This window comes from Mustelus asterias, unplaced genomic scaffold (genome assembly GCF_964213995.1).
Source record: "Mustelus asterias unplaced genomic scaffold, sMusAst1.hap1.1 HAP1_SCAFFOLD_181, whole genome shotgun sequence".
Classification (NCBI taxonomy): Eukaryota; Metazoa; Chordata; class Chondrichthyes; order Carcharhiniformes; family Triakidae; genus Mustelus; species Mustelus asterias.
Window position 1 is genome coordinate 406,009 of NW_027590180.1, and position 68,395 is coordinate 474,403.

Sequence of the window (68,395 nt, forward strand, 5' to 3'; positions counted from 1 at the left end):
TCTCCTTCCTCACTGTTACCCAGTTACCCTCCTCCCGTGGTCCCGGTGTGACCACCTGCCGATAGCTCCTGTCAATGACCTCCTCACTATCCCTAACCCGGCGAAGGTCCTCGAGCTGCAATTCCAGTTCCCTAACATGGTCCCTTAGGAACCGCAGCTCAACACACCCAGCACAGATATGGTCGTCCGGGAGGCTAGGAGCCTCCAGGACCTCCCACATCCTACATTGGGAACAACATACTGGCCTGACAGTCATAATTGCCCTTTTAAACACAGGGAAAAAAGTGAATGAAGATTATTCCTCTCTGTTCCAAATTATTTCTACCAAGGTACCCGGAGAAAAGTAACTTATAAATAAAATTTTTTAAAAATAAGAAACTCACCCCTGCTCGCCCTTTCTGCCTAAGCCCGATGAGCCAAAGCCCCTCAGTTCTCACTCAGCTCTGTCTCACTCCGCTGCCCGCTCCCAACGCTGCCCGCTAGATAGTGGGACCTGCCTTTTAAACCTCCTGTGCACTAAAAAAAAAACTCAAGAGACCCTTCCCAGTAAACCCCGCGGCCACTGCCGGTTGCGCGCCAAAATTTAAAACTAAATTAAATAAATAAATAACACCCGCGGAAAAGTACTTAAAACTAATTCTTACCCCAAAAATCCTGTCACCAGTCACAGCTCTGCCGTTCTCCACAGCACAGCACAGTTCCTCCAGGATGTGGGCTTACTACAGAACACCACCCACAACAAAATTTTAAACCACATATTTAGATTAATTGTTAATCATCAATCAAAATAATGTCCTCTTAAATGTGTAACATTACATTCTCTTCTTTTTTGGCACTTTATTCCTCATCAAAAAAGCCAATTAAACCCAATCAGAGTCCCCACATGAAGAACAAACCAAGATCCAAGCTGACAAGACAAAAATATACATCCCATCTTGGGCTCAATCAAACAAGATCCAAGCTGACAGGATGAGACATTGCGGCCCCTCCCGGGCTTGATCTAACTCTTCATCTTAGCCAAAAGACCGAGATGGCTTTGAAAAATTGCATCAGGTAAAGCCTCGGTTTAACCTCATTGGCTACCCCAATCCTTACTCTACCCTAACTTAGGGAAACCACGATCCCAGGCGTCAGCACACCCCCCCAGTGCAATGGGCTAGCCACGTCCCCTGCCTGATTATGGTTTCACCCCTGCCAGATACATTATCTTTAACCTGGAAATGCCCGATCACACTTCAACCTAAAAGCCCAACAAATATTGGACAGAATGGGTGGGATTCTCCGGCCGTGCTCACCCCAAAACCGGAGAATCCCACCTGAGGTCAACGGACTTTTGCGTGGTCCGCCCCTGCCCGCTACGATTCCCGTGGCAGGCGGGACGGGAGAATTCCCCTCAGTGTTATGACTCATACCATTTTGCATATATTATAGATACCTTAGGTTTGCAGACATGCTTAAGTTTGGGCCCCATAACTTTTTCTGTAGTTTTCAGTAATTGCCCTGTAAATCAAGATGAGCTGGACATGTGAGACCCAAACCTGGATTTCGGCTTTTAGCAGTAAAATTACAAGGTATAGCAGCAATGATTAACAGCTTAATGAAGGGCAGAGCCATTATCCCTTAATCGGATTCAGAAAACAAAGTGATTATCTCAGTTAATAAGGATTAAGGGAAAATCTCTTTTACTGACAGACTTGGACTAAAGAAGAAAAAAGATGACTGGGAACGTCAATTGTTGCCATTCTGAAATGTTGAATATTCCTGTTCATCAGGGTTAAGATTGACATTTTCAAGTAAATTTAGACTTCTTAAATTTCCATGCTCACAAGAGTGAAATCTGAATTAAAATTCAGTTCTCTCAGTTATCATTCGATAGATTTGTGTCAAAACTGCTTGGACATCATTACATCTCAACATTTGGACTACTGAGTGTCTGTCACAATGACAACCACTTCCAAATAGGGCAAAAGGAGAATATTATTATTATTTAGGTAATTATTAATTTAAGCAATTAAGTAAGATAGTTAATAATGTGAGTTGGGGAAGCAGCAGAGTTCGACAGTAACATAGGCTGAGGAAGCAGGGAGACAAAATCCAACAATAGCTACAGGGCTACCATTGGCTGGAGAGTGCATTTTCAACATGGCAGGTTGACATAGGTAGTTGGCAATATAGATCGGGCCATGGGAATTTATGATTCAAAAGAACCCACAAAGGTGAGATTAAAAATGTGCCAGCAAGAAGCAAGAAGGACATGAGTTCTAATGTGTAATAGATTATATATTGAAATTGCCATAACTCAGGAAACCAACTACACAGGAACAACATTTTATTTCTAAAGCAAAAGTTAAACCACAACCCTGTGGTACATGTACATGAGTCCCATCCGAGTCAATAGAACACTGGACCCACTCAGGGGTCCACCTTATCAAGGGCTCGCGATACAAGTTCCACTTGATTAGGCAATCGCCTATCACCACAGGAACTCCTATTCCCAGAGGGAGGTCAATTAGAGATTCCCCATGGAAGTCCTTGGTGATATCACAGAAATATAATAGGTGCAGACAAGGAACCACAGATCAGTAAATGCATCTTGGAATATAGGGCAGATACTGCACGTCACCAAAGTTATTTCTAAAGTCGTCCACCTTACATCATTTGAGTCTCTCAGTAAGACCACTGTCTATAGTAGCCACTGAATATATGTTACTCTTAACACAAGCACAGTATTAGGTGAACAGGAACATCTCTGAGTAAAAGTTATCAATTCTTTTCACGTCATTATTTTATCAGATTATATTTACTATCAAGTGTAAGGAAATGAAAATAAACATCTGCTTAGCTTCTGGGCAGAACCCATTGTCCGGTTAGTATTTAACGCTTCAGTATTTTCTTTATTTATTGAACTTTTACTGCATAAATGTAGTTTTTGTATCTTCGGGGCTGGTGTGTATGAATTAGAATTGTTTTTTGGATGTGGATCAGTGTTGGTTCATTTCTCATGCGCATATAAAACAAATGAAAAACCTCTGGCTCACAATTTTGCCAGATAATATCGTATGGAGTGCAGCAAAACACATATTTCCAAACGCATTCAACTCTTTTTGTTGTTGAACATTTGATATAATTTGGAAAAATGAATAAGATTATTGAAGTATTGATATCCAAAACCTTTCTTCCTAGTCATATGTGCTTAACTTTTTCCAGACTCAGTGTGCAAGGCTGAAAGGAGATTATTTAAATCTGCTTGCTGTACAGTTATGTTGGAAATATAGTATGTCTGTTAGAAGCGGGTCTGGTTTTATATTCTTGTTATAATTCTCCTGTGTTGCATCTGTTTCATGTGCTGCTTCCTCTCAAAAGAAGCAAAGACAAAATAAAAGGGCAGTGGGGGTAAAGAATGTGGATTCACTAAGAAGGCCTAAGGTAAGGGCAGTGCAAGTCAAACATATAGATATTGGTGCCAGCTGGGAGTTTATCAACCTGTAAGTTAAAGCACTTGCATTACATGCTCGTATGGAAGATTATAGACCTGGATCTTTCTGTTCACAATGAATTTGATTTGACTTATTATTGTAATGTGTATTTGTATGCAGTGAAAAGTATTGTTTCTTGCGCGCCATACAGACAAAACAGACAGTTCATAAAGTACATAGAAGAGAAAGAAAGGATAGGGTGCAGAATGTAGTGTTACAGACATAGCTAGGGTGCAGAGAAAGATCAGCTTAATATATCGTAGGTCCATTCATAAATCTGATGGCAGCAGGAAAGAAGCTGTTCTTGAGTTGGTACGTGATCTCAGACTTTTGTATCTTTTTCCCAATGGTAGAAGGTGGAAGAGAATATGTCCAGGGTGTGTGGGGTCCTTGATTATGCTGACTGCTTTTCTGAGGCAGCGGGAAGTGTAGACAGAGTCAATGGATGGGAGGCTGGTTTAAAGGTTATTTGTTAGTGTCACAAATAGGCTTACATTAACACTGCAATGAAGTTACTGTGAAAACTCCCTAGTCGCCACACTCCGGCGCCTGTTCAGGTACACTGAGGGAGAATTTAGCATGGCCAATGCACCTAACCAGCTCGTCTTTCAGACTGTGGGAGGAAACTGGAACACCCGGAGGAAACCCCATGCAGTCACCGGGAGAACTTGCAAACTCCAAACAGACAGTGACCCAAGCCGGGAATCGAACCAGAATGGGACATGATTCACTCGGAGTAATGCTGTGGGGCTTGAACAGAATTCCCCTTCCCTCCAGGGAGGGTAATAACGATTCGGTTCATTGTGATGAAGGCATCAGACACTTGGCCCTTTCATACGGGAGGCTGTTCAATCCAGTTTAGAAGCTCTTTCTACACTTCAAATAACTGCAGACACTTCTCACAGCTGAACGCCACCCATTGGTCCTTTGCCTGGCTATAGGATCCCGATTGGCAGTTACAGGGAGAGAAATCAGACCCGACTGTCCATGATAAAGAAAACTTGAATTGATGCAAATGATTCTTTTAGAACTAACGCAGCATGCGTGTGCAGGTGATGTGGGGAATGAGCTGAGACCTGTTTCCTACACTGTGTAACTGACGCTTCAGGCTCTCATGTGATCTGGATTCAGTAAATAGGCAGGAAATCTCTATTGTCTCTGTGCCACCGTAGAATTCAGCTTTCCCTATTTTCCAAACTCCATCCCCCGACCACACCTCCAACCCCACTCTCCATTGGCCTAGGAAATGTCAGCCTAATATTTGCAGCTGATGAACTTTCATGATCTTTCATCGGAACCTTTATTTCAGATCTCTGACATCTTTCACGTCAGAAGAAATATTTACTAGTTAGTCAAATGGCCAGGGAGAATCAAATAAAGGACAGGCCACGGGCAATATTCTCTCACATCATAAATCGCCTCCCATGCTATCTTGCATATCATGGTTACAACGGGAATTGCTGTTTATAAAAATAACTTTTCTCTGCTGCAAGATGGTTATGAGGTAACAAAGTCAGCATCGGGACGTGTGCACCAGATGTGTTGAGTTTCTGGAGGGCAAGTCAGACTTCTGTCAGGTTTCAACATCCACACTGTGATCACTGCCAGACCGGTGTCAATATTCCTGCGTGGATGACACTGAAAGGAGGAACATGCCTGCTGGACAGCTGAATCATTGTTTATTTACAGTTTGAGCGGTTTTCGTGAGGCCAGTCATCATGGGGAGAACACAAGAGGTGTGGCTGCCTTTGCATATTGTTGTAAGTTTCGAAAGGGTGACAGGGGAGGCTACGGTTTACCAGCAACAAGCACATAAATTGGCTAGTTCCAAAATATAGTATCACTGCCACACATCATCATAGAATCACAGAGTTCCTAAAGTGCAGAAGGAGGCCCATCGAGTCTGCGCCAACTCTCCGAAAGAGCATTTTACCCAGGCCCTATTCCCGTAACCCCCACAAATTTACCCGCTAATTCCCTAACCTACACATCTTGGGACACGAAGGGGCAATTTAGCATGGCCAATCCACCTAACCCGCACATCTTTGGACTGTGGGAGGAAACTGGAGCACCCGGAGGAAGCCCACATAGACATGGGAAGAACATGCAAACTGTGCACAGTTATCCGAGGCCGGAATTGAACCTGGGTCCCTCGAGCTGTGAGGCAGCAGTGCTAACAACTGTGCCACCGTGCCACCCTTATAAATAATAGGCTAGACTTATCTGTTGATTTTAAAACAATAAATTTCAGTGCTAATGTTCTGAAAACTAAATCAATTTTGATCAATGTGGGTAAGGATGATTATATTTATTTGGTGCGTTGTTTTCTCCACATTCAGTTGCACTATTCTTGCCCCAATCAAATACTTTGTAGAATCTCTACAGTACAGAAGGTGGCCATTTGGTCCATTGAGCCTGCACCAACAACAATCCACCCAGACCCTATCCCCGTGTTTACCCTGCTAATTCTCCTGATACTAAGGGGCAATTTAGTATGGCCAATCAACCTAAGCTGCACAACTTTGGACTGTGGGAGGAAACTGGAGCACCCAGAGGAAACCTACGCAGACATAGAGAGAATGTGCAAACTCTACATAGACAATTATCCAAGGCTGGAATTGAACCCGGGTCCCTGGCATTGTGAGGCAGCAGTGCCAACCACTGTGCCACCATACCTCATTCACATTACGTCATGGAAATATGCAGAATTTACAGCACAGAAACAGATGCATATTGGTGTTCAGCTCCTTATGACTCTCCACCCATGCTACTTCATTTCACGATGTGGAGATGCCGGCGTTGGACTGGGGAAAACACAGTAAGAAGTCTCACGACACCAGGTTAAAGTCCAACAGGTTTATTTGGTAGCAAAATCCACTAGCTTTCAGAGCGCTGCTCCCTCGTCAGGTAAGTGGGAGTTCTGTTCACAATCAGGACGTATAAAGACACAAACTCAATTTACAAAATAATGGTTGGAATGCGAATCTTTACAGGTAATCAAGTCTTAAAGGGACAGACAATGTGAGTGGAGAGAGCGTTAAGCACAGGTTAAAAAGATGTGTATTGTCTCCAGACAGGACAGTTACTTCATTTCACCCCAGAGGTGGTTTAATTGTACCTTGACTTGGTAGTGGCAAGTCTCACCCCTGGGCCACAAGACCATGGGTTCAAATCCCACAACAGACACTTGAGCATAGAATCTATGCTAATATATAAATGCTACACAGTCACAGGTGTTGCCTTTTTAGGTAGATGAGGGCCTCCCTGCTCCCCCAGGCGAATATAAATGATCCCGTGACACTGTGCAAAAGCAGCAAGGTTCTCCCATTGTCCTAACCAACAGTTATTCCTCAACCATCAAACAAAGCACAGAGGCCAAAACCTGTGGTTCCAGAGACCTGATATTAAAAAAAAATCAGGAAATGCTCCGAATCGTCAACAGGCTGTTGAATATTGGGAGAGAGAAACAGAGTTGACATCTCAGGTTGATGACCTTTTATCAGAGTTCTACTGAAATATGAGATGTTTACAGTGTGAAGGATTTTAACAGGGTAGATGTAGAGAAAATGTTTTTGCTTGTAGAGATGTCCAAAACTAATGGTCATGGGTATATGATAGCCAAAATCAAATACAATAAGAACTTTAAAATCCTCTTTACTCAGGAGGTGGTTGGACTAGGGAACTCGTTGCCACAAATAGTTGAGGCAAATATAGATGCATTTAATGGAAAACATGATGTGAAAAGAATAGAAGATTATGCTGAAGGGGTGAGATGAAGTAGCATTGGTGGAGAGTTAGAAGGAGTTAGGGCAGCACCAAGGTATACCCCCAACCAACACAACTAAATCAGATCATCTGCTCCATCACCCCACTGCTATTTGTGGGAACTTGCTGTGTGAAAATTGGCTGCAACTTTTCCTACTTTGCAACAATGACTACACTTCAAAAAAGTACTTAATCACAGTAAAGTGTCTTCGGACTAAGGTCAAGAAAGATTCTGGGCAGGATCTTACCGGCCATTCACGCAACACTTCCGCTGCGGCGAGGTCAGAGAATTTGGCAGCCAATCCATGTCTTGTCCTTTATGTCTAACTCATTTATAATAAATCCAACGATACTCTGAGAGGATGCATGTTTGACATTATCTCTGGTAGAATATTGTAAAAGGGAGGTCAGGAGTTAGGAAGCTGGTGAATCAGTACATTCTGCTCTCCTCGAGTGATTTCCCCCTGCCATTATCTCCTGTAACATCGAAGAGGCCAGCACAACTGCAAAACGAATGGCCCTGTTCCCTGGACTACAGAACACGTGTTAAAATTTAACTTAGTCATTCATAACCAATACCAAGGCCTTAAACAGTTTGCCAGTCTTTTTTTTAAACTGTTTTTCAGTAGAATTCCTCAGAGCAGTGTTTAAACACAGACAAACTGTTTATTAGTACTTTCTCCTGATATTACACGATGTTTATTTTTACTAAAAATTAATAAACACTGAAATGTCAGATTATAAGTATAAAAGCCCTTTTAACTTAAGGGATCTGGAAACGTTAATATTTTCCAGTGTTGTGATCCAATTTTTCAGAAGTTTTAATAAACTTGCTTTTTTTATTATCTCAAGTAGGTTATTGCAGTATAACTCTATCTCCATAATCAAACAGCATAACTGGCGGAAGATCTGATTGCAAAATATCAATCCTGATACTATTGAGGAGAGATCTGAGGTCGATTTTCACCCAGCAGCCTTCTGGTGAAGGGGTGGGTGGTGAATGCCAAAATGTGCTCAAAGTCCTAAGTTTGAGGCCTGGTATATTTTGATTCCTTCACACCTCTTGTCAGCTTCCAGGCTGGAACAGATAGCAACTAGACATTGGGTGTACAGGGGCTTTGAGGTAGCCAGGGACAACCAAATGGGACCAACGATAAGGCACGCTGACAAGAAGCAAGAAGGGTCTTGCTGGAGGTGGGGGCGGGGGGGGGGGGGGGGGGGGGGAGGGGTGAGATACTGGGGCGGGGCAGGCTACAATTTTTTTCCTTTGGGGCTGAGATGATCACTCTGACAAAGAAATGTTTTTCACTTACTGTAAAGTCCTAACTATGTTAGGGGTTAGGGGTTTTTACCTAGAAAGAAAAGACTTGGGTTGCACACGTAGATTCAAAGTAACACACAACAGTTTTTTTATTGAAAAGCTGCTCTCTGCTCTGCACAGAATACAAAACTGAATGTAGAACAGCAGCCTGGGCACACACCCGAATGCCATCACCATCAAATCATGCGATCAGCTCTTAAAGCCACCTGCAACCTTTTTTTAAATTTCGAGCACTTACTTTGGAGGATTTCCTCACCCTTCATGTCCAGTGCCAACCTGCCTTCATCGGGAAAGAAGCCGCTGAAACTTCCTCACTCAAGCCAAATTTAAAAGGAAAACTCCATCCCATTAACATAATCAGACTCTGATACACATTAAGTCATGGAAATATGCAGAATTTACAGTGCAGAAACAACTGGTAGGTGTTGGTGATTTTTAACATCCATTCTGAGAGGGCAGACATGGTTTAATGTTTCACCGAAAGGTGGCCCCTCCAACAGTGCAGCTGTCCCACAGCACTGCGCAGAAGTGGCATCCCATAGCTGGGATATTTGCCCCCTCTCCCGTCCCCATTCCACGGCGTGTTTTGTGGTGGTGGAAGTAGCCTGCCATTAACTGGCGGCGGGATCTTTCAATCTTGCAGCTGTCAATGGGTTTTCCCGTTGTACGCATTCTCCACCCGCTGGGGACTCCACAGGTGAGAGTGATACTGGCCCAAATTTGATGCCTTATACAATGGAGGGCTCAGCATTTGAGCTGTAGGAATGCTGGTTGCTCACAATGACCGGGAGGTTAACATTTTAAAGGCGAGCACCTTAATGCAATTTAACTCAAAGTGTGGAGAGTGGAAAGAGATTTCAAATCTGAAAGAAATGTTCCATGCTAAGATAAGAATGGTCTCACGCACACTATTTCTGTTCCCCGGCCCAAGGCAGGTCATCCTGATGGTATTGGGGTGGAATGATGGGTAACAGACGGCCAGCCAAATTGATGGTAGTGTCCCTGACCCCAAGGAAGTTGATCCAAGGTGAAAGTCATGGCCATGGGATGTGGCGATGACCGATTTTGCTAAAATTGCTCCACTCCAGGAACTGAAAGCAAAATGCATTTGGTGGAAGTAATGATTCAGAAGCTCCACTGAATGAACTGAACTGTGTAAAGCAGAGGGTAGGCCAATAACATGGATGGTACAGGAGGAACCTGATTTGCAGAAGATGTTACACTCTGTGCCAAAAGGAGTCAGTTACTCACCTGCGGCTGGGATACTCCGGTCCCGCTGCATTGGATGGGGTTTTGGCTGAGCGTCAAATTCTCAATTCTTGCTGGCAGCGGCAAACGGGAAAACAAGATCGGAGAATCCCGGCCAATATCTTGGCAAACTATCGACTCAAGGCTGATGATCGAAATGCCCCTTAGTTGAAATAGGGGACTTGTAGGCAGATTAAATGCAGTCAGCTCTTAACGGGAACCTCTGTCACTTTCCCCAGTGCATCCTTCACCCTATCCAGTTGAACATTAAAATACCATTGTTCAGAAGATGCCAACCTCGCTCATGCTTGCCCAGTGGAGACGTAAAGGTCACAGTTCAACTATCCTCTTGGACACCATGTTGTTATGAAGTGAAAAGGCCACTTCTCCTGGGTTAAAGTACTAAACTCAGCAATGAAACCACTTTAAAAAGCAAACTGGTTTCCAGAATAAAGGTAAACCAGACCAAAATAGGAAGACATGAAGACGTTATAAATGTGCAGTTTATATTCAGTTAATTGGTTCCTTTTTAGTATTCCTTATCAACATAATGTCAGGATTATGTCCAAGTAAGATTGACAGATATATTTAAGTAAATGAAGCATGATACATTACAGATGTTGCGGTATGCTTTGAAAAATACAAAACAAGGTAAATAGTTCCTTTAATATTTTTTTAATCATGGAGAGTCCATTGAGGAACTGATCCATTCAGGTCAGGTCTATGCTTGATTGTCTGCTCTCAGCCAATGAGCAGTGGAAGGTGCCAGGATTCTGTGCCATGACGTGGCTAACATGCCCGTGCCCTGGGCGGCATGAAGGGGCAGAGAGAAATCCGGCACCTTTCCGCTCCTGAGTGTTTTCCGAGTACAATGCATGTAGTCAATGGAAGAATTACTTGAATTACATCATTGGCTAGGTTCATACAGGCAAAACGGCCAATAGGAGAGATGCTTTTCTCCTTGTGGGATTGCCCCCAGGATTCAATAGTGGACGGACAGGAGGGTAAAAAAACTAAAAATCAAAAATAAAGAGGAACCCGGACTTCCCCTTTTTGCCACCACAGACGGGACTGATCGCTCACTCGGCACTTGCCAGCAGTCCTAGTCCCTGGCACATTTCTGAATAGTAGGATCATTTAAATATGCAGAGTAGGAAGGTGACCTGCCTCAGGGGAGTAATGAACACTATGCAAGGTCTTGCCCCAGCATAATGTGGACATCACTCCTGACTAGAGGATGGTCAAAGTATGAAACTTGAAATTTGAACTTGCCCGATTGATAACACTGGACAAGGCAAAGAGTCCATTTAAATATGAACAAAATGAACACTCTGCAGAACTCACTCGGAGGATCAGCCTCAAGACCGCGACATAAAATTTATATCTGTGTTTATCTTAGCTCCTGAGGTTGGTGCCGACATGATGCATTGGATTGTTACCAGTTTGACTGCTGCCAGTCAACTTATATGTCCAAACTGTTTTCTATTGATACAAGTAGGCTCTGAGGAATTAATTCAGTATGCATAGCGAGTACTTTACTGACAATGTTGAAATCTGCCACCTGGCACATTGCCACATACTTTAATCAACTCGATATTAAAATACCATAATACAATACCGCGGCAGTCTTTAACCTGTATGAAGCTGAAATTTACCCAAGATTCAGAAAATGCTAATGCATCTAGAGATATATGCCTAACATCTCTCATATTCCTGTGTTTGGCATTTTCCCTCTCACCTCTCTCAATGCGATGGTCACAACGTTTCACATGTTACTCTGATTTATTGATATATAGTGCTGGGGCCTGGGACACAGTGTGCTGGGGCCTGGGACACAGTGTGCTGGGGCCTGGGAAAGAGTGTGCTGGGGGCTGCGAGACAGTGTGCTGGGGCCTGGGGGACAGTGTGCTGGGGCCTGGGGGACAGTGTGCTGGGGCCTGGGAGACTGTGTGCTGGGGCCTGGGGGACAGTGTGCTGGGGCCTGGGAGACTGTGTGCTGGGGCCTGGGACACAGTGTGCTGGGGCCTGGGACACAGTGTGCTGGGGCCTGGAAGAAAGTGTGCTGGGGCCTGGGAAAGAGTGTGCTGGGGGCTGCGAGACAGTGTGCTGGGGCCTGGGGGACAGTGTGCTGGGGCCTGGGGGACAGTGTGCTGGGGCCTGGGAGACTGTGTGCTGGGGCCTGGGAGACTGTGCGCTGGGGCCTGGGAGACAGTGAGCTGGGGGCTGGGAGACTGTTTTGGGGCCTGGACGACATTGTGCTGGGACAAGGGAGACAGTATGCTGGGGCCTTGGAGACAGTGTGCTGGGGCCTGGGAGACAATGTGCTGGGGCCTGGGAGACAGTGTGCTGGGGCCTGGGAGACAGTGTGCTGGGGCATGGGAGACAGTGTACTGGGGCCTGGGAGACAGTGTGTTGGGGCATGGGAGACAGTGTACTGGGGCCTGGGAGACAGTGTGCTGGGGCCTGGCAGATGGTGTTTTGGGGCCTGGGAGACAGTGTGCTGGGGCCTGGGAGACAGTGTGCTGGGGCCTGGGAGACTGTGTGCTGGGGCCAGGGAGAAAGTGTGCTGGGGCCAGGGAGATGGTGTGCTGGAACCTGGGAGACAGGATGCTGGGGCCTGGAGATGGTGTGCTGGGGCCTGGGAGATGGTGTTTTGGGGCCTGGGAGACGGTGTTTTGCAGCTGGGGAGACAGTGTGCTGGGGCCTGGGAGACAGTGTGCTGGTGTCTGGGAGAGAGTGTGCTGGTGCCTGGGAAACAGTGTGCTGGGGCCTGGGAGACAGTGTGCTGGGGCCTGGAAGAAAGTGTGCTGGGGCCTGGGAAAGAGAGTGCTGGGGGCTGCGAGACAGTGTGCTGGGGCCTGCGAGACAGTGTGCTGGGGCCTGGGGGACAGTGAGCTGGGGTCTGGGGGACAGTGTGCTGGGGCTGGGAGACTGTGTGCTGGGGCCTGGGAGAAAGTGTGGTGGGGCCTGGGAAAGAGTGTGCTGGGGCTGCGAGACAGTGCTGCAGTCAGGGGTCTGGGAGACAGTGTGTTGGGGTCTGAGAGACAGTGTACTGGGGCCTGGGAGACAGTGTGCTGGGGCATGGGAGACAGTGTACTGGGGCCTGGGAGACAGTGTGCTGGGGCTTGGCAGATGGTGTTTTGGGGCCTGGGAGACAGTGTGCTGGGGCCTGGGAGACAGTGTGCTGGGGCCTGGGAGACAGTGTGCTGGGGCCAGGGAGAAAGTGTGCTGGGGCCAGGGAGACGGTGTGCTGGAACCTGGGAGACAGGATGCTGGGGCCTGGAGATGGTGTGCTGGGGCCTGGGAGATGGTGTTTTGGGGCCTGGGAGACGGTGTTTTGCAGCTGGGGAGACAGTGTGCTGGGGCCTGGGAGACAGTGTGCTGGTGTCTGGGAGAGAGTGTGCTGGGGCCTGGGAAACAGTGTGCTGGGGCCTGGGAGACAGTGTGCTGGGGCCTGGAAGAAAGTGTGCTGGGGCCTGGGAAGGAGAGTGCTGGGGCCTGCGAGACAGTGTGCTGGGGCCTGGGGGACAGTGAGCTGGGGTCTAGGGGACAGTGTGCTGGGGCTGGGAGACTGTGTGCTGGGGCCTGGGAGAAAGTGTGGTGGGGCCTGGGAAAGAGTGTGCTGGGGCTGCGAGACAGTGCTGCAGTCAGGGGTCTGGGAGACAGTGTGTTGGGGTCTGAGAGACAGTGTGCTGGGGCCTGGGAGACAGTGTGCTGGGGTCTGGGAGACAGTGTACTGGGGGCTGGGAGATGGTGTGCTGGAACCTGGGAGACAGTGTGCTGGGGCCTGGAATACAGTGTGCTGGGGCCTGGAAGAAAGTGTGCTGAGGTCTGGGAGGCGCTGTGCTGAGAAGCTGGGAGACAGTGTGTTGGAACCTGGGAGACAGGATGCTGGGGCCTGGAGACGGTGTGCTGGGGCCTGGCAGATGGTGTTTTGGGGCCTGGGAGACGGTGTTTTGCGGCCTGGGAGACAGTGTGCTGGGGCCTTGGAGACAGTGTGCTGGGGCCAGGGAGAAAGTGTGCTGGGGCCTGGGAGACGGTGTTTTGGGGCCTGGGAGACGGTGTTTTGCGGCTGGGGAGACAGTGTGCTGGGGCCTGGGAGACAGTGTGCTGGTGTCTGGGAGAGAGTGTGCTGGGGCCTGGGAAACAGTGTGCTGGGGCCTGGGAGACAGTGTGCTGGGGCCAGGGAGAAAGTGTGCTGGGGCCAGGGAGACGGTGTGCTGGAACCTGGGAGACAGGATGCTGGGGCCTGGAGATGGTGTGCTGGGGCCTGGGAGATGGTGTTTTGGGGCCTGGGAGACGGTGTTTTGCGGCTGGGGAGACAGTGTGCTGGGGCCTGGGAGACAGTGTGCTGGTGTCTGGGAGAGAGTGTGCTGGGGCCTGGGAAACAGTGTGCTGGGGCCTGGGAGACAGTGTGCTGGGGCCTGGAAGAAAGTGTGCTGGGGCCTGGGAAAGAGAGTGCTGGGGCCTGCGAGACAGTGTGCTGGGGCCTGGGGGACAGTGAGCTGGGGTCTAGGGGACAGTGTGCTGGGGCTGGGAGACTGTGTGCTGGGGCCTGGGAGAAAGTGTGGTGGGGCCTGTGAAAGAGTGTGCTGGGGCTGCGAGACAGTGCTGCAGTCAGGGGTCTGGGAGACAGTGTGTTGGGGTCTGAGAGACAGTGTGCTGGGGCCTGGGAGACAGTGTGCTGGGGTCTGGGAGACAGTGTACTGGGGGCTGGGAGATGGTGTGCTGGAACCTGGGAGACAGTGTGCTGGGGCCTGGAATACAGTGTGCTGGGGCCTGGAAGAAAGTGTGCTGAGGTCTGGGAGGCGCTGTGCTGAGAAGCTGGGAGACAGTGTGTTGGAACCTGGGAGACAGGATGCTGGGGCCTGGAGACGGTGTGCTGGGGCCTGGCAGATGGTGTTTTGGGGCCTGGGAGACGGTGTTTTGCGGCCTGGGAGACAGTGTGCTGGGGCCTTGGAGACAGTGTGCTGGGGCCAGGGAGAAAGTGTGCTGGGGCCTGGGAGACGGTGTTTTGGGGCCTGGGAGACGGTGTTTTGCGGCTGGGGAGACAGTGTGCTGGGGCCTGGGAGACAGTGTGCTGGTGTCTGGGAGATAGTGTGCTGGGGCCTGGGAAACAGTGTGCTGGGGCCTGGGAGACAGTGTGCTGGGGCCTGGAAGAAAGTGTGCTGGGGCCTGGGAAAGAGAGTGCTGGGGGCTGCGAGACAGTGTGCTGGGGCCTGCGAGACAGTGTGCTGGGGCCTGGGGGACAGTGAGCTGGGGTCTAGGGGACAGTGTGCTGGGGCTGGGAGACTGTGAGCTGGGGCCTGGGAGAAAGTGTGGTGGGGCCTGGGAAAGAGTGTGCTGGGGCTGCGAGACAGTGCTGCAGTCAGGGGTCTGGGAGACAGTGTGTTGGGGTCTGAGAGACAGTGTGCTGGGGCCTGGGAGACAGTGTGCTGGGGTCTGGGAGACAGTGTACTGGGGGCTGGGAGATGGTGTGCTGGAACCTGGGAGACAGTGTGCTGGGGCCTGGAATACAGTGTGCTGGGGCCTGGAAGAAAGTGTGCTGAGGTCTGGGAGGCGCTGTGCTGAGAAGCTGGGAGACAGTGTGTTGGAACCTGGGAGACAGGATGCTGGGGCCTGGAGACGGTGTGCTGGGGCCTGGGGGACAGTGAGCTGGGGTCTAGGAGGCGTTGTTTTGCGGCCTGGGAGACAGTGTGCTGGGGCCTTGGAGACAGTGTGCTGGGGCCAGGGAGAAAGTGTGCTGGGGCCTGGGAGACGGTGTTTTGGGGCCTGGGAGACGGTGATTTGCGGCTAGGGAGACAGTGTGCTGGGGCCTGGGAGACAGTGTGCTGGTGTCTGGGAGAGAGTGTGCTGGGGCCTGGGAAACAGTGTGCTGAGGCCTGGAAGATGCTGTGCTGGGGCCTGGGAGACAGTGTGCTGGGGCCTGGGAGACAGTGTGCTGGGGCCTGGGTGACAGTGTGCTGGGGGCTGGGAGATGGTGTGCTGGAACCTGGGAGACAGTGTGCCGGAGCCTGGGACACTGTATGCTGGGGCCTGGAATGCAGTGTGCTGGGGCCTGGAAGAAAGTGTGCTGAGGTCTGGGAGGCGTTGTGCTGGGAAGCTGAGAGACAGTGTGTTGGAACCTGGGAGACAGGATGCTGGGGCCTGGAGACGGTGTGCTGGAGCCTGGCAGATGGTGTTTTGGGGCCTGGGAGACGGTGTTTTGCGGCCTGGGAGACAGTGTGCTGGGGCCTGGGAGACTGTGTGCTGGGGCCAGGGAGAAAGTGTGCTGGGGCGAGGGAGATGGTGTGCGGGAACCTGGGAGACAGGATGCTGGGGCCTGGAGATGGCGTGCTGGGGCCTGGGAGACGGTGTTTTGGGGCCTGGGAGACGGTATTTTGCGGCTGGGGAGACAGTGTGCTGGGGCCTGGGAGACAGCGTGGTGGTGTATGGGAGAGAGAGTGCTGGGGCCTGGGAAACAGTTGCTGGGGCCTGGGAGACAGTGTGCTGGGGCCTGGAAGAAAGTGTGCTGGGGCCTGGGAAAGAGAGTGCTGGGGGCTGCGAGACAGTGTGCTGGGGCCTGCGAGACAGTGTGCTGGGGCCTGGGGGACAGTGAGCTGGGGTCTGGGGGACAGTGTGCTGGGGCTGGGAGACTGTGTGCTGGGGCCTGGGAGAAAGTGTGGTGGGGCCTGGGAAAGAGTGTGCTGGGGCTGCGAGACAGTGCTGCAGTCAGGGGTCTGGGAGACAGTGTGTTGGGGTCTGAGAGACAGTGTGCTGGGGCCTGGGAGACAGTGTGCTGGGGTCTGGGAGACAGTGTACTGGGGGCTGGGAGATGGTGTGCTGGAACCTGGGAGACAGTGTGCTGGGGCCTGGAATACAGTGTGCTGGGGCCTGGAAGAAAGTGTGCTGAGGTCTGGGAGGCGCTGTGCTGAGAAGCTGGGAGACAGTGTGTTGGAACCTGGGAGACAGGATGCTGGGGCCTGGAGACGGTGTGCTGGGGCCTGGCAGATGGTGTTTTGGGGCCTGGGAGACGGTGTTTTGCGGCCTGGGAGACAGTGTGCTGGGGCCTTGGAGACAGTGTGCTGGGGCCAGGGAGAAAGTGTGCTGGGGCCTGGGAGACGGTGTTTTGGGGCCTGGGAGACGGTGTTTTGCGGCTGGGGAGACAGTGTGCTGGGGCCTGGGAGACAGTGTGCTGGTGTCTGGGAGAGAGTGTGCTGGGGCCTGGGAAACAGTGTGCTGGGGCCTGGGAGACAGTGTGCTGGGGCCTGGAAGAAAGTGTGCTGGGGCCTGGGAAAGAGAGTGCTGGGGGCTGCGAGACAGTGTGCTGGGGCCTGCGAGACAGTGTGCTGGGGCCTGGGGGACAGTGAGCTGGGGTCTAGGGGACAGTGTGCTGGGGCTGGGAGACTGTGAGCTGGGGCCTGGGAGAAAGTGTGGTGGGGCCTGGGAAAGAGTGTGCTGGGGCTGCGAGACAGTGCTGCAGTCAGGGGTCTGGGAGACAGTGTGTTGGGGTCTGAGAGACAGTGTGCTGGGGCCTGGGAGACAGTGTGCTGGGGTCTGGGAGACAGTGTACTGGGGGCTGGGAGATGGTGTGCTGGAACCTGGGAGACAGTGTGCTGGGGCCTGGAATACAGTGTGCTGGGGCCTGGAAGAAAGTGTGCTGAGGTCTGGGAGGCGCTGTGCTGAGAAGCTGGGAGACAGTGTGTTGGAACCTGGGAGACAGGATGCTGGGGCCTGGAGACGGTGTGCTGGGGCCTGGCAGATGGTGTTTTGGGGCCTGGGAGGCGGTGTTTTGCGGCCTGGGAGACAGTGTGCTGGGGCCTTGGAGACAGTGTGCTGGGGCCAGGGAGAAAGTGTGCTGGGGCCTGGGAGACGGTGTTTTGGGGCCTGGGAGACGGTGTTTTGCGGCTCTGGAGACAGTGTGCTGGGGCCTGGGAGACAGTGTGCTGGTGTCTGGGAGAGAGTGTGCTGGGGCCTGGGAAACAGTGTGCTGAGGCCTGGAAGATGCTGTGCTGGGGCCTGGGAGACAGTGTGCTGGGGCCTGGGAGACAGTGTACTGGGGCCTGGGAGACAGTGTGCTGGGGCCTGGGTGACAGTGTGCTGGGGGCTGGGAGATGGTGTGCTGGAACCTGGGAGACAGTGTGCCGGAGCCTGGGACACTGTATGCTGGGGCCTGGAATGCAGTGTGCTGGGGCCTGGAAGAAAGTGTGCTGAGGTCTGGGAGGCGTTGTGCTGGGAAGCTGAGAGACAGTGTGTTGGAACCTGGGAGACAGGATGCTGGGGCCTGGAGACGGTGTGCTGGAGCCTGGCAGATGGTGTTTTGGGGCCTGGGAGACGGTGTTTTGCGGCCTGGGAGACAGTGTGCTGGGGCCTGGGAGACTGTGTGCTGGGGCCAGGGAGAAAGTGTGCTGGGGCGAGGGAGATGGTGTGCGGGAACCTGGGAGACAGGATGCTGGGGCCTGGAGATGGCGTGCTGGGGCCTGGGAGACGGTGTTTTGGGGCTGGGAGACGGTATTTTGCGGCTGGGGAGACAGTGTGCTGGGGCCTGGGAGACAGCGTGGTGGTGTATGGGAGAGAGAGTGCTGGGGCCTGGGAAACAGTTGCTGGGGCCTGGGAGACAGTGTGCTGGGGCCTGGAAGAAAGTGTGCTGGGGCCTGGGAAAGAGAGTGCTGGGGGCTGCGAGACAGTGTGCTGGGGCCTGCGAGACAGTGTGCTGGGGCCTGGGGGACAGTGAGCTGGGGTCTGGGGGACAGTGTGCTGGGGCTGGGAGACTGTGTGCTGGGGCCTGGGAGAAAGTGTGGTGGGGCCTGGGAAAGAGTGTGCTGGGGCTGCGAGACAGTGCTGCAGTCAGGGGTCTGGGAGACAGTGTGTTGGGGTCTGAGAGACAGTGTGCTGGGGCCTGGGAGACAGTGTGCTGGGGTCTGGGAGACAGTGTACTGGGGGCTGGGAGATGGTGTGCTGGAACCTGGGAGACAGTGTGCTGGGGCCTGGAATACAGTGTGCTGGGGCCTGGAAGAAAGTGTGCTGAGGTCTGGGAGGCGTTGTGCTGGGAAGCTGGGAGACAGTGTGTTGGAACCTGGGAGACAGGATGCTGGGGCCTGGAGACGGTGTGCTGGGGCCTGGCAGATGGTGTTTTGGGGCCTGGGAGACGGTGTTTTGCGGCCTGGGAGACAGTGTGCTGGGGCCTTGGAGACAGTGTGCTGGGGCCAGGGAGAAAGTGTGCTGGGACCTGGGAGACGGTGTTTTGGGGCCTGGGAGACGGTGTTTTGCGGCTGGGGAGACAGGGTGCTGGGGCCTGGGAGACAGTGTGCTGGTGTCTGGGAGAGAGTGTGCTGGGGCCTGGGAAACAGTGCGCTGAGGCCTGGAAGATGCTGTGCTGGGGCCTGGGAGGCAGTGTGCTGGGGCCTGGGAGACAGTGTACTGGGGCCTGGGAGACAGTGTGCTGGGGCCTGGGTGACAGTGTGCTGGGGGCTGGGAGATGGTGTGCTGGAACCTGGGAGACAGTGTGCCGGAGCCTAGGACACTGTGTGCTGGGGCCTGGAATGCAGTGTGCTGGGGCCTGGAAGAAAGTGTGCTGAGGTCTGGGAGGCATTGTGCTGGGAAGCTGAGAGACAGTGTGTTGGAACCTGGGAGACAGGATGCTGGGGCCTGGAGACGGTGTGCTGGAGCCTGGCCGATGGTGTTTTGGGGCCTGGGAGACGGTGTTTTGCGGCCTGGGAGACAGTGTGCTGGGGCCTGGGAGACTGTGTGCTGGGGCCAGGGAGAAAGTGAGCTGGGGCCAGGGAGATGGTGTGCGGGAACCTGGGAGACAGGATGCTGGGGCCTGGAGATGGCGTGCTGGGGCCTGGGAGACGGTGTTTTGGGGCCTGGGAGACGGTATTTTGCGGCTGGGGAGACAGTGTGCTGGGGCCTGGGAGACAGCGTGGTGGTGTCTGGGAGAGAGAGTGCTGGGGCCTGGGAAACAGTGTGCTGGGGCCTGGGAGACAGTGTGCTGGGGCCTGGGAGACAGTGTGCTGGGGCCTGGGTGACGGTGTGCTGGCCCCTGGGAGACAGTGCTGGTGTCTGAGGTCTGGGAGACCGTGTGCAGGGGCCTGGGAGACAGTCTGCTGGGGCCTGGACACAGGATGCTGGGCCCTGGAGATGGTGTGCTGGGGCCTGGGAGACTGTTTGCCTGGGCCTGTGAGTCAGTGTGCTGGGGCCTGGGAGACAGTGTGCTGGGTTCTGGGAGACAGTGAGGTGGGGCCTGGGAGACAGTGTGCTGGGGCCTGGGAGACAGTGTGACGGGGCCTGGGTGACAGTGTGCTGGGGGCTGGGAGATGGTGTGCTGGAACCTGGGAGACAGTGTGCCGGAGCCTAGGACACTGTGTGCTGGGGCCTGGAAGAAAGTGTGCTGAGGTCTGGGAGGCATTGTGCTGGGAAGCTGAGAGACAGTGTGTTGGAACCTGGGAGACAGGATGCTGGGGCCTGGAGACGGTGTGCTGGAGCCTGGCCGATGGTGTTTTGGGGCCTGGGAGACGGTGTTTTGCGGCCTGGGAGACAGTGTGCTGGGGCCTGGGAGACTGTGTGCTGGGGCCAGGGAGAAAGTGAGCTGGGGCCAGGGAGATGGTGTGCGGGAACCTGGGAGACAGGATGCTGGGGCCTGGAGATGGCGTGCTGGGGCCTGGGAGACGGTGTTTTGGGGCCTGGGAGACGTTATTTTGCGGCTGGGGAGACAGTGTGCTGGGGCCTGGGAGACAGCGTGGTGGTGTCTGGGAGAGAGAGTGCTGGGGCCTGGGAAACAGTGTGCTGGTGCCTGGGAGACAGTGTGCTGGGGCCTGGGAGACAGTGTGCTGGGGCCTGGGTGACGGTGTGCTGGCCCCTGGGAGACAGTGCTGGTGTCTGAGGTCTGGGAGACCGTGTGCAGGGGCCTGGGAGACAGTCTGCTGGGGCCTGGACACAGGATGCTGGGGCCTGGAGATGGTGTGCTGGGGCCTGGGAGACTGTTTGCCTGGGCCTGTGAGTCAGTGTGCTGGGGCCTGGGAGACAGTGTGCTGGGGCCTGGGAGACAGTGTGACGGGGCCTTGGAGACAGTGTGCTGGTGTCTGGGAGAGTGTGAGCTGAGGCCTGGGAGACAGTGTGCTGGGCCCTGGGAAACAGTGTGCTGTGGCCTGGGGGAAAGTGTGCTGGTGTCTGGGAGAGTGTGTGCTGAGGCCTGGGAGACAGTGTGCTGGGCCCTGGGAAACAGTGTGCTGGGGCCTGGGGGACAGTGCTGCAGTCTGGAGTCCGGGACACAGTGTGTTGTGGTCTCAGAGACAGTGTGCTGGGGCCTGGGAGACAGTGTGCTGGGGCCTGGGAGACAGTGTGCTGGGGCCTGTTAGACAGTGTGCTGGGGCCTGGGAGACAGTGTGCTGGGGCCTGGGAGACAGTGTGCTGGGGCCTGGGAAACGGTGTGCTGGGGCCTGTTAGACAGTGTGCTGGGGCCTGGGAGACAGTGTGCTGGGGCCTGGGAGACAGTGTGCTCGGGCCTGTGATAGAGTGTGCTGGGGCCTGTTAGACAGTGTGCTGGGGCCTGGGAGACAGTGTGCTGGGGCCTGCGAGACAGTGTGCTGGGGTCTGGGAGACAGTGAGGTGGGGCCTGGGAGACAGTGTGCTGGGGCCTGGGAGACAGTGTGCTGGGGCCTTGGAGACAGTGTGCTGGTGTCTGGGAGAGTGTGTGCTGAGGCCTGGGAGACAGTGTGCTTGGGTCTGGGAGACAGTGTGCTGGGGCCTGGGAGACAGTGTGCTTGGGTCTGGGAGACAGTGCGTTGCGGCCTGGGAGACAGTGTGCTGGAGTCTTGGAGACAGTGTGCAGGGGCCTGGGAGACAGTGTGCTGGGGACTGGGAGACAGTGTGCTGGGGCCTGGGAGACAGTGTGCTGGGGCCTGGTAGACAGTGTGCTGGGGACTGGGAGACTGTGAGGTGGGGCCTGGGAGACAGTGTGCTGGGGCCTGGGAGACAGTGTGCTGGGGCCTTGGAGACAGTGTGCTGGTGTCTGGGAGAGAGTGTGCTGAGGCCTGGGAGACAGTGTGCTGGGGCCAGGGAAACAGTGTGCTGGGGCCTGGGGGACAGTGTACTGGGGTCTCAGAGACAGTGTGTTGGGGCCTGGGAGACAGTGTGCTGGAGTCTCGGAGACAGTGTGCAGGGGCCTGGAATACAGTGTGCTGGGGCCTGGGAAACAGTGTGCTGGGGCCTGGGAGAGAGCGTGCTGGGGCCTTGGAGGCAGTGTGCTGCATCCTGGGTGGCAGTGTGCTGGGGCCAGGGTGGCAGTGTGCTGGGGCCTGGGAGACAGTGTGCTGCGGCCTGGGAGGCAGTGTGCTGCGGCCTGGGTGGCGGTCTGCTGGGGCCTGGGAGACAGTGTACTGGGGCCTGCGAGACAGTGTGCTGGGGTCTGGGAGACAGTGAGGTGGGGCCTGGGAGACAGTGTGCTGGGGCCTGGGAGACAGTGTGCTGGGGCCTTGGAGACAGTGTGCTGGTGTCTGGGAGAGTGTGTGCTGAGGCCTGGGAGACAGTGTGCTTGGGTCTGGGAGACAGTGTGCTGGGGCCTGGGAGACAGTGTGCATGGGTCTGGGAGACAGTGTGTTGGGGCCTGGGAGACAGTGTGCTGGAGTCTTGGAGACAGTGTGCAGGGGCCTGGGAGACAGTGTGCTGGGGACTGGGAGACAGTGTGCTGGGGCCTGGGAGACAGTGTGCTGGGGCCTGGTAGACAGTGTGCTGGGGACTGGGAGACAGTGAGGTGGGGCCTGGGAGACAGTGTGCTGGGGCCTTGGAGACAGTGTGCTGGTGTCTGGGAGAGAGTGTGCTGAGGCCTGGGAGACAGTGTTCTGGGGCCTGGGAAACAGTGTGCTGGGGCCTGGGGGACAGTGTACTGGGGTCTCAGAGACAGTGTGTTGGGGCCTGGGAGACAGTGTGCTGGAGTCTCGGAGACAGTGTGCAGGGGCCTGGGAGACCGTCTGCTGGGGCCTGGGAGAATGTATGCTGGGGACTGGGATAAAATGTGCTGTGGCCTGGGAGACTGTGTGCTGGGGCCTGTGAGTCAGTGTGCTGGGGCCTGGGAGACAGTTTGCTGGGGCCTGGGAGACAGTGTACTGGGGCCTGGGAGAAATTGTGCTGAGGCCTGGGAGATGGTGTGCTGGGGCCTGGGAGACAGTGTGCTGGGGCCTGGGAGGCAGTGTGCTGCGTCCTGGGTGGCAGTGTGCTGGGGCCTGGGTGGCAGTGTGCTGGGGCATGGGAGACAGTGTGTTGGGGCCTGTGAGACAGTATGCTGGGGCCTGCGAGACCGTGTGCTGGGGCCTGCGAGACAGTGTGCTGGGGATGGGAGACTGTGTGCTGGGGCGTGGGAGGCAGTGTGCTGCGTCCTGGGTGGCAGTGTGCTGGGGCCTGGGAGACAGTGTGCTGGGGCCTGGGAGACAGTGAGCTGGGGACTGAGAGACAGTGTGCTGGGGATGGGAGACTGTGTGCTGGGGCCTGTGAGTCAGTGTGCTGGGGCCTGGGAGACAGTTTGCTGGGGCCTGTGAGTCAGTGTGCTGGGGCCTGGGAGACTGTGTGCTGGGGCCAGGGAGACAGTTTGCTGGGGCCTGGGAGACAGTGTACTGGGGCCTGGGAGAAATTGTGCTGGGGCCTGGGAGATGGTGTGCTGGGGCCTGGGTGGCAGTGTGCTGGGGCCAGGGAGAAAGTGTGCAGGGGCCTGGGAGACAGTCTGCTGGGGCCTGGACACAGGATGCTGGGGCCAGGAGATGGTGTGCTGGGGCCTGGGAGACTGTTTACCTGGGCATGTGAGTCAGTGTGCTGGGGCCTGGGAGACAGTGTGCTGGGTTCTGGGAGACAGTGAGGTGGGGCCTGGGAGACAGTGTGCTGGGGCCTGGGAGACAGTGTGCTGGGGCCTTGGAGACAGTGTGCTGGTGTCTGGGAGAGTGTGAGCTGAGGCCTGGGAGACAGGATGCTGGGGCCTGGAGATGACGTGCTGGGGCCTGGGAGACGGTGTTTTGGGGCCTGGGAGACGGTATTTTGCGGCTGGGGAGACAGTGTGCTGGGGCCTGGGAGACAGCGTGGTGGTGTCTGGGAGAGAGAGTGCTGGGGCCTGGGAAACAGTGTGCTGGTGCCTGGGAGACAGTGTGCTGGGGCTTGGGAGACAGTGTGCTGGGGTCTGGGAGACAGTGTGCTGGGGCCTGGGAGACAGTGTGCTGGGGCCTGGGTGACGGTGTGCTGGCCCCTGGGAGACAGTGCTGGTGTCTGAGGTCTGGGAGACCGTGTGCAGGGGCTTGGGAGACAGTCTGCTGGGGCCTGGACACAGGATGCTGGGGCCTGGGAGACAGTGTGCTTGGGTCTGGGAGACAGTGTGTTGGGGCCTGGGAGACAGTGTGCTGGAGTCTTGGAGACAGTGTGCAGGGGCCTGGGAGACAGTGTGCTGGGGACTGGGAGAGAGTGTGCTGGGGCCTGGGAGACAGTGTGCTGGGGACTGGGAGACAGTGAGGTGGGGCCTGGGAGACAGTGTGCTGGGACCTGGGAGACAGTGTGCTGGGGCCTTGGAGACAGTGTGCTGGTGTCTGGGAGAGAGTGTGCTGAGGCCTGGGAGACAGTGTGCTGGGGCCTGGGAAACAGTGTGCTGGGGCCTGGGGGACAGTGTACTGGGGTCTCAGAGACAGTGTGTTGGGGCCTGGGAGACAGTGTGCTGGAGTTTCGGAGACAGTGTGCAGGGGCCAGGGAGACAGTCTGCTGGGGCCTGGGAGAAAGTATGCTGGGGACTGGGATAAAATGTGCTGTGGCCTGGGGACTGTGTGCTGGGGCCTGTGAGTCAGTGTGCTGGGGCCTGGGAGACAGTTTGCTGGGGCCTGGGAGACAGTGTACTGGGGCCTGGGAGAAATTGTGCTGGGGCCTGGGAGATGGTGTGCTGGGGCCCGGGAGACAGTGTGCTGGGGCCTGGGAGGCAGTGTGCTGCGTCCTGGGTGGCAGTGTGCTGGGGCCTGGGAGACAGGGTGCTGGGGCCTGCGAGACAGTGTGCTGGGGCCTGGGAGACAGTGTGCTGGGGCCTGGCAGACAGTGAGGTGGGGCCTGGGAGACAGTGAGCTGGGGCCTGGGAGACAGTGTGCTGGGGGCTGCGAGACAGTGTGCTGGGGCCTGCGAGACAGTGTGCAGGGGCCTGGGATAGAGTGTGCTGGGGCCTGGGAGACAGTGAGCTGGGGATTGGGAGACAGCGTGCTGGGGCCTGGGAGACAGTGTGCTGGGGCCTGGGAGACAGTTTGCTGGGGCCTGGGAGGTAGTGTGCTGCGTCCTGGGTGGCAGTGTGCTGGGGCCTGGGTGGCAGTGTGCTGGGGCCTGGGAGACAGTGTGCTGCGGCCTGGGTGACAGTGTGTTGGGGCCTGCGAGACAGTGTGCTGGGGCCTGGGAGACAGTGTGCTGGGGCCTGTGATAGAGTGTGCTGGGGCCTGGGTTACAGTGTGCTGGGGCCTGGGAAACGGTGTGCTTGGGCCTGGGATAGAGTGTGCTGGGGCCTGGGAGACAGTGTGCAGGGGCCTGGGAAAGAGTGTGCTGGGGGCTGCGAGACAGTGAGCTGGGGTCTGCGAGACAGTGTGCTGGGGCTTGTGAGACAGTGTGCTGGGGGCTGGGGGACAGTGTGTTGGGGCCTGGGAGACTGTGTGCTGGGGCCTGTGAGTCAGTGTGCTGGAGCCTGGGAGACAGTGTGCTGGGGCCTGGGAGACAGTGTGCTGGGGCCTGGGAGACAGTGTGCTGGGGCCTGGGAGACAGTGTGCTGGGGGCCTGGGAGACAGTGTGCTGGGGCCTGGGAGACAGCGTGCTGGGGCCTGGGAGGCAGTGTGCTGCGTCCTGGGTGTCAGTGTGCTGGGGCCTGGTTGGCAGTGTGCTGGGGCGTGGGAGACAGTGTGCTGGGGCCTGGGAGGCAGTGTGCTGAGGCCTGGGAGACAGTGTGCTGCGGCCTGCGAGACAGTGAGCTGGGGCCTGGGAGACAGTGTGCTGGGGCCTGGGAGACAGAGTGCTGGGGCCTGGGAGGCAGTGTGCTGCGTCCTGGGTGGCAGTGTGCTGGGGCTTGGGTGGCAGTGTGCTGGGGCCTGGGAGACAGTGTGCTGCGGCCTGGGTGGCAGTGTGCTCTGGCCTGCGAGACAGTGTGCTGGGGACTGGGAGACAGTGTGCTGGGGCCTGCGAGACAGTGTGCTGGGGACTGGGAGACAGTGTGCTGGGGTGTAGGAGACAGTGTGCATGGGCCTGGTAGACAGTGTGCTGGGGATTAGAACATAGAACATAGAACATTACAGCACAGTACAGGCCATTCGGCCCTCGATGTTGCGCCGACCAGTGAAACCAATCTAAAGCCCATCTAACCTACACTATTCCAATATCATCCATATGTTTATCCATTGGAGACAGTGTGCTTGGGCCTTGGAGACAGTGTGCTGGTGTCTGGGATAGAGTGTGCTGGGGCCTGGGAGACAGTGTGCTGGGGCCTGGGAGACAGTGTGCTGGGGCCTGGGAAACAGTGTGCTGGGGCTTGGGGGACAGTGCTGTAGTCTGGGGTCTGGGAGACAGTGTGCAGGGGCCTGGGAGACAGTCTGCTGGGGATTGCGAGACAGTCTGCTGGGGTCTGGACACAGGATGCTGGGGTCTGGAGATGGTGTGCTGGGGCCTGGGAGACTGTTTGCCTGGGCCTGTGAGTCAGTGTGCAGGGGCCTGCGAGACAGTGTGCTGGGGCCTGGGAGACAGTGTGCTGGGGCCTGTGATAGAGTGTGCTGGGGCCTGGGTTACAGTGTGCTGGGGCCTGGGAAACGGTGTGCTTGGGCCTGGGATAGAGTGTGCTGGGGCCTGGGAGACAGTGTGCAGGAGCCTGGGAAAGAGTGTGCTGGGGGCTGCGAGACAGTGAGCTGGGGTCTGCGAGACAGTGTGCTGGGGCTTGTGAGACAGTGTGCTGGTGGCTGGGGGACAGTGTGTTGGGGCCTGGGAGACTGTGTGCTGGGGCCTGTGAGTCAGTGTGCTGGAGCCTGGGAGACAGTGTGCTGGGGCCTGGGAGACAGTGTGCTGGGGCCTGGGAGACAGTGTGCTGGGGCCTGGGATAGAGTGTGCTGGGGCCTGGGAGACAGTGTGCTGGGGGCCTGGGAGACAGTGTGCTGGGGCTTGGGAGACAGCGTGCTGGGGCCTGGGAGGCAGTGTGCTGCGTCCTGGGTGGCAGTGTGCTGGGGCTTGGGTGGCAGTGTGCTGGGGCCTGGTTGGCAGTGTGCTGGGGCGTGGGAGACAGTGTGCTGGGGCCTGGGAGGCAGTGTGCTGAGGCCTGGGAGACAGTGTGCTGCGGCCTGCGAGACAGTGAGCTGGGGCCTGGGAGACAGTGTGCTGGGGCCTGGGAGACAGAGTGCTGGGGCCTGGGAGGCAGTGTGCTGCGTCCTGGGTGGCAGTGTGCTGGGGCTTGGGTGGCAGTGTGCTGGGGCCTGGGAGACAGTGTGCTGGGACCTTGGAGGCAGTGTGCTGCGGCCTGGGTGGCAGTGTGCTCTGGCCTGCGAGACAGTGTGCTGGGGACTGGGAGACAGTGTGCTGGGGCCTGCGAGACAGTGTGCTGGGGACTGGGAGACAGTGTGCTGGGGTGTAGGAGACAGTGTGCATGGGCCTGGTAGACAGTGTGCTGGGGACTGGGAGGCAGTGAGGTGGGGCCTGCGAGACAGTGTGCTGGGGCCTAGGAGACAGTGTGCTTGGGCCTTGGAGACAGTGTGCTGGTGTCTGGGATAGAGTGTGCTGGGGCCTGGGAGACAGTGTGCTGGGGCCTGGGAGACAGTGTGCTGGGGCCTGGGAAACAGTGTGCTGGGGCTTGGGGGACAGTGCTGTAGTCTGGGGTCTGGGAGACAGTGTGCAGGGGCCTGGGAGACAGTCTGCTGGGGATTGCGAGACAGTCTGCTGGGGCCTGGACACACGATGCTGGGATCTGGAGATGGTGTGCTGGGGCCTGGGAGACTGTTTGCCTGGGCCTGTGAGTCAGTGTGCTGGGGCATGGGAGACAGTGTGCTGGGTTCTGGGAGACAGTGAGGTGGGGCCTGGGAGACAGTGTGCTGGGCCTGGGAGACAGTGTGCTGGGGCCTTGGGGACAGTGTGCTGGTGTCTGGGAGTGTGTGTGCTGAGGCCTGGGAGACAGTGTGCTGGGGGCTGCGAGACAGTGAGCTGGGGTCTGCGAGAGAGTGTGCTGGGGCTTGTGAGACAGTGTGCTGGGGGCTGGGGGACAGTGTGTTGGGGCCTGGGAGACTGTGTGCTGGGGCCTGTGAGTCAGTGTGCTGGGGCCTGGGAGACAGTGTGCTGGGTTCTGGGAGACAGTGAGGTGGGGCCTGGGAGACAGTGTGCTGGGGCCTGGGAGACAGTGTGCTGGGGCCTTGGAGACAGTGTGCTGGTGTCTGGGAGAGTGTGAGCTGAGGCCTGGGAGACAGTGTGCTGGGCCCTGGGAGACTGTGTGCTGGGGCCAGGGAGAAAGTGTGCTGGGGCCAGGGAGACGGTGTGCGGGAACCTGGGAGACAGGATGCTGGGGCCTGGAGATGGCGTGCTGGGGCCTGGGAGACGGTGTTTTGGGGCCTGGGAGACGGTATTTTGCGGCTGGGGAGACAGTGTGCTGGGGCCTGGGAGACAGCGTGGTGGTGTCTGGGAGAGAGAGTGCTGGGGCCTGGGAAACAGTGTGCTGGTGCCTGGGAGACAGTGTGCTGGGGCTTGGGAGACAGTGTGCTGGGGTCTGGGAGACAGTGTGCTGGGGCCTGGGAGACAGTGTGCTGGGGCCTGGGTGACGGTGTGCTGGCCCCTGGGAGACAGTGCTGGTGTCTGAGGTCTGGGAGACCGTGTGCAGGGGCTTGGGAGACAGTCTGCTGGGGCCTGGACACAGGATGCTGGGGCCTGGGAGACAGTGTGCTTGGGTCTGGGAGACAGTGTGTTGGGGCCTGGGAGACATTGTGCTGGAGTCTTGGAGACAGTGTGCAGGGGCCTGGGAGACAGTGTGCTGGGGACTGGGAGAGAGTGTGCTGGGGCCTGGGAGACAGTGTGCTGGGGCCTGGTAGACAGTGTGCTGGGGACTGGGAGACAGTGAGGTGGGGCCTGGGAAACAGTGTGCTCGGGCCTGGGGGACAGTGTACTGGGGTCTCAGAGACAGTGTGTTGGGGCCTGGGAGACAGTGTGCTGGAGTTTCGGAGACAGTGTGCAGGGGCCAGGGAGACAGTCTGCTGGGGCCTGGGAGAAAGTATTATGGGGACTGGGATAAAATGTGCTGTGGCCTGGGGACTGTGTGCTGGGGCCTGTGAGTCAGTGTGCTGGGGCCTGGGAGACAGTTTGCTGGGGCCTGGGAGACAGTGTACTGGGGCCTGGGAGAAATTGTGCTGGGGCCTGGGAGATGGTGTGCTGGGGCCTGGGAGACAGTGTGCTGGGGCCTGGGAGGCAGTGTGCTGCGTCCTGGGTGGCAGCGTGCTGGGGCCTGGGTGGCAGTGTGCTGGGGCCTGGGAGACAGGGTGCTGGGGCCTGCGAGACAGTGTGCTGGGGCCTGGGAGACAGTGTGCTGGGGCCTGGGAGCCAGTGTGCTGGGGCCGGGCAGACAGTGAGGTGGGGCCTGGGAGACAGTGAGCTGGGGCCTGGGAGACAGTGTGCTGGGGGCTGCGAGACAGTGTGCTGGGGCCTGCGAGACAGTGTGCAGGGGCCTGGGAGACAGTCTGCTGGGGCCTGGGAGACAGTCTGCTGGGGCCTGGACACAGGATGCTGGGGCCTGGAGATGGTGTGCTGGGGCCTGGGAGACTGTTTGCCTGGGCCTGTGAGTCAGTGTGCTGGGGCCTGGGAGACTGTGTGCTGGGTTCTGGAAGACAGTGAGGTGGGGCCTGGGAGACAGTGTGCTGGGGCCTGGGAGACAGTGTGCTGGGGCCTGGGAGACAGTGTGCTGGGGCCTGGGAAACGGTGTGCTAGGGCCTGGGATAGAGTGTGCTGGGGCCTGGGAGACAGTGAGCTGGGGATTGGGAGACAGCGTGCTGGGGCCTGGGAGACAGTGTGCTGGGGCCTGGGAGACAGTGTGCTGGGGCCTGGGAGGTAGTGTGCTGCGTCCTGGGTGGCAGTGTGCTGGGGCCTGGGTGGCAGTGTGCTGGGGCCTGGGAGACAGTGTGCTGCGGCCTGGGTGACAGTGTGTTGGGGCCTGCGAGACAGTGTGCTGGGGCCTGGGAGACAGTGTGCTGGGGCCTGTGATAGAGTGTGCTGGGGCCTGGGCTACAGTGTGCTGGGGCCTGGGAAACGGTGTGCTTGGGCCTGGGATAGAGTGTGCTGGGGCCTGGGAGACAGTGTGCAGGGGCCTGGGAAAGAGTGTGCTGGGGGCTGCGAGACAGTGAGCTGGGGTCTGCGAGACAGTGTGCTGGGGCTTGTGAGACAGTGTGCTGGGGGCTGGGGGACAGTGTGTTGGGGCCTGGGAGACTGTGTGCTGGGGCCTGTGAGTCAGTGTGCTGGAGCCTGGGAGACAGTGTGCTGGGGCCTGGGAGACAGTGTGCTGGGGCCTGGGATAGAGTGTGCTGGGGCCTGGGAGACAGTGTGCTGGGGGCCTGGGAGACAGTGTGCTGGGGCCTAGGAGACAGCGTGCTGGGGCCTGGGAGGCAGTGTGCTGCGTCCTGGGTGTCAGTGTGCTGGGGCCTGGTTGGCAGTGTGCTGGGGCGTGGGAGACAGTGTGCTGGGGCCTGGGAGGCAGTGTGCTGAGGCCTGGGAGACAGTGTGCTGCGGCCTGCGAGACAGTGAGCTGGGGCCTGGGAGACAGTGTGCTGGGGCCTGGGAGACAGAGTGCTGGGGCCTGGGAGGCAGTGTGCTGCGTCCTGGGTGGCAGTGTGCTGGGGCTTGGGTGGCAGTGTGCTGGGGCCTGGGAGACAGTGTGCTGGGACCTTGGAGGCAGTGTGCTGCGGCCTGGGTGGCAGTGTGCTCTGGCCTGCGAGACAGTGTGCTGGGGACTGGGAGACAGTGTGCTGGGGCCTGCGAGACAGTGTGCTGGGGACTGGGAGACAGTGTGCTGGGGTGTAGGAGACAGTGTGCATGGGCCTGGTAGACAGTGTGCTGGGGATTGGAGACAGTGTGCTTGGGCCTTGGAGACAGTGTGCTGGTGTCTGGGATAGAGTGTGCTGGGGCCTGGGAGACAGTGTGCTGGGGCCTGGGAGACAGTGTGCTGGGGCCTGGGAAACAGTGTGCTGGGGCTTGGGGGACAGTGCTGTAGTCTGGGGTCTGGGAGACAGTGTGCAGGGGCCTGGGAGACAGTCTGCTGGGGATTGCGAGACAGTCTGCTGGGGCCTGGACACACGATGCTGGGATCTGGAGATGGTGTGCTGGGGCCTGGGAGACTGTTTGCCTGGGCCTGTGAGTCAGTGTGCTGGGGCATGGGAGACAGTGTGCTGGGTTCTGGGAGACAGTGAGGTGGGGCCTGGGAGACAGTGTGCTGGGCCTGGGAGACAGTGTGCTGGGGCCTTGGGGACAGTGTGCTGGTGTCTGGGAGTGTGTGTGCTGAGGCCTGGGAGACAGTGCGCTGGGGGCTGCGAGACAGTGAGCTGGGGTCTGCGAGAGAGTGTGCTGGGGCTTGTGAGACAGTGTGCTGGGGGCTGGGGGACAGTGTGTTGGGGCCTGGGAGACTGTGTGCTGGGGCCTGTGAGTCAGTGTGCTGGGGCCTGGGAGACAGTGTGCTGGGTCCTGGGAGACAGTGAGCTGGGGCCTGGGAGACAGTGTGCTGGGGCCTGGGAGACAGTGTGCTGGGGCCTTGGAGACAGTGTGCTGGTGTCTGGGATAGTGTGAGCTGAGGCCTGGGAGACAGTGTGCTGGGCCCTGGGAGACTGTGTGCTGGGGCCAGGGAGAAGGTGTGCTGGGGCCAGGGAGACGGTGTGCGGGAACCTGGGAGACAGGATGCTGGGGCCTGGAGATGGCGTGCTGGGGCCTGGGAGACGGTGTTTTGGGGCCTGGGAGACGGTATTTTGCGGCTGGGGAGACAGTGTGCTGGGGCCTGGGAGACAGCGTGGTGGTGTCTGGGAGAGAGAGTGCTGGGGCCTGGGAAACAGTGTGCTGGTGCCTGGGAGACAGTGTGCTGGGGCTTGGGAGACAGTGTGCTGGGGTCTGGGAGACAGTGTGGTGGGGCCTGGGAGACAGTGTGCTGGGGCCTGGGTGACGGTGTGCTGGCCCCTGGGAGACAGTGCTGGTGTCTGAGGTCTGGGAGACCGTGTGCAGGGGCTTGGGAGACAGTCTGCTGGGGCCTGGACACAGGATGCTGGGGCCTGGGAGACAGTGTGCTTGGGTCTGGGAGACAGTGTGTTGGGGCCTGGGAGACAGTGTGCTGGAGTCTTGGAGACAGTGTGCAGGGGCCTGGGAGACAGTGTGCTGGGGACTGGGAGAGAGTGTGCTGGGGCCTGGGAGACAATGTGCTGGGGCCTGGAAGACAGTGTGCTGGGGACTGGGAGACAGTGAGGTGGGGCCTGGGAGACAGTGTGCTGGGGCCTGGGAGACAGTGTGCTGGGGCCTTGGAGACAGTGTGCTGGTGTCTGGGAGAGAGTGTGCTGAGGCCTGGGAGACAGTGTGCTGGGGCCTGGGAAACAGTGTGCTGGGGCCTGGGAGACAGTGTGCTGGGGCCTGGGAGACAGTGTGCTGGGGCCTGGGAAACGGTGTGCTAGGGCCTGGGATAGAGTGTGCTGGGGCCTGGGAGACAGTGAGCTGGGGATTGGGAGACAGCGTGCTGGGGCCTGGGAGACAGTGTGCTGGGGCCTGGGAGACAGTGTGCTGGGGCCTGGGAGGTAGTGTGCTGCGTCCTGGGTGGCAGTGTGCTGGGGCCTGGGTGGCAGTGTGCTGGGGCCTGGGAGACAGTGTGCTGCGGCCTGGGTGACAGTGTGTTGGGGCCTGCGAGACAGTGTGCTGGGGCCTGGGAGACAGTGTGCTGGGGCCTGTGATAGAGTGTGCTGGGGCCTGGGTTACAGTGTGCTGGGGCCTGGGAAACGGTGTGCTTGGGCCTGGGATAGAGTGTGCTGGGGCCTGGGAGACAGTGTGCAGGGGCCTGGGAAAGAGTGTGCTGGGGGCTGCGAGACAGTGAGCTGGGGTCTGCGAGACAGTGTGCTGGGGCTTGTGAGACAGTGTGCTGGGGGCTGGGGGACAGTGTGTTGGGGCCTGGGAGACTGTGTGCTGGGGCCTGTGAGTCAGTGTGCTGGAGCCTGGGAGACAGTGTGCTGGGGCCTGGGAGACAGTGTGCTGGGGCCTGGGATAGAGTGTGCTGGGGCCTGGGAGACAGTGTGCTGGGGGCCTGGGAGACAGTGTGCTGGGGCCTAGGAGACAGCGTGCTGGGGCCTGGGAGGCAGTGTGCTGCGTCCTGGGTGTCAGTGTGCTGGGGCCTGGTTGGCAGTGTGCTGGGGCGTGGGAGACAGTGTGCTGGGGCCTGGGAGGCAGTGTGCTGAGGCCTGGGAGACAGTGTGCTGCGGCCTGCGAGACAGTGAGCTGGGGCCTGGGAGACAGTGTGCTGGGGCCTGGGAGACAGAGTGCTGGGGCCTGGGAGGCAGTGTGCTGCGTCCTGGGTGGCAGTGTGCTGGGGCTTGGGTGGCAGTGTGCTGGGGCCTGGGAGACAGTGTGCTGGGACCTTGGAGGCAGTGTGCTGCGGCCTGGGTGGCAGTGTGCTCTGGCCTGTGAGACAGTGTGCTGGGGACTGGGAGACAGTGTGCTGGGGCCTGCGAGACAGTGTGCTGGGGACTGGGAGACAGTGTGCTGGGGTGTAGGAGACAGTGTGCATGGGCCTGGTAGACAGTGTGCTGGGGATTGGAGACAGTGTGCTTGGGCCTTGGAGACAGTGTGCTGGTGTCTGGGATAGAGTGTGCTGGGGCCTGGGAGACAGTGTGCTGGGGCCTGGGAGACAGTGTGCTGGGGCCTGGGAAACAGTGTGCTGGGGCTTGGGGGACAGTGCTGTAGTCTGGGGTCTGGGAGACAGTGTGCAGGGGCCTGGGAGACAGTCTGCTGGGGATTGCGAGACAGTCTGCTGGGGCCTGGACACAGGATGCTGGGGTCTGGAGATGGTGTGCTGGGGCCTGGGAGACTGTTTGCCTGGGCCTGTGAGTCAGTGTGCTGGGGCATGGGAGACAGTGTGCTGGGTTCTGGGAGACAGTGAGGTGGGGCCTGGGAGACAGTGTGCTGGGCCTGGGAGACAGTGTGCTGGGGCCTTGGAGACAGTGTGCTGGTGTCTGGGAGAGTGTGTGCTGAGGCCTGGGAGACAGTGTGCTGGGGGCTGCGAGACAGTGAGCTGGGGTCTGCGAGAGAGTGTGCTGGGGCTTGTGAGACAGTGTGCTGGGGGCTGGGGGATAGTGTGTTGGGGCCTGGGAGACTGTGTGCTGGGGCCTGTGAGTCAGTGTGCTGGAGCCTGGGAGACAGTGTGCTGGGGACTGGGAGACAGCGTGCTGGGGCCTGGGAGACAGTGTGCTGGGGCCTGGGAGACAGTGTGCTGGGGCCTGGGAGGTAGTGTGCTGCGTCCTGGGTGGCAGTGTGCTGGGGCCTGGGTGGCAGTGTGCTGGGGCCTGGGAGACAGTGTGCTGCGGCCTGGGAGACAGTGTGCTGCGGCCTGGGTGACAGTGTGCTGGGGCCTGCGAGACAGTGTGCTGGGGCCTGGGAGACAGTGTGCTGGGGCCTGTGATAGAGTGTGCTGGGGCCTGGGTGGCAGTGTGCTGGGGCCTGGGAGACAGTGTGCTGGGGCCTGTGATAGAGTGTGCTGGGGCCTGGGAGACAGTGTGCTGCGGCCTGGGTGACAGTGTGCTGGGGCCTGCGAGACAGTGTGCTGGGGCCTGGGAGACAGTGTGCTGGGGCCTGTGATAGAGTGTGCTGGGGCCTGGGAGACAGTGTGTTGGGGCCTGGGAAACGGTGTGCTTGGGCCTGGGATAGAGTGTGCTGGGGCCTGGGAGACAGTGTGCAGGGGCCTGGGAAAGACTGTGCTGGGGCCTGGGGGACAGTGAGCTGGGGTCTGCGAGACAGTGTGCTGGGGATTGTGAGACAGTGTGCTGGGGCCTGCGAGACAGTGAGCTGGGGTCTGCGAGACAGTGTGCTGGGGATTGTGAGACAGTATGTTGGGGGCTGGGGGACAGTGTGTTGGGGCCTGGGAGACCGTGTGCTGGGGCCTGTGAGTCAGTGTGCTGGAGCCTGGGAGACAGTGTGCTGGGGCCTGGGAGACAGTGTGCTGGGGCCTGGGATAGAGTGTGTTGGGGCCTGCGAGACAGTGTGCTGGGGCCGGCGAGACAGTGTGCTGGGGGCTGCGAGACAGTGTGCTGGGGCCTGGGAGACAGTATGCTGGGGCCTGGGTGGCAGTGTGCTGGGGCCTGGGAGACAGTGTGCTGGGGACTGGGAGACAGTGTGCTGGGGCCTGCGAGACAGTGTGCTGGGGACTGGGAGACAGTGTGCTGGGGTGTAGGAGACAGTGTGCATGGGCCTGGTAGACAGTGTGCTGGGGATTGGAGACAGTGTGCTTGGGCCTTGGAGACAGTGTGCTGGTGTCTGGGATAGAGTGTGCTGGGGCCTGGGAGACAGTGTGCTGGGGCCTGGGAGACAGTGTGCTGGGGCCTGGGAAACAGTGTGCTGGGGCTTGGGGGACAGTGCTGTAGTCTGGGGTCTGGGAGACAGTGTGCAGGGGCCTGGGAGACAGTCTGCTGGGGATTGCGAGACAGTCTGCTGGGGCCTGGACACAGGATGCTGGGGTCTGGAGATGGTGTGCTGGGGCCTGGGAGACTGTTTGCCTGGGCCTGTGAGTCAGTGTGCTGGGGCATGGGAGACAGTGTGCTGGGTTCTGGGAGACAGTGAGGTGGGGCCTGGGAGACAGTGTGCTGGGCCTGGGAGACAGTGTGCTGGGGCCTTGGAGACAGTGTGCTGGTGTCTGGGAGAGTGTGTGCTGAGGCCTGGGAGACAGTGTGCTGGGGGCTGCGAGACAGTGAGCTGGGGTCTGCGAGAGAGTGTGCTGGGGCTTGTGAGACAGTGTGCTGGGGGCTGGGGGACAGTGTGTTGGGGCCTGGAAGACTGTGTGCTGGGGCCTGTGAGTCAGTGTGCTGGAGCCTGGGAGACAGTGTGCTGGGGACTGGGAGACAGCGTGCTGGGGCCTGGGAGACAGTGTGCTGGGGCCTGGGAGACAGTGTGCTGGGGCCTGGGAGGTAGTGTGCTGCGTCCAGGGTGGCAGTGTGCTGGGGCCTGGGTGGCAGTGTGCTGGTGCCTGGGAGACTGTGTGCTGGGGCCTGGGAGACAGTGTGCTGCGGCCTGGGTGACAGTGTGCTGGGGCCTGCGAGACAGTGTGCTGCGGACTGGGAGACAGTGTGCTGGGGTGTAGGAGACAGTATGCATGGGCCTGGTAGACAGTGTGCTGGGGACTGGGAGGCAGTGAGGTGGGGCCTGGGAGACAGTGTGCTGGGGATTGGAGACAGTGTGCTTGGGCCTTGGAGACAGTGTGCTGGTGTCTGGGATAGAGTGTGCTGGGGCCTGGGAGACAGTGTGCTGGGGCCTGGCAGACAGTGTGCTGGGGCCTGGGAAACAGTGTGCTGGGGCTTGGGGGACAGTGCTGTAGTCTGGGGTCTGGGAGACAGTGTGCAGGGGCCTGGGAGACAGTCTGCTGGGGATTGCGAGACAGTCTGCTGGGGCCTGGACACAGGATGCTGGGGTCTGGAGATGGTGTGCTGGGGCCTGGGAGACTGTTTGCCTGGGCCTGTGAGTCAGTGTGCTGGGGCATGCGAGACAGTGTGCTGGGTTCTGGGAGACAGTGAGGTGGGGCCTGGGAGACAGTGTGCTGGGCCTGGGAGACAGTGTGCTGGGGCCTTGGAGACAGTGTGCTGGTGTCTGGGAGAGTGTGTGCTGAGGCCTGGGAGACAGTGTGCTGGGGGCTGCGAGACAGTGAGCTGGGGTCTGCGTCAGAGTGTGCTGGGGCTTGTGAGACAGTGTGCTGGGGGCTGGGGGACAGTGTGTTGGGGCCTGGGAGACTGTGTGCTGGGGCCTGTGAGTCAGTGTGCTGGAGCCTGGGAGACAGTGTGCTGGGGACTGGGAGACAGCGTGCTGGGGCCTGGGAGACAGTGTGCTGGGGCCTGGGAGACAGTGTGCTGGGGCCTGGGAGGTAGTGTGCTGCGTCCAGGGTGGCAGTGTGCTGGGGCCTGGGTGGCAGTGTGCTGGTGCCTGGGAGACAGTGTGCTGGGGCCTGGGAGACAGTGTGCTGCGGCCTGGGTGACAGTGTGCTGGGGCCTGCGAGACAGTGTGCTGGGGCCTGGGAGACAGTGTGCTGGGGCCTGTGATAGAGTGTGCTGGGGCCTGGGTGGCAGTGTGCTGGGGCCTGGGAGACAGTGTGCTGGGGCCTGGGAGACAGTGTGCTGGGGCCTGGGAGACAGTGTGCTGCGGCCTGGGTGACAGTGTGCTGGGGCCTGCGAGATAGTGTGCTGGGGCCTGGGAGACAGTGTGCTGGGGCCTGTGATAGAGTGTGCTGGGGCCTGGGAGACAGTGTGTTGGGGCCTGGGAAACGGTGTGCTTGGGCCTGGGAAAGAGTGTGCTGGGGCCTGGGAGACAGTGTGCAGGGGACTGGGAAAGACTGTGCTGGGGCCTGGGGGACAGTGAGCTGGGGTCTGCGAGACAGTGTGCTGGGGATTGTGAGACAGTATGCTGGGGGCTGGGGGACAGTGTGTTGGGGCATGGGAGACTGTGTGCTGGGGCCTGTGAGTCAGTGTGCTGGAGCCTGGGAGACAGTGTGCTGGGGCCTGGGAGACAGTGTGCTGGGGCCTGGGATAGAGTGTGTTGGGGCCTGCGAGACTGTGTGCTGGGGCCTGCGAGACAGTGTGCTGGGGGCTGCGAGACAGTGTGCTGGGGCCTGGGAGACAGTATGCTGGGGCCTGGGTGGCAGTGTGCTGGTGCCTGGGAGACAGTGTGCTGGGGCCTGCGAGACAGTGTGCTGGGGCCTGGGAGACAGTCTGCTGGGGCCTGCGAGTCAGTGTGCTGGGGCCTGGGAGCCAGTGTGCTGGGGCATGGCAGACAGTGAGTTGGGGCCTGGGAGACAGTGAGCTGGGGCCTGGGAGACAGTGTGCTGTGGGCTGTGAGACAGTGTGCTGGGGCCTGCGAGACAGTGTGCAGGGGCCTGGGAGACAGTCTGCTTGGGCCTGGGAGACAGTCTGCTGGGGCCTGGACACAGGATGCTGGGGCCTGGAGATGGTGTGCTGGGGCCTGGGAGACTGTTTGCCTGGGCCTGTGAGTCAGTGTGCTGGGGCCTGGGAGACTGTGTGCTGGGTTCTGGGAGACAGTGAGGTGGGGCCTGGGAGACAGTGTGCTGGGGCCTGGGAGACAGTGTGTTGGGGCCTGCGAGACAGTGTGCTGGGGCCTGGGAGACAGTGTGCTGGGGCCTGTGATAGAGTGTGCTGGGGCCTGGGTTACAGTGTGCTGGGGCCTGGGAAACGGTGTGCTTGGGCCTGGGATAGAGTGTGCTGGGGCCTGGGAGACAGTGTGCAGGGGCCTGGGAAAGAGTGTGCTGGGGGCTGCGAGACAGTGAGCTGGGGTCTGCGAGACAGTGTGCTGGGGCTTGTGAGACAGTGTGCTGGGGGCTGGGGGACAGTGTGTTGGGGCCTGGGAGACTGTGTGCTGGGGCCTGTGAGTCAGTGTGCTGGAGCCTGGGAGACAGTGTGCTGGGGCCTGGGAGACAGTGTGCTGGGGCCTGGGATAGAGTGTGCTGGGGCCTGGGAGACAGTGTGCTGGGGGCCTGGGAGACAGTGTGCTGGGGCCTAGGAGACAGCGTGCTGGGGCCTGGGAGGCAGTGTGCTGCGTCCTGGGTGTCAGTGTGCTGGGGCCTGGTTGGCAGTGTGCTGGGGCGTGGGAGACAGTGTGCTGGGGCCTGGGAGGCAGTGTGCTGAGGCCTGGGAGACAGTGTGCTGCGGCCTGCGAGACAGTGAGCTGGGGCCTGGGAGACAGTGTGCTGGGGCCTGGGAGACAGAGTGCTGGGGCCTGGGAGGCAGTGTGCTGCGTCCTGGGTGGCAGTGTGCTGGGGCTTGGGTGGCAGTGTGCTGGGGCCTGGGAGACAGTGTGCTGGGACCTTGGAGGCAGTGTGCTGCGGCCTGGGTGGCAGTGTGCTCTGGCCTGCGAGACAGTGTGCTGGGGACTGGGAGACAGTGTGCTGGGGCCTGCGAGACAGTGTGCTGGGGACTGGGAGACAGTGTGCTGGGGTGTAGGAGACAGTGTGCATGGGCCTGGTAGACAGTGTGCTGGGGATTGGAGACAGTGTGCTTGGGCCTTGGAGACAGTGTGCTGGTGTCTGGGATAGAGTGTGCTGGGGCCTGGGAGACAGTGTGCTGGGGCCTGGGAGACAGTGTGCTGGGGCCTGGGAAACAGTGTGCTGGGGCTTGGGGGACAGTGCTGTAGTCTGGGGTCAGGGAGACAGTGTGCAGGGGCCTGGGAGACAGTCTGCTGGGGATTGCGAGACAGTCTGCTGGGGCCTGGACACAGGATGCTGGGGTCTGGAGATGGTGTGCTGGGGCCTGGGAGACTGTTTGCCTGGGCCTGTGAGTCAGTGTGCTGGGGCATGGGAGACAGTGTGCTGGGTTCTGGGAGACAGTGAGGTGGGGCCTGGGAGACAGTGTGCTGGGCCTGGGAGACAGTGTGCTGGGGCCTTGGAGACAGTGTGCTGGTGTCTGGGAGAGTGTGTGCTGAGGCCTGGGAGACAGTGTGCTGGGGGCTGCGAGACAGTGAGCTGGGGTCTGCGAGAGAGTGTGCTGGGGCTTGTGAGACAGTGTGCTGGGGGCTGGGGGATAGTGTGTTGGGGCCTGGGAGACTGTGTGCTGGGGCCTGTGAGTCAGTGTGCTGGAGCCTGGGAGACAGTGTGCTGGGGACTGGGAGACAGCGTGCTGGGGCCTGGGAGACAGTGTGCTGGGGCCTGGGAGACAGTGTGCTGGGGCCTGGGAGGTAGTGTGCTGCGTCCTGGGTGGCAGTGTGCTGGGGCCTGGGTGGCAGTGTGCTGGTGCCTGGGAGACAGTGTGCTGGGGCCTGGGAGACAGTGTGCTGCGGCCTGGGTGACAGTGTGCTGGGGCCTGCGAGACAGTGTGCTGGGGCCTGGGAGACAGTGTGCTGGGGCCTGTGATAGAGTGTGCTGGGGCCTGGGTGGCAGTGTGCTGGGGCCTGGGAGACAGTGTGCTGGGGCCTGTGATAGAGTGTGCTGGGGCCTGGGAGACAGTGTGCTGCGGCCTGGGTGACAGTGTGCTGGGGCCTGCGAGACAGTGTGCTGGGGCCTGGGAGACAGTGTGCTGGGGCCTGTGATAGAGTGTGCTGGGGCCTGGGAGACAGTGTGTTGGGGCCTGGGAAACGGTGTGCTTGGGCCTGGGATAGAGTGTGCTGGGGCCTGGGAGACAGTGTGCAGGGGCCTGGGAAAGACTGTGCTGGGGCCTGGGGGACAGTGAGCTGGGGTCTGCGAGACAGTGTGCTGGGGATTGTGAGACAGTGTGCTGGGGCCTGCGAGACAGTGAGCTGGGGTCTGCGAGACAGTGTGCTGGGGATTGTGAGACAGTATGTTGGGGGCTGGGGGACAGTGTGTTGGGGCCTGGGAGACCGTGTGCTGGGGCCTGTGAGTCAGTGTGCTGGAGCCTGGGAGACAGTGTGCTGGGGCCTGGGAGACAGTGTGCTGGGGCCTGGGATAGAGTGTGTTGGGGCCTGCGAGACAGTGTGCTGGGGCCGGCGAGACAGTGTGCTGGGGGCTGCGAGACAGTGTGCTGGGGCCTGGGAGACAGTATGCTGGGGCCTGGGTGGCAGTGTGCTGGGGCCTGGGAGACAGTGTGCTGGGGACTGGGAGACAGTGTGCTGGGGCCTGCGAGACAGTGTGCTGGGGACTGGGAGACAGTGTGCTGGGGTGTAGGAGACAGTGTGCATGGGCCTGGTAGACAGTGTGCTGGGGATTGGAGACAGTGTGCTTGGGCCTTGGAGACAGTGTGCTGGTGTCTGGGATAGAGTGTGCTGGGGCCTGGGAGACAGTGTGCTGGGGCCTGGGAGACAGTGTGCTGGGGCCTGGGAAACAGTGTGCTGGGGCTTGGGGGACAGTGCTGTAGTCTGGGGTCTGGGAGACAGTGTGCAGGGGCCTGGGAGACAGTCTGCTGGGGATTGCGAGACAGTCTGCTGGGGCCTGGACACAGGATGCTGGGGTCTGGAGATGGTGTGCTGGGGCCTGGGAGACTGTTTGCCTGGGCCTGTGAGTCAGTGTGCTGGGGCATGGGAGACAGTGTGCTGGGTTCTGGGAGACAGTGAGGTGGGGCCTGGGAGACAGTGTGCTGGGCCTGGGAGACAGTGTGCTGGGGCCTTGGAGACAGTGTGCTGGTGTCTGGGAGAGTGTGTGCTGAGGCCTGGGAGACAGTGTGCTGGGGGCTGCGAGACAGTGAGCTGGGGTCTGCGAGAGAGTGTGCTGGGGCTTGTGAGACAGTGTGCTGGGGGCTGGGGGACAGTGTGTTGGGGCCTGGAAGACTGTGTGCTGGGGCCTGTGAGTCAGTGTGCTGGAGCCTGGGAGACAGTGTGCTGGGGACTGGGAGACAGCGTGCTGGGGCCTGGGAGACAGTGTGCTGGGGCCTGGGAGACAGTGTGCTGGGGCCTGGGAGGTAGTGTGCTGCGTCCAGGGTGGCAGTGTGCTGGGGCCTGGGTGGCAGTGTGCTGGTGCCTGGGAGACTGTGTGCTGGGGCCTGGGAGACAGTGTGCTGCGGCCTGGGTGACAGTGTGCTGGGGCCTGCGAGACAGTGTGCTGGGGACTGGGAGACAGTGTGCTGGGGTGTAGGAGACAGTATGCATGGGCCTGGTAGACAGTGTGCTGGGGACTGGGAGGCAGTGAGGTGGGGCCTGGGAGACAGTGTGCTGGGGATTGGAGACAGTGTGCTTGGGCCTTGGAGACAGTGTGCTGGTGTCTGGGATAGAGTGTGCTGGGGCCTGGGAGACAGTGTGCTGGGGCCTGGCAGACAGTGTGCTGGGGCCTGGGAAACAGTGTGCTGGGGCTTGGGGGACAGTGCTGTAGTCTGGGGTCTGGGAGACAGTGTGCAGGGGCCTGGGAGACAGTCTGCTGGGGATTGCGAGACAGTCTGCTGGGGCCTGGACACAGGATGCTGGGGTCTGGAGATGGTGTGCTGGGGCCTGGGAGACTGTTTGCCTGGGCCTGTGAGTCAGTGTGCTGGGGCATGCGAGACAGTGTGCTGGGTTCTGGGAGACAGTGAGGTGGGGCCTGGGAGACAGTGTGCTGGGCCTGGGAGACAGTGTGCTGGGGCCTTGGAGACAGTGTGCTGGTGTCTGGGAGAGTGTGTGCTGAGGCCTGGGAGACAGTGTGCTGGGGGCTGCGAGACAGTGAGCTGGGGTCTGCGTCAGAGTGTGCTGGGGCTTGTGAGACAGTGTGCTGGGGGCTGGGGGACAGTGTGTTGGGGCCTGGGAGACTGTGTGCTGGGGCCTGTGAGTCAGTGTGCTGGAGCCTGGGAGACAGTGTGCTGGGGACTGGGAGACAGCGTGCTGGGGCCTGGGAGACAGTGTGCTGGGGCCTGGGAGACAGTGTGCTGGGGCCTGGGAGGTAGTGTGCTGCGTCCAGGGTGGCAGTGTGCTGGGGCCTGGGTGGCAGTGTGCTGGTGCCTGGGAGACAGTGTGCTGGGGCCTGGGAGACAGTGTGCTGCGGCCTGGGTGACAGTGTGCTGGGGCCTGCGAGACAGTGTGCTGGGGCCTGGGAGACAGTGTGCTGGGGCCTGTGATAGAGTGTGCTGGGGCCTGGGTGGCAGTGTGCTGGGGCCTGGGAGACAGTGTGCTGGGGCCTGGGAGACTGTGTGCTGGGGCCTGGGAGACAGTGTGCTGCGGCCTGGGTGACAGTGTGCTGGGGCCTGGGAGACAGTGTGCTGGGGCCTGTGATAGAGTGTGCTGGGGCCTGGGTGGCAGTGTGCTGGGGCCTGGGAGACAGTGTGCTGGGGCCTGGGAGACAGTGTGCTGGGGCCTGGGAGACAGTGTGCTGCGGCCTGGGTGACAGTGTGCTGGGGCCTGCGAGATAGTGTGCTGGGGCCTGGGAGACAGTGTGCTGGGGCCTGTGATAGAGTGTGCTGGGGCCTGGGAGACAGTGTGTTGGGGCCTGGGAAACGGTGTGCTTGGGCCTGGGAAAGAGTGTGCTGGGGCCTGGGAGACAGTGTGCAGGGGACTGGGAAAGACTGTGCTGGGGCCTGGGGGACAGTGAGCTGGGGTCTGCGAGACAGTGTGCTGGGGATTGTGAGACAGTATGCTGGGGGCTGGGGGACAGTGTGTTGGGGCATGGGAGACTGTGTGCTGGGGCCTGTGAGTCAGTGTGCTGGAGCCTGGGAGACAGTGTGCTGGGGCCTGGGAGACAGTGTGCTGGGGCCTGGGATAGAGTGTGTTGGGGCCTGCGAGACAGTGTGCTGGGGCCTGCGAGACAGTGTGCTGGGGGCTGCGAGACAGTGTGCTGGGGCCTGGGAGACAGTATGCTGGGGCCTGGGTGGCAGTGTGCTGGTGCCTGGGAGACAGTGTGCTGGGGCCTGCGAGACAGTGTGCTGGGGCCTGGGAGACAGTCTGCTGGGGCCTGCGAGTCAGTGTGCTGGGGCCTGGGAGCCAGTGTGCTGGGGCATGGCAGACAGTGAGTTGGGGCCTGGGAGACAGTGAGCTGGGGCCTGGGAGACAGTGTGCTGTGGGCTGTGAGACAGTGTGCTGGGGCCTGCGAGACAGTGTGCAGGGGCCTGGGAGACAGTCTGCTTGGGCCTGGGAGACAGTCTGCTGGGGCCTGGACACAGGATGCTGGGGCCTGGAGATGGTGTGCTGGGGCCTGGGAGACTGTTTGCCTGGGCCTGTGAGTCAGTGTGCTGGGGCCTGGGAGACTGTGTGCTGGGTTCTGGGAGACAGTGAGGTGGGGCCTGGGAGACAGTGTGCTGGGGCCTGGGAGACAGTGTGCTGGGGCCTAGGAAACGGTGTGCTAGGGCCTGGGATAGAGTGTGCTGGGGCCTGGGAGACAGTGTGCTGGGGGCCTGGGAGACAGTGAGCTGGGGACTGGGAGACAGCGTGCTGGGGCCTGGGAGACAGTGTGCTGGGGCCTTGGAGACAGTGTGCTGGGGCCGGGGAGGTAGTGTGCTGCGTCCTGGGTGGCAGTGTGCTGGGGCCTGGGTGGCAGTTTGCTGGGGCCTGGGAGACATTGTGCTGCGGCCTGGGTGACAGTGTGCTGGGGCCTGCGAGACAGTGTGCTGGGGCCTGGGAGACAGTGTGCTGGGGCCTGTGATAGAGTTTGCTGGGCCTGGGAGACAGTGTGCTTGGGCCTGGGATAGAGTGTGCTGGGGCCTGGGAGACAGTGTGCAGGGGCCTGGGAAAGAGTGTGCTGGGGCATGGGAGACAGTGTGCTGGGGCATGGGAGACAGTGAGGTGGGGCCTGGGAGACAGTGTGCTGGGCCTGGGAGACAGTGTGCTGGGGCCTTGGAGACAGTGTGCTGGTGTCTGGGAGAGTGTGTGCTGAGGCCTGGGAGACAGTGTGCTGGGTGCTGCGAGACAGTGAGCTGGGGTCTGCGAGAGAGTGTGCTGGGGCTTGTGAGACAGTGTGCTGGGGGCTGGGGGACAGTGTGTTGGGGCCTGGGAGACTGTGTGCTGGGGCCTGTGAGTCAGTGTGCTGGAGCCTGGGAGACAGTGTGCCGGGGACTGGGAGACAGCGTGCTGGGGCCTGAGAGACAGTGTGCTGGGGCCTGGGAGACAGTGTGCTGGGGCCTGGGAGGTAGTGTGCTGCGTCCAGGGTGGCAGTGTGCTGGGGCCTGGGTGGCAGTGTGCTGGTGCATGGGAGACAGTGTGCTGGGGCCTGGGAGACAGTGTGCTGCGGCCTGGGTGACAGTGTGCTGGGGCCTGCGAGACAGTGTGCTGGGGCCTGGGAGACAGTGTGCTGGGGCCTGTGATAGGGTGTGCTGGGGCCTGGGTGGCAGTGTGCTGGTGCCTGGGAGACAGTGTGCTGGGGCCTGGGAGACAGTGTGCTGGGGCCTGGGAGACAGTGTGCTGCGGCCTGCGAGACAGTGTGCTGGGGCCTGGGAGACAGTGTGCTGGGGCCTGTGATAGAGTGTGCTGGGGCCTGGGAGACAGTGTGTTGGGGCCTGGGAAACGGTGTGCTGGGGCCTGGGAGACAGTGTGCAGGGGCCTGGGAAAGACTGTGCCGGGGCCTGGGGGACAGTGAGCTGGGGTCTGCGAGACAGTGTGCTGGGGATTGTGAGACAGTGTGCTGGGGCCTGCGAGACAGTGAGCTGGGGTCTGCGAGACAGTGTGCTGGGGATTGTGAGACAGTATGCTGGGGGCTGGGGGACAGTGTGTTGGGGCATGGGAGACTGTGTGCTGGGGCTTGTGAGTCAGTGTGCTGGAGCCTGGGAGACAGTGTGCTGGGGCCTGGGAGACAGTGTGCTGGGGCCTGGGATAGAGTGTGTTGGGGCCTGCGAGACAATGTGCTGGGGCCTGCGAGACAGTGTGCTGGGGGCTGCGAGACAGTGTGCTGGGGCCTGGGAGACAGTATGCTGGGGCCTGGGTGGCAATGTGCTGGTGCCTGGGAGACAGTGTGCTGGGGCCTGGGAGACAGTGTGCTGGGGCCTGCGAGTCAGTGTGCTGGGGCCTGTGAGCCAGTGTGCTGGGGCATGGCAGACAGTGAGTTGGGGCCTGGGAGACAGTGAGCTGGGGCCTGGGAGACAGTGTGCTGTGGGCTGTGAGACAGTGTGCTGGGGCCTGCGAGACAGTGTGCAGGGGCCTGGGAGACAGTCTGCTTGGGCCTGGGAGACAGTCTGCTGGGGCCTGGACACAGGATGCTGGGGCCTGGAGATGGTGTGCTGGGGCCTGGGAGACTGTTTGCCTGGGCCTGTGAGTCAGTGTGCTGGGGCCTGGGAGACTGTGTGCTGGGTTCTGGGAGACAGTGAGGTGGGGCCTGGGAGACAGTGTGCTGGGGCCTGGGAGACAGTGTGCTGGGGCCTGGGAAACGGTGTGCTAGGGCCTGGGATCGAGTGTGCTGGGGCCTGGGAGACAGTGTGCTGGGGGCCTGGGAGACAGTGAGCTGGGGACTGGGAGACAGCGTGCTGGGGCCTGGGAGACAGTGTGCTGGGGCCTTGGAGACAGTGTGCTGGGGCCTGGGAGGTAGTGTGCTGCGTCCTGGGTGGCAGTGTGCTGGGGCCTGGGTGGCAGTGTGCTGGGGCCTGGGAGACATTGTGCTGCGGCCTGGGTGACAGTGTGCTGGGGCCTGCGAGACAGTGTGCTGTGGCCTGGGAGACAGTGTGCTGGGGCCTGTGATAGAGTTTGCTGGGCCTGGGAGACAGTGTGCTTGGGCCTGGGATAGAGTGTGCTGGCGCCTGGGAGACAGTGTGCAGGGGCCTGGGAAAGATTGTGCTGGGGGCTGCGAGACAGTGAGCTGGGGTCTGCGAGACAGTGTGCTGGGGCTTGTGAGACAGTGTGCTGGTGGCTGGGGGACAGTGTGTTGGGGCCTGGGAGACTGTGTGCTGGGTCCTGTGAGTCAGTGTGCTGGAGCCTGGGAGACAGTGTGCTGGGGCCTGGGAGACAGTGTGCTGGGGCCTGGGATAGAGTGTGCTGGGGCCTGGGAGACAGTGTGCTGGCGGCCTGGGAGACAGTGTGCTGGGGCCTGGGAGGCAGTGTGCTGCGTCCTGGGTGTCAGTGTGCTGGGGCCTGGGAGACAGTGTGCTGAGGCCTGGGAGACAGTGTGCTGCGGCCTGCGAGACAGTGAGCTGGGGCCTGGGAGACAGTGTGCTGAGGCCTGGGAGACAGTGTGCTGCGGCCTGCGAGACAGTGAGCTGAGGCCTGGGAGACAGTGTGCTGGGGCCTGGGAGACAGCGTGCAGGGGCCTGGGAGGCAGTGTGCTGCGTCCTGGGTGGCAGTGTGCTGGGGCTAGGGTGGCAGTGTGCTGGGGCCTGGGAGACAGTGTGCTGGGGCCTGGGAGGCAGTGTGCTGCGGCCTGGGTGGCAGTGTGCTGGGACCTGCGAGACAGTGTGCCGGGGACTGGGAGACAGTGTGCTGGGGCCTAGGAGACAGTCTGCTGGGGCCTGGGAGACAGTGTGCTGGGGCCTGGGAGACAGTGTGCTTGGGCCTTGGAGACAGTGTGCTGGTGTCTGGGAGAGAGTGTGCTGGGGCCTGGGAGACAGTGTGCTGGGGCCTGGGAGACAGTGTACTGGGGTCTGGGAGACAGTGAGGTGGGGCCTGGGAGACAGTGTGCTGGGGCCTGGGAGACAGTGTGCTGGGGCCTGGGAAACGGTGTGCTGGGGCCAGGGATAGAGTGTGCTGGGGCCTGGGAGACAGTGTGCTGGGGGCCTGGGAGACAGTGAGCTGGGGACTGGGAGACAGCGTGCTGGGGCCTGGGAGGCAGTGTGCTGCGTCCTAGGTGGCAGTGTGCTGGGACCTGGGTGGCAGTGTGCTGGGGCCTGGGTGGCAGTGTACTGGGGCCTGGGAGACAGGGTGCTGGGGCCTGCGAGACAGTGTGCTGGGGCCTGGGAGACAGTGAGTTGGGGCCTGGGAGACAGTGAGCTGGGGCCTGGGAGACAGTGTGCTGGGGGCTGCGAGACAGTGTGCTGGGGCCTGCGAGACAGTGTGCAGGGGCCTCGGAGACAGTCTGCTGGGGCCTGGGAGACAGTCTGCTGGGGCCTGGACACAGGATGCTGGGGCCTGGAGATGGTGTGCTGGGGCCTGGGAGACTGTTTGCCTGGGCCTGTGAGTCAGTGTGCTGGGGCCTGGGAGACTGTGTGCTGGGTTCTGGGAGACAGTGAGGTGGGGCCTGGGAGACAGTGTGCTGGGGCCTGGGAGACAGTGTGCTGGGGCCTGGGAGACAGTGTGCTGCGGCCTGGGTGACAGTGTGCTGGGGCCTGCGAGACAGTGTGCTGGGGACTGGGAGACAATGTGCTGGGGTGTAGGAGACAGTGTGCATGGGCCTGGTAGACAGTGTGCTGGGGGCTGCAAGACAGTGTGCTGGGGCCTGCGAGACAGTGTGCAGGGGCCTGGGAGACAGTCTGCTGGGGCCTGGGAGACAGTCTGCTGGGGCCTGGACACAGGATGCTGGGGCCTGGAGATGGTGTGCTGGGGCCTGGGAGACTGTTTGCCTGGGCCTGTGAGTCAGTGTGCTGGGGCCTGGGAGACAGTGTGCTGGGTTCTGGGAGACAGTGAGGTGGGGCCTGGGAGACAGTGTGCAGGGTTCTGGGAGACAGTGAGGTGGGGCCTGCGAGACAGTGTGCTGGGGGCTGGGAGACAGTGTGCTAGGGCCTGGGATAGAGTGTGCTGGTCCCTGGGAGACAGTGTGCTGGGGGCCTGAGAGACAGTGAGCTGGGGACTGGAAGACAGCGTGCTGGGGCCTGGGAGATAGTGTGCTGGGGCCTGGGAGACAGCGTGCTGGGGCCTGGGAGGCAGTGTGCTGCGTCCTGGGTGGCAGTGTGCTGCGTCCTGGGTGGCAGTGTGCTGGGGCCTGGGAGACAGTGTGCTGGGGCCTGGGAGACAGTGTGCTGCGGCCGGGGTGACAGTCTGCTGGGGCCTGGGAGCCAGTGTGCTGGGGCCTGGCAGACAGTGAGGTGGGGCCTGGGAGACAGTGAGCTGGGGCCTGGGAGACAGTGAGGTGGGGCCTGGGAGACAGTGTGCTGGGGCCTAGGAGACAGTGTGCTTGGGCCTTGGAGACAGTGTGCTGGTGTCTGGGATAGAGTGTGCTGGGGCCTGGGAGACAGTGTGCTGGGGCCTGGGAGACAGTGTGCTGGGCCCTGGGAAACAGTGTGCTGGGGCGTGGGGGACAGTGCTGTAGTCTGGGGTCTGGGAGACAGTGTGCAGGGGCCTGGGAGACAGTCTGCTGGGGATTGCGAGACAGTCTGCTGGAGCCTGGACACAGGATGCTGGGGTCTGGAGATGGTGTGCTGGGGCCTGGGAGACTGTTTGCCTGGGCCTGTGAGTCAGTGTGCTGGGGCATGGGAGACAGTGTGCTGGGTTCTGGGAGACAGTGAGGTGGGGCCTGGGAGACAGTGTGCTGGGCCTGGGAGACAGTGTGCTGGGGCCTTGGAGACAGTGTGCTGGTGTCTGGGAGAGTGTGTGCTGAGGCCTGGGAGAGAGTGTGCTGGGGCCTGGGAGACAGTGTGCTGGGGGCCTGGGAGACAGTGAGCTGAGGACTGGGAGACAGCGTGCTGGGGCATGGGAGACAGTGTGCTGGGGCCTGGGAGACAGTGTGCTGGGGCCTGGGAGGTAGTGTGCTGCGTCCTGGGTGGCAGTGTGCTGGGGCCTGGGTGGCAGTGTGCTGGGGCCTGGGAGACAGTGTGCTGCGGCCTGGGTGACAGTGTGCTGGGGCCTGCGAGACAGTGTGCTGGGGCCTGGGAGACAGGGTGCTGGGGCCTGTGATAGAGTTTGCTGGGCCTGGGAGACAGTGTGCTGGGGCCTGGGAAACGGTGTGCTTGGGCCTGGGATAGAGTGTGCTGGGGCCTGGGAGACAGTGTGCAGGGGCCTGGGAAACGGTGTGCTGGGGGCTGCGAGACAGTGAGCTGGGGTCTGCGAGACAGTGTGCTGGGGCTTGTGAGACAGTGTGCTGGTGGCTGGGGGACAGTGTGTTGAGGCCTGGGAGACTGTGTGCTGGGTCCTGTGAGTCAGTGTGCTGGAGCCTGGGAGACAGTGTGCTGGGGGCCTGGGAGGCAGTGTGCTGGGGCCTGGGAGACAGTGTGCTGGGGCCTGGGATAGAGTGTGCTGGGGCCTGGGAGACAGTGTGCTGGGGGCCTGGGAGGCAGTGTGCTGGGGCCTGGGAGACAGCATGCTGGGGCCTGGGAGGCAGTGTGCTGCGTCCTGGGTGTCAGTGTGCTGGGGCCTGGTTGGCAGTGTGCTGGGGCGTGGGAGACAGTGTGCTGGGGCCTGGGAGGCAGTGTGCTGAGGCCTGGGAGGCACTGTGCTGAGGCCTGGGAGACAGTGTGCTGCGGCCTGCGAGACAGTGAGCTGGGGCCTGGGAGACAGTGTGCTGGGGCCTGGGAGACAGCGTGCTGGGGCCTGGGAGGCAGTGTGCTGCGTCCTGGGTGGCAGTGTGCTGGGGCTTGGGTGGCAGTGTGCTGGGGCCTGGGAGACAGTGTGCTGGGGCCTGGGAGGCAGTGTGCTGCGGCCTGGGTGGCAGTGTGCTGGGACCTGCGAGACAGTGTGCTGGGGACTGGGAGACAGTGTGCTGGGGCCTAGGAGGCAGTCTGCTGGGGCCTGGGAGACAATGTGCTGGGGCCTGGGAGACAGTGTGCTTGGGCCTTGGAGACAGTGTGCTGGTGTCTGGGAGAGAGTGTGCTGGGGCCTGGGAGACAGTGTGCTGGGGCCTGGGAGACAGTGTACTGGGTTCTGGGAGACAGTGAGGTGGGGCCTGGGAGACAGTGTGCTGGGGCCTGGGAGACAGTGTGCTGGGGCCTGGGAAACGGTGTGCTGGGGCCTGGGAGACAGTGCGCTGGGGGCCTGGGAGACAGTGAGCTGGGGACTGGGAGACAGCGTGCTGGGGCCTGGGAGGCAGTGTGCTGCGTCCTAGGTGGCAGTGTGCTGGGGCCTGGGTGGCAGTGTGCTGGGGCCTGGGAGGCAGTGTGCTGCGACCTGGGTGACAGTGTGCTGGGGCCTGGGAGGCAGTGTGCTGGGGCCTGCGAGACAGTGTGCTGGGGCCTGGGAGACAGTGTGCTGGGGCCTGGGATAGAGTGTGCTGGGGCCTGGGAGACAGTGTGCTGGGGCCTGGGAAACGGTGTGCTTGGGCCTGGGATAGAGTGTGCTGGGGCCTGGGAGATAGTGTGCAGGGGCCTGGGAAAGAGTGTGCTGGGGGCTGCGAGACAGTGAGCTGGGGTCTGCGAGACAGTGTGCTGGGGACTGGGAGACAGCGGCTGGGGCCTGGAAGACAGTGTGCTGGGGCCTGGGAGGTAGTGTGCTGCGTCCTGGGTGGCAGTGTGCTGGGGCCTGGGTGGCAGTGTGCTGGGGCCTGGGAGACAGTTTGCTGCGGCCTGGGTGACAGTGTGCTGGGGCCTGCGAGACAGTGTGCTGGGGCCTGGGAGACAGTGTGCTGGGGCCTGGGAAACGGTGTGCTTGGGCCTGGGATAGAGTGTGCTGGGGCCTGGGAGACAGTGTGCAGGGGCCTGGGAAAAAGTTTGCTGGGGCCTGGGGGACAGTGAGCTGGGGTCTGCGAGACAGTGTGCTGGGAATTGTGAGACAATGTGCTGGGGCCTGCGAGACAGTGAGCTGGGGTCTGCGAGACAGTGTGCTGGGGATTGTGAGACAGTATGCTGGGGCCTGGGGGACAGTGTGTTGGGGCCTGGGAGACTGTGTGCTGGGGCTGTGAGTCAGTGTGCTGGAGCCTGGGAGTCAGTGTGCTGGGGCCTGGGAGACAGTGTGCTGGGGCCTGGGATAGAGTGTGTTGGGGCCTGCGAGACAGTGTGCTGGGGCCTGCGAGACAGTGTGCTGGGGGCTGCGAGACAGTGTGCTGGGGCCTGGGTGGCAGTGTGCTGGGGCCTGGGAGACAGTATGCTGGGGCCTGGGTGGCAGTGTGCTGGGGCCTGGGAGACAGTGTGCTGGGGTCTGGGAGACAGCGTGCTGGGGCCTGGGAGGCAGTGTGCTGCGTCCTGGGTGGCAGTGTGCTGGGGCTTGGGAGACAGTGTGCTGGGGTGTAGGAGACAGTGTGCATGGGCCTGGTAGACAGTGTGCTGGTGACTGGGAGGCAGTGAGGTAGGTCCTGGGAGACAGTGTGCTGGGGCCTGGGAGACAGTGTGCTTGGGCCTTGGAGACAGTGTGCTGGTGTCTGGGATAGAGTGTGCTGGGGCCTGGGAGACAGTGTGCTGGGGCCTGGGAGACAGTGTGCTGGGGCCTGGGAAACAGTGTGCTGGGGCTTGGGGGCCAGTGCTGTAGTCTGGGGTCTGGGAGACAGTGTGCAGGGGCCTGGGAGACAGTCTGCTGGGGATTGCGAGACAGTCTGCTGGGGCCTGGACACAGGATGCTGGGGCCTGGAGATGGTGTGCTGGGGCCTGGGAGACTGTTTGCCTGGGCCTGTGAGTCAGTGTGCTGGGGCATGGGAGACAGTGTGCTGGGTTCTGGGAGACAGTGAGGTGGGGCCTGGGAGACAGTGTGCTGGGCCTGGGAGACAGTGTGCTGGGGCCTTGGAGACAGTGTGCTGGTGTCTGGGAGAGTGTGTGCTGAGGCCTGGGAGACAGTGTGCTGGGCCCTGGGAAACAGTGTGCTGGGGCCTGGGGGACAGTGCTGCAGTCTGGAGTCTGGGAGACAGTGTGTTGTGGTCTCAGAGACAGTGTGTTGGGGCCTGGGAGACAGTGTGCTGGTGTCTCGGAGACAGTGTGCACGGGCCTGGGAGACAGTCTGCTGGGGCCTGTGAAACAGTGTGCTGGTGCCGGTTAGACAGTGTGTTGGGACCTGCGAGACAGTGTGCTGGGGCCTGGGAGACACTGTGCTGGGGGCTGCGAGACAGTGTGCTGGGGCCTGGGAGACAGTATGCTGGGGCCTGGGTGGCAGTGTGCTGGGGCCTGGGAGCCAGTGTGCTGGGGCCTGGCAGACAGTGAGGTGGGGCCTGGGAGACAGTGAGCTGGGGCCTGGGAGACAGTGTGCTGGGGGCTGCGAGACAGTGTGCTGGGGCCTGCGAGACAGTGTGCAGGGGCCTGGGAGACAGTCTGCTGGGGCCTGGGAGACAGTCTGCTGGGGCCTGGACACAGGATGCTGGGGCCTGGAGATGGTGTGCTGGGGCCTGGGAGACTGTTTGCCTGGGCCTGTGAGTCAGTGTGCTGGGGCCTGGGAGACAGTGTGCTGGGGCCTGGGAGACAGCGTGCTGGGGCCTGGGAGGCAGTGTGCTGCGTCCTGGGTGGCAGTGTGCTGGGGCTTGGGTGGCAGTGTGCTGGGGCCTGGGAGACAGTGTGCTGGGGCCTGGGAGGCAGTGTGCTGCGGCCTGGGTGGCAGTGTGCTGGGGCTTGCGAGACAGTGTGCTGGGGACTGGGAGACAGTGTGCAGGGGCCTGGGAGACAGTCTGCTTGGGCCTGGGAGACAGTCTGCTGGGGCCTGGACACAGGATGCTGGGGCCTGGAGATGGTGTGCTGGGGCCTGGGAGACAATGTGCTGGGGCCTGGGATAGAGTGTGCTGGGGCCTGTGAGACAGTGTGCAGGGGCCTGGGAAAGAGTGTGCTGGGGCCTGGGAGACAGTGTGCTGGGACGTTGGAGACAGTGTGCTGGGACGTGGCAGACCGTGTGCTGGGGACTGGGAGACAGTGTGCTGACGTCTGGGAGACAGCGTGCTGGGGCCTTGGGGACAGTGTGCTGGGACGTGGCAACAGTGTGCTGGGGCCTGGGAGACAGTGTGCTGGGGCCTGGGAGACAGTGTGCTGGAGCCTTGGAGACAGTGTGCTGGGGCCTGGGAGAAAGTGTGCTGGGGCCTGGGAGACTGCGTGCTGGGGCCTGTGAGTCAGTGTGCTGGGGCCTGGGAGCCAGTGTGCTGGGGCCTGGCAGACAGTGAGGTGGGGCCTGGGAGACAGTGAGCTGGGGCCTGGGAGACAGTGTGCTGGGGGCTGCAAGACAGTGTGCTGGGGCCTGCGAGACAGTGTGCTTGGGCCTGGGAGACAGTCTGCTGGGGCCTGGGAGACAGTCTGCTGGGGCCTGGACACAGGATGCTGGGGCCTGGAGATGGTGTGCTGGGGCCTGGGAGACTGTTTGCCTGGGCCTGTGAGTCAGTGTGCTGGGGCCTGGGAGACAGTGTGCTGGGTTCTGGGAGACAGTGAGGTGGGGCCTGGGAGACAGTGTGCAGGGTTCTGGGAGACAGTGAGGTGGGGCCTGCGAGACAGTGTGCTGGGGCCTGGGAGGCAGTGTGCTGCGTCCTGGGTGGCAGTGTGCTGGGGCTTGGGAGACAGTGTGCTGGGGTGTAGGAGACAGTGTGCATGGGCCTGGTAGACAGTGTGCTGGTGACTGGGAGGCAGTGAGGTAGGTCCTGGGAGACAGTGTGCTGGGGCCTGGGAGACAGTGTGCTTGGGCCTTGGAGACAGTGTGCTGGTGTCTGGGATAGAGTGTGCTGGGGCCTGGGAGACAGTGTGATGGGGCTTGGGAGACAGTGTGCTGGGGCCTGGGAAACAGTGTGCTGGCGCTTGGGGGACAGTGCTGTAGTCTGGGGTCTGGGAGACAGTGTGCAGGGGCCTGGGAGACAGTCTGCTGGGGATTGCGAGACAGTCTGCTGGGGCCTGGACACAGGATGCTGGGGCCTGGAGATGGTGTGCTGGGGCCTGGGAGACTGTTTGCCTGGGCCTGTGAGTCAGTGTGCTGGGGCATGGGAGACAGTGTGCTGGGTTCTGGGAGACAGTGAGGTGGGGCCTGGGAGACAGTGTGCTGGGCCTGGGAGACAGTGTGCTGGGGCCTTGGAGACAGTGTGCTGGTGTCTGGGAGAGTGTGTGCTGAGGCCTGGGAGACAGTGTGCTGGGCCCTGGGAAACAGTGTGCTGGGGCCTGGGGGACAGTGCTGCAGTCTGGAGTCTGGGAGACAGTGTGTTGTGGTCTCAGAGACAGTGTGTTGGGGCCTGGGAGACAGTGTGCTGGTGTCTCGGAGACAGTGTGCACGGGCCTGGGAGACAGTCTGCTGGGGCCTGTGAAACAGTGTGCTGGGGCCGGTTAGACAGTGTGTTGGGACCTGCGAGACAGTGTGCTGGGGCCTGGGAGACAGTGTGCTGGGGGCTGCGAGACACTGTGCTGGGGCCTGGGAGACAGTATGCTGGGGCCTGGGTGGCAGTGTGCTGGGGCCTGGGAGACAGTGTGCTGGGGGCTGCGAGACAGTGTGCTGGGGCCTGCGAGACAGTGTGCAGGGGCCTGGGAGATAGTCTGCTGGGGCCTGGGAGACAGTCTGCTGGGGCCTGGACACAGGATGCTGGGGCCTGGAGATGGTGTGCTGGGGCCTGGGAGACTGTTTGCCTGGGCCTGTGAGTCAGTGTGCTGGGGCCTGGGAGACAGTGTGCTGGGGCCTGGGAGACAGCGTGCTGGGGCCTGGGAGGCAGTGTGCTGCGTCCTGGGTGGCAGTGTGCTGGGGCTTGGGTGGCAGTGTGCTGGGGCCTGGGAGACAGTGTGCTGGGGCCTGGGAGGCAGTGTGCTGCGGCCTGGGTGGCAGTGTGCTGGGGCTTGCGAGACAGTGTGCTGGGGACTGGGAGACAGTGTGCAGGGGCCTGGGAGACAGTCTGCTTGGGCCTGGGAGACAGTCTGCTGGGGCCTGGACACAGGATGCTGGGGCCTGGAGATGGTGTGCTGGGGCCTGGGAGACTGTTTGCCTGGGCCTGTGAGTCAGTGTGCTGAGGCCTGGGAGACTGTGAGCTGGGTTCTGGGAGACAGTGAGGTGGGGCCTGGGAGACAGTGTGCTGGGGCCTGGGAGACAGTGTGCTGGGGCCTGGGAAACGGTGTGCTAGGGCCTGGGATAGAGTGTGCTGGGGCCTGGGAGACAGTGTGCTCGGGACTGGGAGACAGCGTGCTGGGGCCTGGGAGACAGTGTGCTGGGGCCTGGGAGACAGTGTGCTGGGGCCTGGGAGGTAGTGTGCTGCGTCCTGGGTGGCAGTGTGCTGGGGCTTGGGTGGCAGTGTGCTGGGGCCTTGGGGACAGTGTGCTGGGGCCTGGGAGACAGTGTGCTGGGGCCTGGGATAGAGTGTGCTGGGGCCTGGGACACAGTGTGCTGGGGCCTGGGAATCGGTGTGCTTGGGCCTGGGATAGAGTGTGCTGGGGCCTGGGAGGCAGTGTGCTGGGGGTTAGGGGACAGTGTGTTGGGGCCTGGGAGACTGTGTGCTGGGGCCTGTGAGTCAGTGTGCTGGAGCCTGGGAGACAGTGTGCAGGGGCCTGGGAGACAGTGTGCTGGGGGCCTGAGAGACAGTGTGCTGGGGCCTGGGAGACAGCGTGCTGGGGCCTGGGAGGCAGTGTGCTGCGTCCTGGTTGTCAGTGTGCTGGGGCCTGGTTGGCAGTGTGCTGGGTCGTGGGAGACAATGTGCTGGGGCCTGGGATAGAGTGTGCTGGGGCCTGGGAGACAGTGTGCTGGGGCCTGGGAATCGGTGTGCTTGGGCCTGGGATAGAGTGTGCTGGGGCCTGTGAGACAGTGTGCAGGGGCCTGGGAAAGAGTGTGCTGGGGCCTGGGAGACAGTGTGCTGGGACCTTGGAGACAGTGTGCTGGGACGTGGCAGACCGTGTGCTGGGGACTGGGAGACAGTGTGCTGACGTCTGGGAGACAGCGTGCTGGGGCCTTGGGGACAGTGTGCTGGGACGTGGCAACAGTGTGCTGGGGCCTGGGAGACAGTGTGCTGGGGCCTGGGAGACAGTGTGCTGGAGCCTTGGAGACAGTGTGCTGGGGCCTGGGAGAAAGTGTGCTGGGGCCTGGGAGACAGTGTGCTGGAGCCTGGGTGACAGTGTGCTGGGGACTGGGGGACATTGTGCTGGAGCCTCGGAGACAGTGTGCAGGGGCCTGGGAGACAGTCTGCTGGGGCCTGGGAGACTGCGTGCTGGGGCCTGTGAGTCAGTGTGCTGGGGCCTGGGAGCCAGTGTGCTGGGGCCTGGCAGACAGTGAGGTGGGGCCTGGGAGACAGTGAGCTGGGGCCTGGGAGACAGTGTGCTGGGGGCTGCAAGACAGTGTGCTGGGGCCTGCGAGACAGTGTGCTTGGGCCTGGGAGACAGTCTGCTAGGGCCTGGGAGACAGTCTGCTGGGGCCTGGACACAGGATGCTGGGGCCTGGAGATGGTGTGCTGGGGCCTGGGAGACTGTTTGCCTGGGCCTGTGAGTCAGTGTGCTGGGGCCTGGGAGACAGTGTGCTGGGTTCTGGGAGACAGTGAGGTGGGGCCTGGGAGACAGTGTGCAGGGTTCTGGGAGACAGTGAGGTGGGGCCTGTGAGACAGTGTGCTGGGGGCAGGGAGACAGTGTGCTAGGGCCTGGGATAGAGTGTGCTGGTCCCTGGGAGACAGTGTGCTGGGGGCCTGAGAGACAGTGAGCTGGGGACTGGGAGACAGCGTGCTGGGGCCTGGGAGATAGTGTGCTGGGGCCTGGGAGACAGCGTGCCGGGGCCTGGGAGGCAGTGTGCTGCGTCCTGGGTGGCAGTGTGCTGCGTCCTGGGTGGCAGTGTGCTGGGGCCTGGGAGACAGTGTGCTGGGGCCTGGGAGACAGTGTGCTGCGGCCTGGGTGACAGTGTGCTGGGGCCTGGGAGCCAGTGTGCTGGGGCCTGGCAGACAGTGAGGTGGGGCCTGGGAGACAGTGAGCTGGGGCCTGGGAGACAGTGAGGTGGGGCCTGGGAGACAGTGTGCTGGGGCCTAGGAGACAGTGTGCTTGGGCCTTGGAGACAGTGTGCTGGTGTCTGGGATAGAGTGTGCTGGGGCCTGGGAGACAGTGTGCTGGGGCCTGGGAGACAGTGTGCTGGGGCCTGGGAAACAGTGTGCTGGGGCTTGGGGGACAGTGCTGTAGTCTGGGGTCTGGGAGACAGTGTGCAGGGGCCTGGGAGACAGTCTGCTGGGGATTGCGAGACAGTCTGCTGGGGCCTGGACACAGGATGCTGGGGTCTGGAGATGGTGTGCTGGGGCCTGGGAGACTGTTTGCCTGGGCCTGTGAGTCAGTGTGCTGGGGCATGGGAGACAGTGTGCTGGGTTCTGGGAGACAGTGAGGTGGGGCCTGGGAGACAGTGTGCTGGGCCTGGGAGACAGTGTGCTGGGGCCTTGGAGACAGTGTGCTGGTGTCTGGGAGAGTGTGTGCTGAGGCCTGGGAGACAGTGTGCTGGGGGCTGCGAGACAGTGAGCTGGGGTCTGCGAGAGAGTGTGCTGGGGCTTGTGAGACAGTGTGCTGGGGGCTGGGGGACAGTGTGTTGGGGCCTGGGAGACTGTGTGCTGGGGCCTGTGAGTCAGTGTGCTGGAGCCTGGGAGACAGTGTGCTGGGGACTGGGAGACAGCGTGCTGGGGCCTGGGAGACAGTGTGCTGGGGCCTGGGAGACAGTGTGCTGGGGCCTGGGAGGTAGTGTGCTGCGTCCTGGGTGGCAGTGTGCTGGGGCCTGGGTGGCAGTGTGCTGGTGCCTGGGAGACAGTGTGCTGGGGCCTGGGAGACAGTGTGCTGGGGCCTGGGAGGCAGTGTGCTGCGGCCTGGGTGACAGTGTGCTGGGGCCTGCGAGACAGTGTGCTGGGGCCTGGGAGACAGTGTGCTGGGGCCTGTGATAGAGTGTGCTGGGGCCTGGGTGGCAGTGTGCTGGGGCCTGGGAGACAGTGTGCTGGGGCCTGTGATAGAGTGTGCTGGGGCCTGGGAGACAGTGTGCTGCGGCCTGGGTGACAGTGTGCTGGGGCCTGGGAGCCAGTGTGCTGGGGCCTGGCAGACAGTGAGGTGGGGCCTGGGAGACAGTGAGCTGGGGCCTGGGAGACAGTGAGGTGGGGCCTGGGAGACAGTGTGCTGGGGCCTAGGAGACAGTGTGCTTGGGCCTTGGAGACAGTGTGCTGGTGTCTGGGATAGAGTGTGCTGGGGCCTGGGAGACAGTGTGCTGGGGCCTGGGAGACAGTGTGCTGGGGCCTGGGAAACAGTGTGCTGGGGCTTGGGGGACAGTGCTGTAGTCTGGGTTCTGGGAGACAGTGTGCAGGGGCCTGGGAGACAGTCTGCTGGGGATTGCGAGACAGTCTGCTGGGGCCTGGACACAGGATGCTGGGGTCTGGAGATGGTGTGCTGGGGCCTGGGAGACTGTTTGCCTGGGCCTGTGAGTCAGTGTGCTGGGGCATGGGAGACAGTGTGCTGGGTTCTGGGAGACAGTGAGGTGGGGCCTGGGAGACAGTGTGCTGGGCCTGGGAGACAGTGTGCTGGGGCCTTGGAGACAGTGTGCTGGTGTCTGGGAGAGTGTGTGCTGAGGCCTGGGAGACAGTGTGCTGGGGGCTGCGAGACAGTGTGCTTGGGCCTGGGAGACAGTCTGCTAGGGCCTGGGAGACAGTCTGCTGGGGCCTGGACACAGGATGCTGGGGCCTGGAGATGGTGTGCTGGGGCCTGGGAGACTGTTTGCCTGGGCCTGTGAGTCAGTGTGCTGGGGCCTGGGAGACAGTGTGCTGGGTTCTGGGAGACAGTGAGGTGGGGCCTGGGAGACAGTGTGCAGGGTTCTGGGAGACAGTGAGGTGGGGCCTGCGAGACAGTGTGCTGGGGGCAGGGAGACAGTGTGCTAGGGCCTGGGATAGAGTGTGCTGGTCCCTGGGAGACAGTGTGCTGGGGGCCTGAGAGACAGTGAGCTGGGGACTGGGAGACAGCGTGCTGGGGCCTGGGAGATAGTGTGCTGGGGCCTGGGAGACAGCGTGCCGGGGCCTGGGAGGCAGTGTGCTGCGTCCTGGGTGGCAGTGTGCTGCGTCCTGGGTGGCAGTGTGCTGGGGCCTGGGAGACAGTGTGCTGGGGCCTGGGAGACAGTGTGCTGCGGCCGGGGTGACAGTGTGCTGGGGCCTGGGAGCCAGTGTGCTGGGGCCTGGCAGACAGTGAGGTGGGGCCTGGGAGACAGTGAGCTGGGGCCTGGGAGACAGTGAGGTGGGGCCTGGGAGACAGTGTGCTGGGGCCTAGGAGACAGTGTGCTTGGGCCTTGGAGACAGTGTGCTGGTGTCTGGGATAGAGTGTGCTGGGGCCTGGGAGACAGTGTGCTGGGGCCTGGGAGACAGTGTGCTGGGGCCTGGGAAACAGTGTGCTGGGGCTTGGGGGACAGTGCTGTAGTCTGGGGTCTGGGAGACAGTGTGCAGGGGCCTGGGAGACAGTCTGCTGGGGATTGCGAGACAGTCTGCTGGGGCCTGGACACAGGATGCTGGGGTCTGGAGATGGTGTGCTGGGGCCTGGGAGACTGTTTGCCTGGGCCTGTGAGTCAGTGTGCTGGGGCATGGGAGACAGTGTGCTGGGTTCTGGGAGACAGTGAGGTGGGGCCTGGGAGACAGTGTGCTGGGCCTGGGAGACAGTGTGCTGGGGCCTTGGAGACAGTGTGCTGGTGTCTGGGAGAGTGTGTGCTGAGGCCTGGGAGACAGTGTGCTGGGGGCTGCGAGACAGTGAGCTGGGGTCTGCGAGAGAGTGTGCTGGGGCTTGTGAGCCAGTGTGCTGGGGGCTGGGGGACAGTGTGTTGGGGCCTGGGAGACTGTGTGCTGGGGCCTGTGAGTCAGTGTGCTGGAGCCTGGGAGACAGTGTGCTGGGGACTGGGAGACAGCGTGCTGGGGCCTGGGAGACAGTGTGCTGGGGCCTGGGAGACAGTGTGCTGGGGCCTGGGAGGTAGTGTGCTGCGTCCTGGGTGGCAGTGTGCTGGGGCCTGGGTGGCAGTATGCTGGTGCCTGGGAGACAGTGTGCTGGGGCCTGGGAGACAGTGTGCTGCGGCCTGGGTGACAGTGTGCTGGGGCCTGCGAGACAGTGTGCTGGGGCCTGGGAGACAGTGTGCTGGGGCCTGTGATAGAGTGTGCTGGGGCCTGGGTGGCAGTGTGCTGGGGCCTGGGAGACAGTGTGCTGGGGCCTGTGATAGAGTGTGCTGGGGCCTGGGAGACAGTGTGCTGCGGCCTGGGTGACAGTGTGCTGGGGCCTGGGAGCCAGTGTGCTGGGGCCTGGCAGACAGTGAGGTGGGGCCTGGGAGACAGTGAGCTGGGGCCTGGGAGACAGTGAGGTGGGGCCTGGGAGACAGTGTGCTGGGGCCTAGGAGACAGTGTGCTTGGGCCTTGGAGACAGTGTGCTGGTGTCTGGGATAGAGTGTGCTGGGGCCTGGGAGACAGTGTGCTGGGGCCTGGGAGACAGTGTGCTGGGGCCTGGGAAACAGTGTGCTGGGGCTTGGGGGACAGTGCTGTAGTCTGGGTTCTGGGAGACAGTGTGCAGGGGCCTGGGAGACAGTCTGCTGGGGATTGCGAGACAGTCTGCTGGGGCCTGGACACAGGATGCTGGGGTCTGGAGATGGTGTGCTGGGGCCTGGGAGACTGTTTGCCTGGGCCTGTGAGTCAGTGTGCTGGGGCATGGGAGACAGTGTGCTGGGTTCTGGGAGACAGTGAGGTGGGGCCTGGGAGACAGTGTGCTGGGCCTGGGAGACAGTGTGCTGGGGCCTTGGAGACAGTGTGCTGGTGTCTGGGAGAGTGTGTGCTGAGGCCTGGGAGACAGTGTGCTGGGGGCTGCGAGACAGTGAGCTGGGGTCTGCGAGAGAGTGTGCTGGGGCTTGTGAGACAGTGTGCTGGGGGCTGGGGGACAGTGTGTTGGGGCCTGGGAGACTGTGTGCTGGGGCCTGTGAGTCAGTGTGCTGGAGCCTGGGAGACAGTGTGCTGGGGACTGGGAGACAGCGTGCTGGGGCCTGGGAGACAGTGTGCTGGGGCCTGGGAGACAGTGTGCTGGGGCCTGGGAGGTAGTGTGCTGCGTCCTGGGTGGCAGTGTGCTGGGGCCTGGGTGGCAGTGTGCTGGTGCCTGGGAGACAGTGTGCTGGGGCCTGGGAGACAGTGTGCTGCGGCCTGGGTGACAGTGTGCTGGGGCCTGCGAGACAGTGTGCTGGGGCCTGGGAGACAGTGTGCTGGGGCCTGTGATAGAGTGTGCTGGGGCCTGGGTGGCAGTGTGCTGGGGCCTGGGAGACAGTGTGCTGGGGCCTGTGATAGAGTGTGCTGGGGCCTGGGAGACAGTGTGCTGCGGCCTGGGTGACAGTGTGCTGGGGCCTGCGAGACAGTGTGCTGGGGCCTGGGAGACAGTGTGCTGGGGCCTGTGATAGAGTGTGCTGGGGCCTGGGAGACAGTGTGTTGGGGCCTGGGAAACGGTGTGCTTGGGCCTGGGATAGAGTGTGCTGGGGCCTGGGAGACAGTGTGCAGGGGCCTGGGAAAGACTGTGCTGGGGCCTGGGGGACAGTGAGCTGGGGTCTGCGAGACAGTGTGCTGGGGATTGTGAGACAGTGTGCTGGGGCCTGCGAGACAGTGAGCTGGGGTCTGCGAGACAGTGTGCTGGGGATTGTGAGACAGTATGCTGGGGGCTGGGGGACAGTGTGTTGGGGCCTGGGAGACCGTGTGCTGGGGCCTGTGAGTCAGTGTGCTGGAGCCTGGGAGACAGTGTGCTGGGGCCTGCGAGACAGTGTGCTGGGGCCTGCGAGACAGTGTGCTGGGGCCTGGGAGACAGTGTGCTGGGGCCTGGGAGACAGTGTGCTGGGGCCTGGGAGACAGTATGCTGGGGACTGGGTGGCAGTGTGCTGGGGCCTGGGAGACAGTGTGCTGGGGCCTGCGAGACAGTGTGCAGGGGCCTGGGAGACAGTGTGCTGGGGCCTGCGAGTCAGTGTGCTGGGGCCTGGGAGCCAGTGTGCTGAGGCATGGCAGACAGTGAGTTGGGGCCTGGGAGACAGTGAGCTGGGCCCTGGGAGACAGTGTGCTGGGGGCTGTGAGACAGTGTGCTGGGGCCAGCGAGACAGTGTGCAGGGGCCTGGGAGGCAGTCTGCTTGGGCCTGGGAGACAGTCTGCTGGGGCCTGGACACAGGATGCTGGGGCCTGGAGATGGTGTGCTGGGGCCTGGGAGACTGTTTGCCTGGGCCTGTGAGTCAGTGTGCAGGGGCCTGGGAGACTGTGTGCTGGGTTCTGGGAGACAGTGAGGTGGGGCCTGGGAAACAGTGTGCTGGGGCCTGGGAGACAGTGTGCTGGGGCCTGGGAAACGGTGTGCTGGGGCCTGGGAGACAGTGAGCTGGGGACTGGGAGACAGCGTGCTGGGGCCTGGGAGACAGTGTGCTGGGGCCTGGGAGACAGTGTGCTGGGGCCTGGGAGGTAGTGTGCTGCGTCCTGGGTGGCAGTGTGCTGGGGCCTGGGTGGCAGTGTGCTGGGGCCTGGGAGACAGTGTGCTGCGGCCTGGGTGACAGTGTGCTGGGGCCTGCGAGACAGTGTGCTGGGGCCTGGGAGACAGTGTGCTGGGGCCTGGGAAACGGTGTGCTTGGGCCTGGGATAGAGTGTGCTGGTGCCTGGGAGACAGTGTGCAGGGGCCTGGGAAAGAGTGTGCTGGGGGCTGCGAGACAGTGAGCTGGGGTCTGCGAGACAGTGTGCTGGGGCCTGGGAAACGGTGTGCTGGGGCCTGGGAGACAGCGTGCTGGGGCCTGGGAGACAGTGTGCTGAGGCCTGGGAGACAGTGTGCTGGGGCCTGGGAGGTAGTGTGCTGCGTCCTGGGTGGCAGTGTGCTGGGGCCTGGGTGGCAGTGTGCTGGGGCCTGGGAGACAGTGTGCTGCGGCCTGGGTGACAGTGTGTTGGGGCCTGCGAGACAGTGTGCTGGGGCCTGGGAGACAGGGTGCTGGGGCCTGTGATAGAGTGTGCTGGGGCCTGGGTTACAGTGTGCTGGGGCCAGGGAAACGGTGTGCTTGGGCCTGGGATAGAGTGTGCTGGGGCCTGGGAGACAGTGTGCAGGGGCCTGGGAAAGAGTGTGCTGGGGGCTGCGAGACAGTGAGCTGGGGTCTGCGAGACAGTGTGCTGGGGCTTGTGAGACAGTGTGCTGGTGGCTGGGGGACAGTGTGTTGGGGCCTGGGAGACAGTGTGCTGGGGCCTGGGTGACAGTGTGCTGGGGCCTGGGATAGAGTGTGCTGGGGCCTGGGAGACAGTGTGCTGGGGGCCTGGGAGACAGTGTGCTGGGGCCTGGGAGACAGCGTGCTGGGGCCTGGGAGGCAGTGTGCTGCGTCCTGGGTGTCAGTGTGCTGGGGCCTGGTTGGCAGTGTGCTGGGGCGTGGGAGACAGTGTGCTGGGGCCTGGGAGGCAGTGTGCTGAGGCCTGGGAGACAGTGTGCTGCGGCCTGCGAGACAGTGAGCTGGGGCCTGGGAGACAGAGTGCTGGGGCCTGGGAGGCAGTGTGCTGCGTCCTGGGTGGCAGTGTGCTGGGGCTTGGGTGGCAGTGTGCTGGGGCCTGGGAGACAGTGTGCTGGGACCTTGGAGGCAGTGTGCTGCGGCCTGGGTGGCAGTGTGCTCTGGCCTGCGAGACAGTGTGTTGGGGACTGGGAGACAGTGTGCTGGGGCCTGCGAGACAGTGTGCTGGGGACTGGGAGACAGTGTGCTGGGGTGTAGGAGACAGTGTGCATGGGCCTGGTAGACAGTGTGCTGGGGACTGGGAGGCAGTGAGGTGGGGCCTGGGAGACAGTGTGCTGGGGCCTAGGAGACAGTGTGCTTGGGCCTTGGAGACAGTGTGCTGGTGTCTGGGATAGAGTGTGCTGGGGCCTGGGAGACAGTGTGCTGGGGCCTGGGAGACAGTGTGCTGGGGCCTGGGAAACAGTGTGCTGGGGCTTGGGGGACAGTGCTGTAGTCTGGGGTCTGGGAGACAGTGTGCAGGGGCCTGGGAGACAGTCTGCTGGGGATTGCGAGACAGTCTGCTGGGGCCTGGACACAGGATGCTGGGGTCTGGAGATGGTGTGCTGGGGCCTGGGAGACTGTTTGCCTGGGCCTGTGAGTCAGTGTGCTGGGGCATGGGAGACAGTGTGCTGGGTTCTGGGAGACAGTGAGGTGGGGCCTGGGAGACAGTGTGCTGGGCCTGGGAGACAGTGTGCTGGGGCCTTGGAGACAGTGTGCTGGTGTCTGGGAGAGTGTGTGCTGAGGCCTGGGAGACAGTGTGCTGGGGGCTGCGAGACAGTGAGCTGGGGTCTGCGAGAGAGTGTGCTGGGGCTTGTGAGACAGTGTGCTGGGGGCTGGGGGACAGTGTGTTGGGGCCTGGGAGACTGTGTGCTGGGGCCTGTGAGTCAGTGTGCTGGAGCCTGGGAGACAGTGTGCTGGGGACTGGGAGACAGCGTGCTCGGGCCTGGGAGACAGTGTGCTGGGGGCTGGGGGACAGTGTGTTGGGGCCTGGGAGACTGTGTGCTGGGGCCTGTGAGTCAGTGTGCTGGAGCCTGGGAGACAGTGTGCTGGGGACTGGGAGACAGCGTGCTCGGGCCTGGGAGACAGTGTGCTGGGGCCTGGGAGACAGTGTGCTGGGGCCTGGGAGGTAGTGTGCTGCGTCCTGGGTGGCAGTGTGCTGGGGCCTGTGAGTCAGTGTGCTGGAGCCTGGGAGACAGTGTGCTGGGGACTGGGAGACAGCGTGCTCGGGCCTGGGAGACAGTGTGCTGGGGCCTGGGAGACAGTGTGCTGGGGCCTGGGAGGTAGTGTGCTGCGTCCTGGGTGGCAGTGTGCTGGGGCCTGGGTGGCAGTGTGCTGGTGCCTGGGAGACAGTGTGCTGGGGCCTGGGAGACAGTGTGCTGCGGCCTGGGTGACAGTGTGCTGGGGCCTGCGAGACAGTGTGCTGGGGCCTGGGAGACAGTGTGCTGGGGCCAGTGATAGAGTGTGCTGGGGCCTGGGTGGCAGTGTGCTGGGGCCTGGGAGACAGTGTGCTGGGGCCTGGGAGACAGTGTGCTGGGGCCTGGGAGACAGTGTGCTGCGGCCTGGGTGACAGTGTGCTGGGGCCTGCGAGACAGTGTGCTGGGGCCTGGGAGACAGTGTGCTGGGGCCTGTGATAGAGTGTGCTGGGGCCTGGGAGACAGTGTGTTGGGGCCTGGGAAACGGTGTGCTTGGGCCTGGGATAGAGTGTGCTGGGGCCTGGGAGACAGTGTGCAGGGGCCTGGGAAAGACTGTGCTGGGGCCTGGGGGACAGTGAGCTGGGGTCTGCGAGACAGTGTGCTGGGGATTGTGAGACAGTGTGCTGGGGCCTGCGAGACAGTGAGCTGGGGTCTGCGAGACAGTGTGCTGGGGATTGTGAGACAGTATGCTGGGGGCTGGGGGACAGTGTGTTGGAGCCTGGGAGACAGTGTGCTGGGGCCTGGGAGACAGTGTGCTGGGGCCTGGGATAGAGTGTGTTGGGGCCTGCGAGACAGTGTGCTGGGGCCTGCGAGACAGTGTGCTGGGGGCTCGAGACAGTGTGCTGGGGCCTGGGAGACAGTATGCTGGGGCCTGGGTGGCAGTGTGCTGGGGCCTGGGAGACAGTGTGCTGGGGCCTGCGAGACAGTGTGCTGGGGCCTGGGAGACAGTGTGCTGGGGCCTGCGAGTCAGTGTGCTGGGGCCTGGGAGCCAGTGTGCTGGGGCATGGCAGACAGTGAGTTGGGGCCTGGGAGACAGTGAGCTGGGGCCTGGGAGACAGTGTGCTGGGGGCTGCGAGACAGTGTGCTGGGGCCTGCGAGACAGTGTGCAGGGGCCTGGGAGACAGTCTGCTTGGGCCTGGGAGACAGTCTGCTGGGGCCTGGACACAGGATGCTGGGGCCTGGAGATGGTGTGCTGGGGCCTGGGAGACTGTTTGCCTGGGCCTGTGAGTCAGTGTGCTGGGGCCTGGGAGACTGTGTGCTGGGTTCTGGGAGACAGTGAGGTGGGGCCTGGGAGACAGTGTGCTGGGGCCTGGGAGACAGTGTGCTGGGGCCTGGGAAACGGTGTGCTAGGGCCTGGGAAAGAGTGTGCTGGGGCCTGGGAGACAGTGTGCTGGGGGCCTGGGAGACAGTGAGCTGGGGACTGGGAGACAGCGTGCTGGGGCCTGGGAGACAGTGTGCTGGGGCCTGGGAGACAGTGTGCTGGGGCCTGGGAGGTAGTGTGCTGCGTCCTGGGTGGCAGTGTGCTGGGGCCTGGGTGGCAGTGTGCTGGGGCCTGGGAGACAGTGTGCTGCGGCCTGGGTGACAGTGTGCTGGGGCCTGTGATAGAGTTTGCTGGGCCTGGGAGACAGTGTGCTGGGGAATGGGAAACGGTGTGCTTGGGCCTGGGATAGAGTGTGCTGGGGCCTGGGAGACAGTGTGCAGGGGCCTGGGAAAGAGTGTGCTGGGGGCTGCGAGACAGTGAGCTGGGGTCTGCGAGACAGTGTGCTGGGGCTTGTGAGACAGTGTGCTGGTGGCTGGGGGACAGTGTGTTGGGGCCTGGGAGACTGTGTGCTGGGTCCTGTGAGTCAGTGTGCTGGAGCCTGGGAGACAGTGTGCTGGGGCCTGGGAGACAGTGTGCTGGGGCCTGGGATAGAGTGTGCTGGGGCCTGGGAGACAGTGTGCTGGGGGCCTGCGAGGCAGTGTGCTGGGGCCTGGGAGACAGCGTGCTGGGGCCTGGGAGGCAGTGTGCTGCGTCCTGGGTGTCAGTGTGCTGGGGCCTAGTTGGCAGTGTGCTGGGGCGTGGGAGACAGTGTGCTGGGGCCTGGGAGACAGTGTGCTGGGGCCTGGGAGGTAGTGTGCTGCGTCCTGGGTGGCAGTGTGCTGGGGCCTGGGTGGCAGTGTGCTGGTGCCTGGGAGACAGTGTGCTGGGGCCTGGGAGACAGTGTGCTGCGGCCTGGGTGACAGTGTGCTGGGGCCTGCGAGACAGTGTGCTGGGGCCTGGGAGACAGTGTGCTGGGGCCAGTGATAGAGTGTGCTGGGGCCTGGGTGGCAGTGTGCTGGGGCCTGGGAGACAGTGTGCTGGGGCCTGGGAGACAGTGTGCTGGGGCCTGGGAGACAGTGTGCTGCGGCCTGGGTGACAGTGTGCTGGGGCCTGCGAGACAGTGTGCTGGGGCCTGGGAGACAGTGTGCTGGGGCCTGTGATAGAGTGTGCTGGGGCCTGGGAGACAGTGTGTTGGGGCCTGGGAAACGGTGTGCTTGGGCCTGGGATAGAGTGTGCTGGGGCCTGGGAGACAGTGTGCAGGGGCCTGGGAAAGACTGTGCTGGGGCCTGGGGGACAGTGAGCTGGGGTCTGCGAGACAGTGTGCTGGGGATTGTGAGACAGTGTGCTGGGGCCTGCGAGACAGTGAGCTGGGGTCTGCGAGACAGTGTGCTGGGGATTGTGAGACAGTATGCTGGGGGCTGGGGGACAGTGTGTTGGAGCCTGGGAGACAGTGTGCTGGGGCCTGGGAGACAGTGTGCTGGGGCCTGGGATAGAGTGTGTTGGGGCCTGCGAGACAGTGTGCTGGGGCCTGCGAGACAGTGTGCTGGGGGCTCGAGACAGTGTGCTGGGGCCTGGGAGACAGTATGCTGGGGCCTGGGTGGCAGTGTGCTGGGGCCTGGGAGACAGTGTGCTGGGGCCTGCGAGACAGTGTGCTGGGGCCTGGGAGACAGTGTGCTGGGGCCTGCGAGTCAGTGTGCTGGGGCCTGGGAGCCAGTGTGCTGGGGCATGGCAGACAGTGAGTTGGGGCCTGGGAGACAGTGAGCTGGGGCCTGGGAGACAGTGTGCTGGGGGCTGCGAGACAGTGTGCTGGGGCCTGCGAGACAGTGTGCAGGGGCCTGGGAGACAGTCTGCTTGGGCCTGGGAGACAGTCTGCTGGGGCCTGGACACAGGATGCTGGGGCCTGGAGATGGTGTGCTGGGGCCTGGGAGACTGTTTGCCTGGGCCTGTGAGTCAGTGTGCTGGGGCCTGGGAGACTGTGTGCTGGGTTCTGGGAGACAGTGAGGTGGGGCCTGGGAGACAGTGTGCTGGGGCCTGGGAGACAGTGTGCTGGGGCCTGGGAAACGGTGTGCTAGGGCCTGGGAAAGAGTGTGCTGGGGCCTGGGAGACAGTGTGCTGGGGGCCTGGGAGACAGTGAGCTGGGGACTGGGAGACAGCGTGCTGGGGCCTGGGAGACAGTGTGCTGGGGCCTGGGAGACAGTGTGCTGGGGCCTGGGAGGTAGTGTGCTGCGTCCTGGGTGGCAGTGTGCTGGGGCCTGGGTGGCAGTGTGCTGGGGCCTGGGAGACAGTGTGCTGCGGCCTGGGTGACAGTGTGCTGGGGCCTGTGATAGAGTTTGCTGGGCCTGGGAGACAGTGTGCTGGGGAATGGGAAACGGTGTGCTTGGGCCTGGGATAGAGTGTGCTGGGGCCTGGGAGACAGTGTGCAGGGGCCTGGGAA